This window comes from Pleuronectes platessa, chromosome 10 (assembly GCF_947347685.1).
Source record: "Pleuronectes platessa chromosome 10, fPlePla1.1, whole genome shotgun sequence".
In the NCBI taxonomy this organism is placed as follows: Eukaryota; Metazoa; Chordata; class Actinopteri; order Pleuronectiformes; family Pleuronectidae; genus Pleuronectes; species Pleuronectes platessa.
The window spans coordinates 5794349-5847129 of record NC_070635.1 but is presented as its reverse complement, the minus strand read 5'-3'; the positions used below and the strand labels follow the sequence as shown (position 1 = coordinate 5847129).

Here is a 52781-nt window from a genome sequence, read left to right as displayed (position 1 = left end):
GCTCTGATTGGACTGAAACTGCAGAGCTGTGTAATTAATTAGCATTTCCGACCAATCAGTATATTCAAAAGTTAGATTTGTTCACAATTACTTGTAGCCTACATAGTTGCACACACAAGAAACATGAGACTCGGGGTTGTGGTTAAACTTAAAGCAGAGTGAGCTAACACAAATCTCACATGCTAACATCTCTGGTTATATTAATAAAAGTGAGAACACACATGATCTTGTTATGGGAGTCGTTAAAATCAAGGTCGAGTGTTGTTGTTGTTGTTTTGAGACATGAATTATTCTAATGACTCAACAAAGCTTCACTCTGTTGAACTATCTGACGAGTTTCTCTTTTAACTTTCCTTCAGGTCGTGTCGGAGAGGATCTGTCACGTTCGTCTCAGATTCTTTCCCTCGCCGCGTTGCACAAATTTGCAAAGTCAACTGTAGCGACGGCAAATTCAAGCTTCCTAACGCTTCATCATAATTAGCCAAGCAGCTTCATAACCGGCTCTAATGAAAACAAACACCGACCGACGGTATGTGTCGGCTTTAATCCAGGTCTCAATCACCGGTTTAATAAATGAGTTTTACAAAGTAAGTGAACGCACAAACAGCACAACAGCTGCAGAGCGACACACACGTGGTTTTATTGGCGTTCCTTCGCTCGCTTGCGCTCTTTTTATTGTTTCTCCCCTTGTGCCTCTCGGCCTCGTCTCTGCAGGTTTCTCCTGTTAGCTGACGATGATGAGCTGCGTGTGAAACCCCCTGACCTGCTGCTGTAAGAGGAAGCATGCGGGGGGGGGGAACTCCAGAGTGTGTGTGTCTGTTTGTGTGTCTTGTTTCGTCATGTTGTCAGTTTAGTGTTGCAGGGTTCTGGATGCTTTTAAAGAAGAAGTAAACAACATCAAGTAGCTTACGTTGATACACTTGCTGTGGAAAGATTTAACGATAGAGGATCTATAGCTGTAAAAACTATAAATTCACACGCTCATAGATATGTTATGTTATGAGTTGTTCCCTGAGAAATAAGTGAAAATATCACCAGTCCCAACATATCTGGCAACGTTAAAGCTGCTGTTCGGACACATGTCTGGAGAAGTGTGTGAAGAACGCAGCAGGAGATGTGGAAATTTGTGTTTTCCTTTGTTTACAGTGGCCAGTCTCAAATTTCATGGCCTTACCAAGTTAACTTCTTCTTCTGCATCTTCTACGTATGTATGGCACCAGTTATTCATCCTGAGATATTTGTATTTTTCCAGTTTCTTGGTAAAATTAACATGTCCCCCTCACTTGCAAATTATACCATCTGTATCCCCACATGGACTCACTTGGACATTTCCCAGACATTTCCAGGAAAGGTTCCTGAAAAATGTCCACAGCATCTGACTGGGACATTTGTGCTGTCATCCTCCAGGAGATCTCAGTGCACGTCTGAAAGCAGCTTTCAACAAATGAGAGAAAATCCACTTGGTTCTTCCTTCGCCTACCCCCCCACCAAGTTTCATGAAAATCAGTGCAGTCGTTTTTTGTGTAATCCTGCCGACAGTCACAAACACACAAACAGCAACGAAACCCCCCCCGGAAGAGGAAACCGAGCATCACACACAAAATGTTATGTTTGTGTTTTGTGTGAAATGATAGTTGTGTTGAATAAGTGTTAAATGTCAGCGTGGACTCAATCGGCAGCAAACACGTCACCTGATTCCCAGGTTGAGGGGGAAAAAAACAAGCGACAGATTGTGGCTTCACAGACAAATCACATCTGAGAAACTGTTGGCACGAGGTATTTTTAGAACAAATCACAAGATCATAGAGAATACAAGTCTCTCTCTCTCTCTCTCTCTCACACACACACACACAGACGCTCGCTCTAATTAAAACAGCAGAACCTTGAAGTCCCTCAGAGAAACGAGTGTCTCTAACTTTAATTTGTTTCATCCCAGGAGATAAGTAAACACTCCCTCGTTCAGAGCCGGCATAAAAAAACAACACTTCAAAGCTCACCTAGCCTGTGATCCAGAGCCATAATGGTGCACAGTGAAATGAGGATTTTAAATTACACAATGTGTGGCTTGTCTTTGTCCTGTTTTAGTTTTTTCTCTTCTATACACTTCATTGCCCTGGATTTAACTTCCCCTGCAGTTCCCTCGATCAGCCAGGGGTGGGAGCAGTTCACTAAGAAGACAGGAGAGTTGGGTCTGGTGCAGAAAGGATGAGACGCTCTGTCAGGATCAGGATTCACACACAATAAGAACAGGGTTAAGTCCAATGTTTTTAGAGGAGAGGTCACAGAGGCATCTTCCTGACATCGAGACGAGGGCTGGGTCGAAAATAAACAAGTCTAATAAAGATTTAAAAAAGGACGTGTGGGTCATATCGATGGAGACTCCAAAACAAACGTTTTTGGTTCATCGCTGGACGTCTATATATCTTTTTTTATCTTTAAGTTTTCATTTCACTCGACCGCTGCTTCTGTCAGAGAGAGAGAGGATGACTCGACGCTATCTGCTCTGACAAATCACTTGGAAACACACAGAATCATCACAGACCTCAACCTGCAAGTTTATTTGAGTAATTACAATCCCTTATGAATTAGCTCGACATTTTGAGAATATCCAGTAAATCAATGGCTACAACAATGTTGCTTCTTCACCCATTTTTGCCACAATGTGTTGAAATGTGCAAGTGATACTTTGTTTGTGCTGCAACTTTTGAACATGTTTAGTTATATTTCAGTAACTGTTTAGTTTGATATTGACACGGTTCTATGGATTCAGTGTTGGCAACTTATCTGAACCATTAAATCCAAAGGTCAGTTCTGGACCTAAGATACAATTTCACATTTGTTCATACAAGTGATGACTTTCCATGTTTGTAATGTGAAAACCTGTAGAGAATATAAATAGCACTGCATTGAAACAACAGGAAAGAGCCTGACCCTGTCCAGAGGTACAGAATTCCCCAAATCCTGCTATTGACTCGCAGTTTGTGAATAATTGGGAAACTGAAAAGGTAAAAAGGACATAGAAATGTGTCTCCTGGCTCTAGATTCATATTTACCATCCATACAATAGAATGGTATATGACCTTTTCCAACTTTTTCCAAATTAAGTTCACAGAAAACTAGACGGGCACACGGCCAGGGCTATCGCTCTGTGGCGCTGGTATGGAAAGTGGAAAAAGACAAGTCCTGTATCTGCCTGTTTATCTCGACCCGCCCCAGATGTATATTGTGTTCTGATATATAACGAGGACCGAGTCTGAAGCCAAGTCACGTGCTTGGAAACCACGCTCATTATCTTTATCCAAACAGACCACGTCCTGGTGACCCCACCGCGGTTAATGACTGCCATGCTTCTTTCACTAAAACCAAAAAGTCCTCAGCGTTTACTCTCCGTTCTTACCCTCAAATGTCACGCAACTCCGTCTCTGACTATAAATATCTGGACGTGTTTTTTCCTCTAATCACCAGACCACCCTCTCTCCTCCTTTTGTTCGCCCCGCACTGCCCTCTCTCTCTATCTGTGATCATGAATACGTATAGTTCTGGTGAGGAAGCGGTGCCTTGATAAGAGCAACATGTCTGGAATGCACAGGGAGACGCTGAATAATCTGGGGTCAGCTGAGGGAAGACCGGCTGCTGGTGGTTCTCATGCACGAGCCACGGATCAGTGCACTGCTCTTTACTCCAGAGAGAGAGAGAGAGAGAGAGAGAGAGAGAGAGGGAGTACAATGCACAGCAAAAAACAAGAGTGTGTGTGTGTGTGTGTGTGTGTGTGTGAGTGTGTGAGTGCCCCTCACTGCAGGGATGGTGATAAGATAATATTGAGCTGTCAGGGATCAGCAGACAGTCTCCTCTGTTTATGGGCTGAGTGAATGATGATGGAGCATTTTAACAATTTGTCCTCCTCAGTCATTCTTCACCGACGTCAATGCAGCTGTAATCAATTTAATTATTTACGGATCATTTCGATGATTTAGCAAGAAAACATTAATAATCAAGGGTCCATGTCGCTTGTTTCTTTTATACTAATACTGATATCGAGTAATTATTTAGAGGAGATGTATGTTCTCTCACTTTTGTCTTTCCTCTAGTCTGTTTCATTGTTTGTGTATCTGTTGTTTTTTGTGTTCATAGAATTTCTGTAAAGTAAAAAAGTCAAAAGTCTTCATCGTTGTGACGTCATGATGCGAGAGCAGTGGCCCTTGATTTCTCACTCACGCCGGAAGCAGTTGACCAATCACAGGAGAGTGTTCCAGCTGACCAATCAAAGCAGACTGGGCCTTAAAGAGACAGGAGCTAAAACCAGAGGCTGAAGAGAGGAGCTGCAGCAATGGACGTTATGAGGAAGGGATCTAGTTTTTAAAATCAGAGCATGAAAACCATTTCAGTGTAAATAACAATTATGAACCTGAATATGAGCAGAATATTCTCCATTAAACCAATGATAGCAACATAGCAAATGGGCGTTCCCTGAAATGTGGAGCTTAAATTCGTCGTACCCTGTGGCGGTTAAATTAAAATACTAAATATATTGATCCCCTCCCTTATTAATGTAGCGCCACCATCAGGTCAAAACTTCAATTGGGCTCATACTTTGATTTGTGACTTGCGAGTTAGAGTCCGGCCACACTTCGGCTAATGTGACGCAAATATCACCGGCAAGCTCTGCAAAAGTTGAACTCACATGAAGCCACAGGAAGCAAATGTTTTTTCTGCCTCCTCGCTGTAATGTGAACCGCTCTGCGTATGTATGACCGGGCCTTTCTATTCACAGTGTGTACCCCACCTGTCGTCAAGTGTCAGCTGAGACTCCCCCCCCCCCCCCCCCCCAAATGACAAGCAGTACAGATAGTGGAAGTTTGTTTAGATCAGCCTCAGCTATACTTCCTAAAAGGTTAAACTACATGATGCTTTGGGTTAATAATCAGTGAATTAGCCGTTGTTTGTTATTTGTTTTGGTCTTTTTAATAGTTAAAAATGTACAAATGTCACTTGCTGTATATTTCTCAGGATAAATGTCCTCCGACCTCTTTAACAGGAGCTGCAGGACTAATTTATTATACAGGTCCAGCTTCAGAGGAGCAGGCTGAGCTCCACTTGATGGATTTGCCTCGGCTGCACCTCCATCTCCTCTGGCCTCTGACGGGAGGTGCATGAATGCCTGGGGAGCACCGGGTACACCAGCCACACACTGAGAGCTCTGGTAATGGCTCCGTGACACAAGGGGGATTTTTCTTGGGCAGAAATCTCGGGAAGAAAGCAGTTTGAGGAATGTCCTGCCCTCGCTTTACATTCCCACTGTCAAAAGTGCTCTCGAGAGGGATAATCGGAACCCAGTGACGCATGAGCTTTGTATACTTCCTGCGTTTTTGACATATTGGTTTCTTATAGGACGGGTGCATTTAGAGGGCAGGCACACGGCAACCCGCAGCATCAATGTGGCTTCAGAGAGTGATCAGTATTCCACTCTCACACCAGTTTTCATTCCATTTTCATAATATTTCATCATTGTCTTTTCCATCTCAGAGTACAGCCTCTGGGAGCTTTAAGCCGTACCTGCCATGCTTGTATCCGTATTAAGGGCTGGAAATATCCAGGACTCTTGCAGCTGTGAATAAAGCAACTTTTCTTTTAATACATTTCGACAAATATTGGCATAGAAAGCAAAAAGCAAAAAATGGATTCTTTGGTTAAACCTCCCAGAGGCACGCCCGAACTTTCACAGCAGATGTTCAATGTCTTTTCCTCCAGCACCTGATATGACTTGTCCTCCACTTGACCTCTGGTTCCGTTTCCTCCCACGTGATCCACCATGGCCCAGTGGAGCTCGGCCGTGTCAGTGCTGAGGGGTAACTGGGTTCATTTCTCACCGTGAACTTCACCAGAACATCTGGATGGAAACACAACACTTTAACGAAGAGGGAAAAAAAACATCTACGTTAAATTAAAAAAACCGGGAGATACATTAACCCTTAAAATAAAAGTTTAATGGAGAGATGATGGTTCCTGAAAAGTGAAGCCAAAGCTGATGATTTGCCCTCAGGTGGCTGGCTGGGGTGATAGACCAAGCCTCCTCCATGTTAGTTTATGGGCCAAACTAATCGGGCCAAGTACATGTCAAATACATTTTTACGCAAAAATGAACAGTTCCTATCAAACCAAGTGTTTATTTTGTTGATAAGTTTCTCAGTAAGATGCACGATTGGTCAAGTGTTCGATCGCCACTGCTCTGGATCCAAATCGGCAAAAGATGGCAACGTTCATATCTGGGATATTTTGGTTTCATTTCTGTTCATTTGGAGGAAGTGGAGATGGATCGCTCATCTTTATATACAGACTATGACAAAGCCAAATTCAAGCATCGACAAAATCAGTGACAGAAGGATTAGCAATAAAGAGATACAATAAATCAGAAATTCTACTGGAAGCTGCATTTTATTTGTATTAACTCATTATTTCTGGTGTTTTCTTGTGCAATGAAACATATTATATTTTGTTATGCTTTTTCATGCTCTGGCCGTCTTGTCTTTTTCTGACCTTGATCTATTCCAAATTTGATTCCAAAAAATAAACACTTCTTTACTCCAACCTTTTTTAATAACATATTTTTTCTGCAACAACTCTGAAGTCACATCTACACTAGAAAACATCGCTCTGTGGCAGAATGTGACTCAATAACCAATTTATTTTCTCCCTTCTGAAGAATTCGTTCACTGCACATCATCCTAATGGCTGGTCCAGTGTCAGAGATGGTGTCATGGTCCTCAGCTAGTTTCCTTCAGGCCACCTGAACTTCCCATGGCTGTTATTGAAATTCTGGAATTATGTTTTGGGCAATCGTGCAAACAAGTTTAATTATTTTCAGATATATTCCAGTGAATCATCGATTTAAGCTTCGCTCACATATTGAAAAGCGGTTTTATTATGAAGGCAAGTACATGTTAAATACAAAGGATAGACGATATACAAAAATTATCAGTGCTTTCACTATTCAAATACAGAGTCAGATACAGCCTAGCAGGAGGAAGTGTAGCGACGCTGCTGGCCCGTCGAGCTGAATGTCCAGTTTCAGATATTTATTTAGTGTCTTTATCTCCCAGCGAGCAGTTCACTCTTCACATTGTTCCACCGCAGTGTGAGGTCATACCGCTCCCAGGACAGGAAGTGAGGCTGTGGGTCTTTTTTCCTCTCAGATGGTTTCTTCCAAACGCTCGTGCAGGCCGTCTCCTCTGTTGTTGTGCCGGCGTCGCCTGAAAAAGAAGCCGCGTGAAATCTCAGATCACACAGCGGTGACAAACCTTTTTAGTGAGCATGCTCGTTGTGTTGTCGGCAGACGGATCACGTGGGAGGACTCTGGCTGTGCAGCATCTAGTTCTCATTATGCACACTGACTTGTTTTTTTTAAATGCAGCTTGCTACGAGACTCTTATTTCCCCTCAGTGTTTGGCTTTATGACCAGAGCCTGAAATGAGATTTGTGTCTGTGCCTGTCGCTGTGTGTGCGTTACCGTACCGCCACAGCAGAAGTGCCAGCGCTCCTCCGAGCAGCAGCAGGAGAACGAGGCACACGACAGCCGCCGTCATCCCTCTGCCTTCCGTCTCGCACGGTGCTGTCGAGTGGAAAGAAGATGATGAGGTGTATGCAAAAGGCCTGAGAGGTCCGCTGCAACAAGTCTGCCACCGAGCACACCGGAGCTAACAGGAGGCATCCTGAAACAGCCCGACTGTCTTTGGATCATCACGTCTCTTGGCAGATAGGAATTGCATTAGCCTCGCCTCTTTAGCGGCGGCGGCGGCGGCAGTGTGGCGGTCGTGATTTATTGATCGCACCGAGGAAAATCCTTTATCACTGAAAACCCCACCACTGATACAAGACCCAGAGCAGAACGCAATCAGGACACGGATCAGACACGGGGCAACATTATCATTCATTTGGAGTTGTGCGTCTGCCACCTGGTGAACGTGAGGACAATGTTCAGTCATCTCCTGAGGGACATGTCGGCCTCAGTGTGGCTGCAGAACTCTTCACTAATTCACCAGCTTGGCCTCGACTCTGCTGACTGGAGACAGGCAGACAGGTACAGTCGGTCATCAGAGCGTCTCCCTGACAAAAAAAATGTGTCTAGAAGTTGCATCGATGAGAGTGAACTGAAACAAGGAGCTGATGGATGCTAAAACACCCTCTGCCCAGACTGCACACGGATGTGGGCCACTTCTGGTTTTATTGTGGCCCTGACAAATTGGATGAGTGGCCAAGATATCCCAAAACATTTTTGGCAAACCTTTGGTTGACAGGTGGCCTACTTGTAGCCCAGATCTGGCAAACAGGAGCCATGGACCGGATGTGGGCCAAATCTGGGCCAAATCGGGTTATTAGCTATGACTATAGCTGACTTCTTTAAGTTTACAAGAATCTTTTTTTCTAATGTTTATATTACTTTTAATAGCTTTAGGCTTTTTATAGCTTTAGGCTCTGCAAACTGTACTTCATATATTTCTAAGAACAATATTTCTACTTCTATAAAGAGGGATGGACAAATGATATCATTCACGGTACGTAAAGATGGACGACACATCTCCACTTACTCCCACTATCCACAAATGAAGGCGAAATATCTCAGATACGAACATCGTCATCTTTGCAGCCACAGTCTGATCAGTGCTGATACACTCGCTTGACGATGGCACGTCATTCGTTAATTATGACGATTAATTTTGTTTTTATAGCCTCAAATTACTACTTTAACACGTGGACAGACATAAACATGATATCTTTTCGTACTTCGACTTTTTTGTTTGGACCGATACTGCAGTCAGCCACCAGGGGGCGATTGAGGCACTGGCTTCACTTTTTATGTAGTTTTATGAGTATTTCCATCAAGGTACCTGCAGTGTAGGTGGCTGAACTGTAGCCCATCTTGTTGCTAACCATACAGGTGAAGTGGCCACAAATGGGGCTCATGGTCACCGACAACATGGACCCGTCTCCGGAGACTTTTCCGACTGTCGTGCTGATGGCGACTCGCTCGTGGAGCCAGCTGAAGTGTGGGTCCGTGCCCCAGGCCTCGCCGCACACCAGCGAGGAGTGAGTCACGTTGACGCTGACGGAGACGTGGTGCACGGGCTCTGGAAAAGACGAGCAGATAAAGGGTAAGTAGGGAAACAGGTGAGAGGTATGGAGGTATGAATCTACGGTTGGGACAGAAGCAATGGAACGGGTGAGGTGTTTTGGCTCTGGGCACCAGCCGACACCAAAGAATCATGAGAGACGTTTAAAGCTGTCAGGAGAACCTGGCTCCGTTTCAGAGAGCGTAATGAGAGCGGAGAGTGAGGCAATAATGTCGGGGATGGGGATGATAGAAAACCCTGGAAGCTGAGAGAGCAGATGTGGAGAAGAGTGGAGCTGATGAATTTAAACCGTTTGTGCCGACGAGAGCGAGAGCAAAGACGCTTTGACGGGGAAAAGACCAGAAGGGGCGAAATAATCTGCAAGCACGGAGTCGGAGAGAGAAACCCACAAAGCAAGTCCTGAAGGCAAATTTAATTTCAAGTGTTTCATTATTGAAATGAGACATCTGCCAGCGGAGAGAAACGAGGCCGCTGGTGTGAAATTAAAGCACATTCATAATACCATTGATAATTGTTAATTTAACTCCAGGTCAGCTGATGAGTATTTGAAATATCTTTTCATATCATTACGCTGAGATGTAAAAAGTGTTTATAAGACTAAATATGTATTTACATTCATAAACCATTCTCTCATCCCCGGACCTCTAACCTTCAGGCGTCGTCTTTACCAGATCAGATCGTGGAGGAGAGAGAATTCTCTAACAGCCCTAAAAACTGATTATTTCTTATCTTGGCAATTAATCAAGTGTGTTTCATAGATTTAATGTCAGAAAATAAGAAACAACAACAACCCTGATTAGACGCTTCCCATGTTGCTGTTTTTCAAGTGCTTTATTTTGTCTGAGAAACAGCTCGAAAAATATAAAAACCCAAAGGGATTTGGAAGGATTTCCATTTGCAAGGTCAAAATGCCAGTTAAAACCTCGGCTGTGAAGTGAACACGAACAAAACAAAAGAGGTCCTTACAGAACTTGAAGAAAATGTAAATGTGAACATCTCCAATTCCATTACAACTGGGAAAAGTCCGAGGCTCCGAGAGAGAAATGCAGACGATTTCATTTCCCATTCCTCTGGGAAAGTTCAGTAGTTTCTGTGAAATCCCTGTGAAAACCCTTCGATTCAAAGCCTGCTGACTTTAGCATGAATCTGAATTTAAACCTGAACTGTTTGAAAGAGGGAAGAGAATCTCCCCTTTAAAACAGACGATGTCATAAAAGCTCCAAAGTATTAAATTAACCTTGAGGGAAGATTAGTTTGGTCCAAAGGAAATCATCAGAGAAAAGAAACTAATCCTCAACATGGAAAAAACAAATTCTTCAAATGAGCAGGGACAGGAAGTAAAAGTAAGTTCTGTTGTAATGAACGCTGCTTGTAGAAATTACTGTTGGCTTCATGTTATATCCAAAGGAGACATATTCAGGTTAACATTTTAATTTGGGTTATTACTTGAAAAAGTTTACAAGCTCTAATATTCAGAAAACTCATTTCTTTCCTCAATATGTCCTTTGCTGCAGCTCCTCTTTTCAGCCTCTGTCTGAAACGCTTGACTGAAGCCCAACCTGCTCTGATTGGCCAACTGAACCTGCTCTGTTGTGATTGGTCAACCGCTTCCAGTGTGTGTAGGGAGGGCCAGCCAGAGTTACAGCTTCAGGAGCATTATGAATTTGAGCTTTTTAACCCTGCAGACCTTTAGAGAACAGAGAAACACAAAAGAAACTAAAACAGCATTTTAAGCCTCTTATGAAAATCCCTCCCCATGCATCACACTGTACCGTATTCCCTGACGATGCAGTGAGCGGTGGTCTTGGCTCCCCTGTGATCCGTCACAGTCACCGCGTACACGCCGCTGTCCGCTCTGCTGTATCCATTAATCTGAAGAGTCGTCCCCTGCTGCTCCACGTCCACACGGACATTTGGCTTCGTATCAGAGCACTTGGAGCCAACGCCAGGGCAAGTGGCCAGCGTCTCTGTCGTGGGAGCAGCTCCGGTTTCGGCCTCCCGCTCCCAGGTTACCAACGAGACCTTTTCCAGGGGCCCCGGCTGGATGCTGGCTTTCAGAACCAGACCCGAGCCGGGGATGACGTGCAGCGGCTCCTCGTTGAGGATGTGCACCGACACACACCGGCACCCGCATGGCACTGAGGACAGAGAGTGGACGGTTTGTTATTTCATGCTCATCAGAGTCCAGTTCATGTTTTCTCTTCATGACCTTAAGTCTTTCATATTCATCAGCTCTGACCTTTGGGCTCCTGGAGGTTTTTGCATTATTATGGCAGAGCTGGAAGCTAATAAAACGAACAGCAGCATAATAACTCATCTCTGTCCTCGTGTGCTTTATGAATATGTAAGGCTGCTTTCTGTCAGAGAGTGTCAAGCCATGATTTATAGAGCACGACCGCCATGCCTAATGTGATATCCATCAAACCACGTCAATATCCTAAAATCCCAGTCAGAGCTGCAGTGAAGCCTGCGTTCATTCGCTCCAAGGAGGATTAATCAAGTGTCTTCACCTGATCGGCAAAGCATGAAGGAGACGTGAACAGTGTGGACATCAACCAAGACAAGTTTTGCAATCGCTCTTTTCGTGCTGCAACATTTTTGTGTTGTCAGTAAAGCATGAGCTCATATTTACATGCTGGTTTTGTTAGATGTGATCATCACTGCTGTTCATACACACTATTTTAAAAGATCCCTTACTGGCCAAGTGTCAACCCATTGTTGTCCGGCGCCATCTTTGATTTTTGAAACCAGAAGTTGCCATATTTGGAGAAGAAAGGGGGTGGAGCCTGACTGAAAGCTTGACATCCTACAACTGCAATCTCTGCATCCATTGGACGCTACTAGCTGTCAACCCCGCCCATATCCTATCTGACCTACTTTCTGCCGAAGCGAAACGATGACAAATAAACATAAATAAAAATGATATCCCAAAATATAAATCATTATATCATTACCAACAGTTAAATCTGAACAATTGATCATATCTATGCTCGTTTTGTTAGTGACTCGTTTGTTATAGCCACGATGATGAAGGTTGGGTTTGTCTGCCTCTGAGCTCCTATGGTTTTATTTTTCTGACCTTTTGGCAAAAACAAAGTTAAACAAATCGATCAGTATCTTCCAGAAGTTTCAGAATAAAAGCACCTGCAGTGTTTTGTCCAGGGGGGACAGTGTTTCCTTGTTGAGCTGCAGTGGAAGGACACTGACACAAAGAAGGACGTTTTCTACCAAAAGGCTGAAACTTAAGAAGACATCTCCCTCATTTGTCTAACAGACGGCTGCACCCCTCCATTATCCTGCAGCAAACTCAAGACTTCATGTACAAAAAGAGGACTGTGGGCTTTAGAGGAAAGATTACACACTTGCAAGTTTGTTTGGAGAGCGTTTTCATTTCTAATTTAATTATTAGGAAGGTGCCAAGGAACAAAAAGCCTTACTCAAGAGAAGCAGCAGGGCGGCTCTCCAGCACAGGACACTCTGCAGATCCATAGCACCTGCTGATGTAGAGACAGAACACAGGGTGGAATTTGTCCGTGACCTCAGCAGCAGCACAACACTTCCTTTTGTCCTCATGCAGCGGGGGTGCCACCGCTGCGAGGACGATAACCACCCCCTCCAAAGAAGACGTGAAATTTAAATGAAAAAACAAAAACACAAATCAAAGCTGCACGTCCTGTTATTAAAAACAGAAATGCAAATGGTTGGGCTGTCCCCCCCCCCTTAATTGTGAAGTAGCCAAAGATACCGGCATGGGAGGAAGAGAAGTTGGAACAAAATGAGGACGGTGTTGCTGCCAAAACAAATAAAAACAAACTGAAGCCCTTCAAGCAAAGTAAGAAAACACACAAGGAGAAGAGGAAACACTGATGAGCTGTGCAGACACACAACCTGCATGCATTCACTGCAACCTGGAGTTCACCTCGATGTTTACCTTGAAGTTATCCACACTGAAATCCCCTCGAGTGGGATTCACCTACCTTCTTTCCAAAAGGCGAGACAAACAATAACAGAGCTGCTCAGGTCTGTGTTCTCTCTCTCTCTCTCTCTCTGTCTCTCTCTCTCTCTCTCTCTGTCTCTCTGTCTCTCTGTCTCTCTCTGAGGTTAAGGTGCAGTAGATCTCTTTTATGGCCCCGAAATAAAACTATAGCTACACAGCGTTGGCCATTGCATTGGGAGGAGCGACCGAGGTACAGGCAGCAGCTCCAGATCTGTAAAGACAATCAACCGGGAGGGAAAAGGGCTAAAAGTGTTTTCTTCCTCCTCCACTTCACCTCCTCTGCCCTTCTTCTCCCCTCCTCCTGTGCTTGTCAGGTCTGCTCAGTGAGTCACGTAGGCGTCACCTTATTTTCAAGCAGTTTCCCCCCCCCCCCCCCCCGGCTCCCCCCTCTGCTTCCTGTACAGTATGACGTTCCTCTCTCTGGACTTTCCATTGTAAATATCAACCCCCTCCCTCCCTCCCTCTCTCCCTCCTTCCCTCCCTCCCTCCTCTCCGTGACCTGAGACCACCTAGCACATGCTCCCACATTCGAGGGGGGGGTGGGGGATTTTTTTTTTTTCACACCGCTTTTGTAAACAGAGATAACAAATGCAATGGTTTTCTTTTGAAGGGAAACCAGTGACAATGCTGGAACAGAGTTGTATGAAACCGGCTTTGTGCTGCAGGCATCTTATCCGGCACAAACACTATTTGCCCCCCAGACACAATACATTGTCTCTGGCTTCGGAATATAAAGAAGAGGCCGTACATGAATTACTCTATTCTTATGTTTTTCAATAATTCTCTCCTCTCATATGCAACTCAGGGAGACCCCCGCTCCCCTCCCCCCCTCCCCCCCCCGAGCATGTGAAGAGGAATGCCATTGATTGTTTTCTCATTCCCCCTGGGAGAGCTGGAGCGTGGACCCTCACAATCCTACGTCTGCTTCATTAACAGTGAACTGGATGCTGATGGATTGAAGTCCGACTGAAATGAAAGGTCACATTCATCCCAACCACATATATATTAGAGTTTAATCATCAGCTATTGGCAGAAACATGGAGGAAAAAAAACCCTCCCGTCAAACAATGTGCTGTAATCTGATCGAAAGCTCGGGAAAAGTGATTAAATAGACCTGGAGATCAAATTGTTTTGTCCGATACCGACTCTCTTACACCACCGGAGCAGAGAAACATAATGACATCACTTACGTTTGGGCTCAGCTCTACAGATCGTCACTTCAGGAAATGCATCCTGGGGCACAGATATAACAAGTGATTTAAAACTGATTATAAATCCATTTGTATTTGCAGTGGGGTTATGAATAACCATGGGGAATAACAGCTGTGGCTCCCACTGGGTTCTGTGTCCACACAGAAGTGCTGTTTACCGGAGTCTACCAGTGGGGGGCACTAATACATCAGCTGAAACAACTCTTCTCCCTCCTTTTCATTTTTTTCTCTCCCGATATCAACATATGCTTCTGGTTCCATATGCAGAATAATCAGTGTCTGGTTTTGCATCACATGAATCTATTTCACTGCAGTGAATAAATTAAGCAAACAATTGAATGCATTTAAATATGATTAAATCTATATAATTATTATATAATAATCGAATCATAGATTCCATGTAACAGCATGTGAGGAGTGCTAATAGATATGACCTTGAATCATGAAAGGGCGGCCATCACCAGTTTGAGAAAGTCGAATGATTCCTGTTCTCTGAAAAATGAAATGATGTCTGTCCAATATCAGTGTCTCATCAATATGGATTTCATTTTTTAGAGGCTTTATAGAAATACATTTTAAACCATTTACATGCATAATTCTTCATATATGGATTGTAAAAAAAAAATCTATTACTGTAATATTGTTTTACGTTTTTTTTAAATGCAGTAGTGGAAAGAAACGATTCACATGAATTCTGTACGTGCATTTTTGATCTTTGTTCCTTGAGGAAATAAAAACCCAATCTAAAGTAGTAGAATTACTTCCTGTATTATACAAGAATACAAACAGACCTTTATATGAAACTATATGTGTAGAGCACGAACCTCAACCAAGGCCCAACAGTCGCCTTAAACTCAATCAAGCTGCATCAAATATAACAGATGTCAGTCCCCTGAATAAAACAGATTTTATTGCCTCCACCAAGATCCATGAATTATTCCCAGAGAAATTGCTGAAAATGTGAAAACACAATGTTAAAGAAAGTGTTTTTTTGATGCCCTTTGTGCGGATCCACGGAAAAGATGTATTGAATTCTCTCTTGGCCCACGTCCCATCTGAGTTTCATGGAAATCTGTAAAGTAGTTTCTGCATAATCCTGCTGAGTGACAGATCAATCGATGGGAGCAAGAATACAACCCAGGAGGAGGAGGGGGGGATGATCACATTTGAGTAAGTCCAGTAAAATGTTCCCAGAGAGTGATAATATATATATATATATATATATATATATATTACTATATTGTATTTGTAGAGACTGCACCAATGCATAAGCAGCGGTTTCTGTGCCGTTAATTCTAAACACTTATGATATAGGGTTAGTTTATTAAATCCACATCCGTGCACTGTGTGTTTTTACTCTTATATCTAATGTGAAAGTGTTAAATGTGTCACTCTTTACAGTTGACGGAGGCTCCTCCCACTGCTGCTGAACAGAGAAATGGCTGCTGCCCCTTTAAGAGAACAGGTGTGTCCTTCACAGGTAAGAGTGAGGAAACAGGAAGTGGCCTCACTCGTCAGTAAACATGAAACTTAAAGCACAAACATGAACATGAGGGACGAGGGGAAATACTCAGGTGAGTTTTTTTAAACATTCAACCAATCACCGGGAGATTGTTTCTAGTCAGGTGTGAACTGGAGTGTGTTTGTGTGTGTGTGCGTGTAGGTGTAAGTGTGTGTGTGTGTGTGTAAGTGTAGGTGTGTGCGTGTGTGTGTGTGTGTGTGTGGCAGCAGCAGCACAGTCATTTGAAGTCTCCTGTGGACAGAGTCTGTTTAAAACCTCTGTTCAGATTTGTCAGTGTTCGGAGCCGAAGTCATTTTGTGTATTAAAGCGTTTTGATCTCTGTGCAGAGCGGCCTGACTGACGACATGAGACAACCTCTGCTCCTCATCACGCTGTCACTGGCAGGTAAAACAATTTGCTCTCACTATCTCCTCTTCATCCTCCTCCTCTTCCTCCTCCTCCTCCTCTTCTTCTTCACACAGTTCAAACAGCCCTCACTGTCTCACTGGAGTTTGCTCTGTGCAGGGAAAAGTAAACTGAGGCTGAGATATTCCAGCCACGTCTGTAAAACAATTGCATTTCAAGCACAGCGCTCGTCTTTAACGTGCTCTTAAACCTGAATGGCTGCATTCCCCTGGTCTGTCCCTCGGTCTCTCCCTCAGTCTGTCCCTCAGGCTGTCCCTGTTTCTTTCCCTCAGTCTCTCCCTCAGTCTGTCTCTGTGTCTTTCCCTGTGTCTTTCCCTCAGTCTCTCCCTCTGTCTTTCCCTGTGTCTGTCCCTCTCTCTTTCCCTATGTCTCTCCCTCAACCTGTCCCTCAGTCTGTCCCTCAGTCTTTCCCTCAGTCTGTCCCTCAGTCTGTCCCTCTGTCTCTCCCTCTGTCTTTCCCTGTGTCTGTCCCTCTCTCTTTCCCTATGTCTCTCCCTCAACCTGTCCCTCAGTCTGTCCCTCGGTCTCTCCCTCAGTCTTTCCCTCAGTCTGTCCCTCAGTCTGTCCCTCTGTCAATCCCTCGGTCTTTCCCTCGGTCTGTCCCTCAGTCTGTCCCTCAGTCTGTCCCTCTGTCAATCCCTCAGTCTGTCCCTCTGTCTATCCCTCAGTCAATCCCTCGGTCTATCCCTCAGTCTTTCCCACAGTCTGTCCCTCAGTCTGTCCCACAGTCTGTCCCTCAGTCTGTCCCACAGTCTGTCCCTCAGTCTGTCCCTCTGTCAATCCCTCAGGCTGTCCCTCAGTCTGTCCCACAGTCTGTCCCTCAGTCTGTCCCACAGTCTGTCCCTCAGTCTTTCCCTCAGTCTGTCCCACAGTCTGTCCCTCTGTCAATCCCTCGGTCTATCCCTCGGTCTATCCCTCAGTCTGTGCCTCAGTCTGTCCCTCAGTCTGTCCCTCAGTCTGTCCCTCAGTCTGTCCCTCAGTCTTTCCCTCAGTCTGTCCCTCAGTCTTTCCCTCAGGCTGTGCACCAGCTGCTGAGTGACGTGACGTCCTCCCGGCCTCCCACATCTGAACCCTCGGCCTGACTCACTGTGACTTGGTGCCGTTTGGTATTTTGTTGACAGGGAGCGGCGATGCGGCAGTTTTCAAATTCAAATGACAGGCTGCGTGGCTGTTGTTGTTTTACAGGCACGAGACCAAAGGTTGTCTGCACAAACCGAAACCTGCTCGTTGCTCATGGAAATATACCTTTACAATAGCTACTGATACAGGTGAACTGGCTTTTTCATGGTTGAACACGACCGATACAATTCAAACTCACTAAGGGACGAAAATAAACAAAGATTAATATGCGTCAGTACAGTTTAGATCAATACAATTAGATAAACACACACACACAGAAGAAAATAAATTAAAGTTTTAAACACAACACATTTTTTGCACACAGCTGCAAAAGTTAAAGCCCTTTTTCCTTGAAATAAAGCTTTGTAAAGATGAAGGAGAAATCCTGTGATACAGGTTTGTGTGTCTCCGCAGCACAACACAAACAGTTTAGAATAAAGCTGGTGAGAAAATACTGTGGCAGCGTCTTATTCTCACTAATCATGTTGCAATTGGAATACTGGTGTCTATGGAAACATGTCCAATGAACCTAGAGCTTTTCTTGCAATTCCTTGAAAGGATCAAGATCAAAACAATAACAATTTTTTACATCATATGCCTATAAAAGAAAACTACTGCAGTTATTATGTTAACATGAGTTGTTTATAAAATATGTTCCTGCCTGAATCTAAAAACTGCAACCTGAAGTAGTTCCATCCTGAATGCTGCAGTGTTCAAACCCTTTAATGTTTTCTTTCTAATTCTGCAAAAGATTAAAACTCCTCATTATTTTCACATTCTATTTACACTCAAACCCAGGGACATGCTTATTCATGAAGTTGGTAACTGATCAATGTGTAATGGTCCGAATACTCTTTACGTGGCAGTTTCTGATTCAGATTATCGGCTTATTAGGGCCCGAGCACTGACATGAAAGGTCAGGTGAGACCCTATTGAAATTGTAAGGATTATTCTGAGCGTTTTCAACGTGCTCAAAAAGTTTTAAAGTTTCCAGTAAATTAGAAAGTGGTGAAAATGTACGTATTCTGGAGTATTTGGAAAGGGGCGTGGCCAAATGGCTCAACAGCGCCACCTACTGAAAAGCACCTCATTTAGCATTCACTGATCCTCACGAAAATGAGGACAGTTGTGTATCATGACCAGATGCACAAAAAAGCCTCAAGGAGCATTATTAAAAAACACAACAGGAAGCACGCCATTTTAGATTTAGTGGCCATTTTGGCCATATTCCACTATAACCAGGAACAGAAGGATTTTCAACATGATTTTTAAAAACTAAGCCAATAACAGTATTGAAGTATAGAAAAACAATACCAGAGACATGAATATGGACATCGACAGCATTTTACCCATTGCGACGTCCTATTTCCAAGGCATAACATCCGAACAATGGAATCTTTCGAAAGCAGGCAAACCTGATGTGGCCACAAAAACCATACTGGGAGAAAAACTGCTGGCAATTGTCTTTTTAGTGACACAATCTAACCTAAAGGGTCATGTGAGCACCGCTGGGCCTGTGTCTCTGAATAGTGTGATATGCTCGTTGGGCAACACACTTCCTCAGATTTTTTCTCAGGCTCTTGACGTTCCAGATGAGATAAATCTGACCAGCTCAGAGAAGTTGTCACATTTGATTGCTAAAGAGATTGCAGAGTGTGTCAACTCTGTCCTTTCCATGAGCGTGGACAGTGTGAAGGAAACTATTCCTCGTGTCACACCTCCAAAAAGACTACAATGTCTGATTCAACAGGCCGGCAAAATGATCCAAGGCCTCATGAGGAATCTGAAAAACCAACAACTGGTCAATAAGGAAGACAGTCAGTCATCATCCTTATCCCGGAAGACAATCTCAGAAGATAGGGAAAGTCTTCTCTCGGCAACATCCAAAAGTGTCCAGGAGATCATTAAGGATGAGGTCTCTCAATTCACTGAATCTTCTTCTGAGGAAATTCCCGACTCTGATCATGAGCAGTTGGAATCTGGCTCCACTCTGGAGATGAAGAACGTTGCAGATGACGTTGCTGAGGTGATTGTGGATGAAATCACGTCGCAAAACCAAGTTGAGCTAGAAGCCGCCCAAAGCTCACCCTCTCTGAAGAAAGTGTGTGCTAGGATTAAGACATGCGCTGCAAAGCAGTTTGCCCAAGCGTCCATTTGTCACATTGTGGAGAGACTGAATAAGAAGTACTTTGACAGCCCTGACAACCGAGCCTTCGACAAGGTGTTAAGGATGCAGTCATTGCTGTCTGTCATGAGTGATATTGACGCTCTGCTTCCAACAGCAGTTGGTGAGGTGCAGCAGGGGCAGAATGTGTCTCAATGGATGGATGATATTTTCAGTCGTGATACCCTCGAGATAACCAATGAGCTGAAAAATATCCTCATCAATCACATTGATAGGATGAGACCTAAGATCCCCTCACAACCAAAAGCCTCACAACCACGGCGCACAAGCATAATGGTTTTACCCCCGCAAGCTATCATATCAGCTGACATCCTTGCCATTGTGTGGTGCGTCCAGGGTGATAACACAAACTTTAGAAAAAGCTGTGTCAGAGGGCCCGATCGGAGGGGCCAGTCCGCCTTCAGCAGCTCGTCAAGGGTCTGGCTCAGAAAGCGAGGTGACCACTCCTGAATTCAAGGAAGAATACAGCAAAGAGAAAGAGCCAACAGAGGACAGAAGAAAATTACGCCTCAGGATAATTGTTATGAAGCTGGTTACGAGGATCTTTGATAAAGCAGAGGTGTTGAACACTCTCAGGTCAGCAAACGCCATCATCAAGCGTCTGGTCGAGGAAATATGGTTCGCAATCAAGGATAAAAAAATTGAGATCACCATAAAAAATATGAAATGCCTTGACAAAGTCATTTTCAAAAAAATGTGCAAAAAGTGGAGCGGTGGTATAAGTGTGCTTCTGGGATTGGAAATGGAAGACCCAGCACTGGAAGAATATATTGTATCTTCCTTCAAAGATCAGCTTGTGCCGCCAAGTTCCCCCGGATTTTTCCCCTTTCTTTGCCACTGTGTTTTTGAAATGTCAATGAATGTGGCCCGCTTTGACTTTTTTTCTCCCTGGAGTCCCCAAAGTGCTCGGTAGTTGTGTGTTCATTTATGATTCTTTAGGTCTTGAACTTCTATGCAATGTGCCTTTTAAAAAATGTAATGTTCTCTGGTTTCGGGTTGATTGTCCAGCATTCGACAATATGATAATACAATAAACTTTTGCCTCAGATTGGCTGATCTCATAGTTTTGTGTGAAACCATTGCACTAAGATTGTTTAAGATTGGCTGAGGCTAAGTAAAATGAACCAGTAGGAGAAAGGTGGGAGTCACGTGAAAAGGGTTTGTTTCTGTTTTCAGTAGCTTGTGGATCAGGTAGCTCGAGTAAATCTGAGTGATATTGAACCAAAGCAGGGAAGGTGACGAAAGTAAAAAGCAAAACAATGAGCTGAAAGATGATAGATTTGTTTTTCGTAGAGACAACGAACAAAGTGATAATTCTCTCATATTACCCATTGTCAATCTATTGTCAATAACATGTTGATTGGTGCAGGTTAAAGTAAAATGTGAGGTACTTATTTGCATTTCCATTGATGCTACTACGTAATTAGCACTAAGCTTAGTACACTACGAATATTAACTCTTCATGTTAAATATTTGAAATGAAAGATATCATCAGTGTGATTCGTACAAACTGAATCCTAACAGCTCCTCCTTGACCAGTTCCAACTACTGATCAGTTTAGTACCTTAGAATAATGGGCCGTTCTATTTAATGTGCACTTGATGAATTTAATCGAAGCCACATTTTGTTGCTGGACTTCGTAGAGTAGCTGTTTCCTACATTAGGACATGACAGCAGTGTGAGAGGCGTCTCTGAACACACAGATCCCACCTGGATCCAAAGCTCCTCTTGGCTTCCCACAGCCTCGTAGCAGCTCGTTGTTTCGCCGTCCTGCCACGTTCACAGTGATGTGTTCTGGCCTCGGCAGGCGGCTGTTTTCAAACAGCTCTGAAATCCCACTGTACACTACCCGCAGAGCGCCGAACACAAGACAGACACCTTGAGACACTAACCGATGAACGTGGTGTAGCCATTATCGGCTACAGAGCCACGTTCCCCCCCTCAGGAGATGGAAGAGACCAAAAACAGAGATAAAGAGAATGAATATTGGACTTTCCGTGTTGGTGTACCGTTCTTGGAGGTTCTGCAATATGAGGTCGATGTGTGGAGTGGTCGGAGAAAAGCCCCTCTTCCATCTCCCTGGACCATAATGTTGCTTTTGTATCTTCTGGATGTGAAAGTGTTTTCTAACAATAACCTTTGCCGAGGCAGCTTTTGGCCTTTACGTTCAAAGCTGCTGGAACCGACTGAGAAACCTGAGATGTGACCGTATAACCCAACTATTTCGAATTGTTCTCTTGTTTTATCGCATCTATGTTGGGAATTTATTTTCTGTTATTAACCACAGACTATTAACTTCTCTTTTTTTGTTATTGCAGCTTTAAAAATCTGACGGTATTACATTGTCAGCATTTCTTTATTAGTTTTGTCTTATTTCCGGCTCATCAGTCAATTGTGGAGGACTCCTAACTGAGCTAACCTTCACAGCACGTGTTTGATTCATTGATCATCAAATGAATAAGTCACTTCATTAAAAGGTGATGATGTCACTGCTGTGTTGACAGATTGTTTCCCGTAATCTGCCCTTCGTATTATTCCTAAATTTACTAAAGTATTTGATTACTTCCATAAATTGCTCTTATTTCATTGACCAATTAGATGTTTAAGAAAGTGTGATGTCACGCCCACCTCATCACCGCCCACAAGGTGGAACCGAGAACAGAGAAACCCATTTAAGAGAAATCTCCTTCATGCAGTCCTAGTTCAAGTTGATGTTGGAATATTAGTGTCCATGAGAACGTGTTTAATGAATAGATTTTCTTCTAACAGTTTATTGTCAGTGTAACCAAAGCCTGATTTTTGCTTATTCTAAATAAAAGCACCAGTGAGCACCTTGTATTATTGTATTTGTAATCGCACCCCTCTCTGCCGCTGTATTACACCTAATGTGTATTAATGCACAGCTGAAAAGGACTTCCTGTTATATTTGCTTAACACTAAAGAGCCCAGCTGTTTTGGGACATTACATTAAATCACATTAAAAACAATGAAACTATACATTTATGAGCCGTCTTTACAGATTTATGACTTAAAATTGTCTTGGACTTGAGTGCCACCAACAGTGCTACCGTGTTGACAGAGTAATACTTTTCCATTTTTGGTCTTTCGGTGGCATATATGGAATTTGTAGACAATGACAATATTCTAGAATAATGCCGGCCTTACTCTCTCAGTGTGCTGGTTTTTATATTTGAAGATCCTGTATAATGGGAGCCAGCAGCCTCTCCAGCACCAGATGCATAAAAAACTGAAAAGGAGCAAAGATCTACTTTTGCTATTTGTGCTGCTGCAGCAAGACGAGCCAAGAAAATCAGTACCAGGAATGTAAATGACATTTTAATTTGTTCATTATCTAAGGGTTGTTGTTCATGCATGAAAGATAATAATTAAAGTAATAATCAGCAACATTTTCATACAATTTAATATAATTTGTTGTGCCTGTCTGCTGGCAATTGATATTACACAAAAGTGATTCCACCTACACTGTTTTTTTGTGGAAGCTGTTTTCCTGCTCTGAACGCCTGTGTGTGTTTGTTTTTTCCCTTTCGGTGGATGTGTCTCTGACAAAGAACCTTCGGTGAAGAGAAGTGATTTATTTTCCATTTCTGCAGAAACAGCTGTGAGCTTAGAAGAAATGGATTATTAGAATGAGCAGTTATACCCATTAGACCCACCCACACAAACCTGAAGTTCAACAAAGTTAAAAAAAAACTTTCCCCAGCTGCCAGTTAATCCACGGTTTAATGAACCAGCGTGTTGCCGTTGTTCAGGTTTATATTCATTACGTCGATGTGTGTAACTCATCAAGTTCCAGTTCTCAGTCACATGTTCATATTTGAGTTTCCATTGAAGCGGTGCTGCGTCACTCAAGGGTGTTGCTCACCTCTGACTCACGACTCTTTATCTTTGTGTCTCGGCCGAAAAAGAAACAAGGTCACTGATATTGTGAATCGAGTGCAGCAACATATTTCTTGTCTTGAACGGCCTCAGCGTGGGAACCTGAACACAATCCATATCTCTGTTGGCTCCCCTGAGAAAACCGTGTCCAGTCGGTCCAGCAAGACTGATCACGACCATATGGATTGATTTTATATGCCAGTAAGAGCCCGAACATTCAGCCTGGGTTTTCCTGCCTGAGACTTTAATACCAACACAAACAAGCGCGGGGACCAGCAGCCAAATATGGACAAACAGCATAATGCCAGCATGTGTTTAATCATTACGACTTTACAGCGTTTTTTAAATGTATTTTGAAATTACCCATGTGCCGCTGATTCTTGGGAACCGCAAATATGACTTTGACACGGCTTACGTTAAGTCAAGCTAATGAAAACAAAAGAGATGTTTAGCTTGGGATCACTAAGGGTTTACTAAGCAATGGGTGTGTGTCTTACTAATGGGTTTTTACCCCCCCCCCCCCCCCCCCCCCATAGCCTGGTTTGGTATTTGTTCTTTTTCTCTGCAGTGTTGAAAGCAGTTTTCAATTTGTGCAGTTGAAGTATTATCAGTAAAACTACAAACTCTGTGGAGAAGTTTAACTTTTAAATAATATTACAAATCTGAAAGATGACGATGGGTCCTGACCAATCACTGCTTCTATACACGTGGTCAAAAGACAAATGTCGGAGCCGCTGGTTTGAGTCATAAACTGTAAGAATGCTGAGTAGCAGCATTTTTATCTGGGAAATGTTGGCTTCACTTAAGCATAATGGGAGGAAGTGGTGATGTGTCGTGCATCTTTATGTACAGATTGGGGTTATAACAGTATATTATCTGGTTTATGTGTTAGAGTTTCCATCTGTATGCAAACACTCAACGTAAGCAATAATTAAGTTGTCTGCTCTCCTCAACTGCTTCTCCTCTTTTTGTTTGATTGTTCTAGTCCTCCTCTCTGCGGATGTGCTGGCTCAGGGCCTGGTGCAGATCCAGTTCCAGACGGACCCGGTGCTGGTTCAGACCGGCACTGAGATAGTGTTCACGGTGCTGACGGTGCCTCAGGTCCTGTCCATCACATGGGAGTACCAAGGAGGCCTGGCTCTGGGTCTGTGGACCGGATCTGCTCCTGTGCTCAACCCGGTGCCCCAGTTCCTGGGCAGGATCACCATCACTGCCACCCAGCTGAGGATCGGAGCTGCCGAGCTCCGAGATGCTGGGAACTACACGGTGCTCGTGATCCCCTCTGCCACCACAGGCCAGGCTCAAAACTCCAGATCCGTACAGCTGAGGGTGTTTGGTAAGGGATTAAAAACAGAAAGTGTGAGCTCTCCTAGGAAGGGAAAAGGAGGAGAGGGAGGTTTTGAGGGAAGCGGTAATGTGCAGGAGGAGCAGATGGGAGGAAAGAGAGGAAAGAAGAGAAAAGGAGGATTTGGGGAGTAAGAGAATTAGTCTGGGAGGTGTAATGAAACAAGTGACCCGTAGCACATCAGGTCATATTAATAAAAAAAAGAGGGAGGGGGATGGAGCTGGTGGATCAGAGCTTCATGCTACTCCCATCTCATTTGATATGCAGTGCTCATGCTCTTAGATGTCTGATATTGTAGCAGCATAAATCTAGCGTTACATTTACATACAGTACACAGGGTGTTTGCATTTGTTTGTATGCAGCGCTGTAATGGAGCCTGAGCAGCTGAGTGTCTTGTCTTTATTTCCAGTCATCCACCCACACTGGGAGGATGATGCGCGCTCCCCCCCCCCCCCGCAAAGCAGAGGCCCCACTCACAAACAGCTGGCTCATGCCATGGAACCGCCGAGTCCTCGAGCACAGCTCCCTGCCTCCTACTTACTCATCGCAACTTACGGCAGCTGAAAAACTCCTGAACTATAAATATAAAAAGACGCTCCTGCTGAGTCACAGCCGAGTTAGAGCTGTGCAGCAGTTTCTCGAGTGTGTTTGTTCGCCCCGGCTCTGCTCGTCACACGGCCTCCCTCCGTACGCCCCCTCCTCTCCTCTCCCTCTCCAATTATTTAGCTAGGGCCACCGAGAGGCTGCTCGTCTACCACTCACAACCGTCTGCCCCCTCACATTCACCATCTGCGCCTCTGCCTGGATCTGGTCCCCTCTCCGCTCTCGTTGGCTTTGATTACAACAAATTATCCTCAGAGGAAACATAACGCCCCCCCCCCCCCCCCCCCCCCCCCCTGTTGTCCTGTCACTCAAACTTTTGAAGTGTGCCCTCTCTTGCAGTAACGCCCTTTCTTTCTTAGTGATTCTCTGGTTTTGCAGCACCTTGGAGACATCTTGTTGATTTCTTTGCAGACCCTGTGGCCGGGGTGAGTCTGTCTGTTCCCTCAGTGGCGATCGAGGGGAAGAACGTGTCCCTGAGGTGCACGTGGGCCGCGGGCACTGAGGTCACCGTGCAGTGGGGCAAAGGAGGCGCAGCCATCCCTGCCGACTCCAGGATCACCATCTCCGCCGGCTCTCTGGACATCAGACCGGCCCGGCGGGGCGATGCCGGGGAGTACACGTGTACCGTCAGCAACCCTGTCAGCGCCCAAACCGCCACGCAGAGCCTCACTGTCTACTGTGAGTCTACGCTGATCAAGATAAATGGCAGCTAATCTGCTGGAGCCACTCACTTGCTTATCCACGCTGCAGTGCACAGACTGTGCTGCAGTGCACTCGGGATTTCTGCTTCAGCTCATTGTGCTGCCTCTGTCTTGATCACGTCATTAAGTCCTGCAGTAATATCCCATCCTACAAAGACTATACCCTTAATAGTCCTGTTCTCCATCCAGCCTCTCACACATCAGATCATGAAATCCACTGTGTTTTCATGTCAAAACATTTGCTCCTGAGCCGGCGTAAATTAAATCACTGCTACCTGTGGAATTTAATAATAGATCGAATCGGAGAAATCCCTTCACAGAGTTTCATTCTAGCTTTCTGTATAAAGTCATAAAACTTGAGGCGCAGCTAATGATTATTTTCATTATTGATTCATCTCTGGATACTTCGAGTCCATGAATTACCAGGGAGCTGTAAAAATGCCCCACAAACCTGCTCAGAAGCTAAATTGCATGTTTAGTCTGATCAATAGTTCCAACGCCCACGGACATTTAATTTGATTTGAAATGATATTTAACAGAAAAATACACTTTTCACTTGTGAGAAGCTGGAACAAGCAATTTGATCTATTGTTTCTGGTTGATAAATAAATTATTACCATTAATTAAATGGCAATAACTTATTATTAAATCACATTTTTTGTTGGCAGATGCAGCTTGACATTTTTACAGATAAACTTACTCGGTCTGGTGTCAGCTTCTAATTAGCTTATTTTTAAGGTTACCAGTGAAGACTCCACGTACTGTAGCCTGCGAATAAGCATTTATTCCAAATATTGAACGATTTGTTTACGTAAACAAGAATATTTTTTAAAGATAAGAGTTGAATTTAAAGCAACACTTTGCAACACTTACTGAGCAGCAGCGCCCTCTGCAGCCACACATGCTGATTCATTCTTTTGGGCTCCATGTCTGAGTCTCAATCTCTTGACCTGGGCGACCCACTCACTGAACTGAAACACAACTGGATAATAATTATGACCCATGATCCCCAAGAGCTGCGGCTTCAACAAATCCACCAAAGTGTGTTTAGAATTGTTCATATTTAAAAAGTTTCCTGCTGAATATTGGAGATAAACTCTGGTTTTTAATGACTTCTGGGTTCTTTTAAGTGATCTGCAGTTCAGCTTTACTCTTCAACTTGCTGGACATGACTCTGACCATTGAAGTATCAGCCAGTTCCACACTTCTCTCAGGAGGTCGTGCCCACTCACCAAGGTTACATAGAGCAAAGGGAGACGTTCAGGGTGGTGAGTGGGAATAAAAGAAGCAGCATTCTACATATTCTAAATCACTTGAACCATCAAACTCATTTTGAAGCTGCTATCGTTGCTTTAATTCTTCTCTAACACCAACTTGCTGCAGTTAGTTAAAGCGTAACTCTTCAGTTTTTTTTTTTATAATCACATTTTTCCTTGAGAACCACACCTTTCTGTTTCTGCTGCTAATGACGATTGTCCTCTCTGATCCTCACTTAACCAGATGGCCCCGACACCCCAGTAGTGACCAAGGACACCCCTAAGGACTGTGTGGGGGGAGGGGACGTGTTGGTGGGACAGACGGTGCGTCTCACCTGTACGTCTGACTCGCTGCCCCCTGCTGGGTTCTCGTGGCAGCGTGACGGACAGGGCGTCGCGTCGGGCCAACCGGACAGCGGGTTACTGAGCCTTCAGACTCTCTCAACCGATGAGAGCGGCCTCTACGTCTGCACGGCCAAAAACGCCATCACCGGCGGCTCCTCTGAGAAGGGGACAGACTTGGCCGTCGTAGGTGAGTTATGGTGGACGCTGACCTCTCTGTGACTGATAATGATGACGATTGGGTTTGGGCTGCGTCCCTGTATCTGTCCTCGCGACGGGAGAGGGACACGAAGTGTCCTGGGAGATTGAACTGCTGGGAATTTGGTCAAAGTCGTCCAGTGACTTTTACAAACACACGTTCTACTTTCTTTTTATTTTCATTTGTTTCTTCCACCGTCTCTCTGCTGTGCTTCATCAACCTTTCTTTTTCTGTTCCTGCTCTTGTCTCAGCTCCAGACTCATTATCTTTATTAATTGTCTCCCTTTGACACCATTCTTTCTATTTCAGAAACGTGTCTCGATGGAGGGGAAGTGGCGGGGATCGTGATTGGATGTTTTCTGCTGATCCTAATCATCGTGCTCCTCATCGTGCTCATTGTTTGTGTCAGACGGAAGAGGAGGGGTTAGTGTGTTTGTCCTCCATCTGTTGTTTGCCCATTTTTCATTTTGTTGTATATTACGTTGAGTGAAACACTTTGTAAAAGGCTCGTTTAAAGATTTTCTAGGTCCTATAATAGCTGTAATAGATCTCTGTAATGGCCCAAGTAGGTTATTTTCACACTGAAATGTTATTTTGCTGTTATTTCTGTATCTACAGATCAGTTGAGACAAAGGGATACAGTGTCCGTGCGGACCAACCCAAACCCCAGGCCTCTGGTAAGCCACTGTAAACGTTTACATCTGATTCATATATTGATTTTGTCTGAGGTGATGGTGCTGAATGTCTTTTCACAAATTAATTCCTTTATTCCATCTTTCTCTCACCGTCTCTTTCCACCCTCCCCTCATTTCTCATCGGCTCTCATTAAGCCTCCAGAACCACAACCTATCGGTGCAAGGGAACTGGGCCAAGACCCCCCCCTCCATTACGCCAACCCGCTCACACGCCAGCCCGGACGCTCGTACTCAGCCCTGCGGGAAACGCGTGGCAACCTGCAGACAGTGCCGCTGAACAGCCTGCGTAACTCCGACACACACCGACACAATGGTCATACCCACACAAATGGAGTGCAACACAATGCCATTCAGAACACCAATTCATACCCACACAATGGCATTGACAACCCAGCGTTCACGCACAGCGATGCTCAGAATGCAAACATGCTCCCCAACACACAGCAGCAGAACTCTAATATTCTCATCCAGGCGGGCCCTTCCCAGGGCGGCAACCAGCAGCCGGCGGTTCAGGTCAGCCTCAGCACGCTGCCACAGACGGCCCAACACAACGGCAACGCACAAATGCCCACGATTCACGTCAATCTAAACTCGTACCCCACCAACGGCCAACAGCCTCAGCAGGACGCGTCACTTCCCTTTCCCAACACAACTAATAATAACACTTCACAAACGCAGCAAAACCCGTCGCATGCGGGTCAATCAAATCCCAGAATGCAAAATGGGCAATCCTATCCCAGTGACCCCCGACTGAACGGGCACACAGAGGATTCAGGTCATCAAGCTCAGCGGGGACTCATACCGACTGGGTACACACATCTGAACAATAATAATATTTCCCGGCAAAATGCCGACACACAGACGTACGAGGCGGAGCCAGCGCGTCGTGGTCGATCTGATAGAAACCCAGGACGACACGATGCCACTCCCAGCTCCTCTCGTCACCAGATGCCATGGGATCGCGAGCGAGGGACACCTTCCTATCCCAGCAGCACGCTGCAAAGAAGACAGTTACCCACTGAGTACACCTCGGACAGCACAGACTCCACCACCCAGCCCTCCATACGAGAGGCGAGGACAGAAAACAGATCTCGGCCTCGACCTCAGAGCCACGGCACTTCGCGGAGCAGAGGTCCAACCAGTCAAGAGGCTCCATCAGAGGACAGACGGACGCGGGGCCGTTCAGCTGATCCTCAAAACGTTCACAGTGTAGCAGAGTTTGTAGCCTTACGCCTCCCACAGAGAAGCCCCCGCACTCAAAGGGAGAGGGATCCGCGAGATATCAGAGGCTCGCCCGCTAGCCAGATTGCCCCCAGGCAGGAAGCCACACACAGCAATAGCCCCCAGGCGCTGCCTCACACGAGCCAGCAGGCCTCTGTAGGACACTCTGCCATGTCACAGGGACCCACAGCACAGCGGGGACTGACTGCACCACAGAGTGCAGATACGAGAGCTTTGGCTGATCCTAATCACCTTCACCAGGCGCACATGTCCCAGCAGCAGAGAGCAGCGCCGATCCAAAGCTCACCACAAGGCCTGGGCATGCAGCCGGTCGCACACGGTGCCAACCAACCTCGCCAAGGAGGCACCGCTCCAGTCCCACACCCTACTGCCCAGCCTAATCCCACCAACCTAACCCAGGCTGCCCTCACAGCCCACACTGCGAGGGCTCAGACGTTTCAGAATCGTAAACAACAGACCATGGCCGCCCTGCTTCACCCGGGACCGCAGACACAAGCTCCTGCTGTTCAGGCTCATCATGCACCGATACCTCCTCCTGTGATGCCCCTCGCCCAGTTCCAGACACTCCCCAAAGAGCGGACTCAGCACAGATCCCCCGCCAGAGGTCCCCAGCCCCCCAGACCTCCTGTCAACATACCGGTGAGTCAACGGCACCTCGAAGAACAAAAGCGTCTGGATGTGCAGCGCCGCCCCGCCGCCCACCACCATCACCATCCAGGAAACGGCCACGTGCATGCGAGTGCAAACAGGAATGCCCATCCTCATGCCCATACCCGGGGCCGCGGGCACCCTGCCCACCCCACCAACCCACGACAGGTGAGTGCGAGTTTGACTCTGCAACCAACAGATGCCATATGTTTATCGATATCAGATTTCCAACATTTGGTCCCCTCTCAGATTCATGAGTCGCATCAGGCTGTTCCTCCTGTGTGTTAGCTCCTCTCTTACCTGCACCACCTCCTCAACAGTTTGTACTGTTCTCAGCTGTGTGCCTTGCTCGAAGGATGATTGGCAGCACCTCTAACTGGATGCTGCAGCTTTATGACTGACAGTCTTCTCTCTGCCACAGAAATGTCCTTTAGTCTGAGCGTTTGCGACACAGTGGCAGTTTTTAAAAGTAACATTGGGTGTCGGAGGTTTTGCTTCTTCTGCATGACATGTCGCCAGTGACGGGCTTGTTGTTGTGTTTTTCCAGCAACAGGCTCACGGAGGGAGACCCAGATGATGACAGATGTCGGCAGACTGCACTCTACGGCGCTTCTACAGTCAGTGACACAAACAAGCAGCTGACAGACATGATCCAGTGTACCAGCAAGCAACAGACACTCAACAGGAGCTGTCATGGTCTGGTGTCTCGGCGCTGGAGCCATTTTCTTTCTGAAAGAAATGAATCTGTCTCCGATGGGGATGATGAAATTTAACTTTTTTTTTTGTTTCTTAAAAAGAAATGACAAATATCGAGAGGCTTGATCTGCCCTTTTTATATTTTTTTTACTAAATTAAATACGTAAAATGAGTCTGAAGGATTTTTATTTAAATTGTTCCCCAATTAACAAGACCAGTTCCTGTGTATGTGGAAACTGGGGAGAGTGGTTGATCCACGTGTGTTGTACAGTGTTCACATCTGATGCACTGGTCAGGCATCACATTCGCTCGGAGAAGACAGGTCCAGTGATCCATCGCTCCTGACCGAGCTCACATCCACTCATCCATTCATCACCCAAACTAAACATCACCTCGACCAAATTCAATGGAAGTGCTGTTTCTATCGGACAGGGGGAATCGAACAGTGACAGTAAATGAGAAACGGGACTCCGCTCAACCCCTGGGAACATCAGAAAAAAGGAAATGAGCCAGAGGGGTCGTCCTCATCTACACGGAACTATTTATTCACGCGCCTTCTGTTTACAGATGCCTTGTACTTTACTTCTCAATTAAGAGGATTCGCCTCGGTGGCTCTCGGAAGTAAAGCTCAGCTGACTATGAAGGGGATCCCACGAATGGATGGAGCCTATTAATTAAATGCTTTTATGTGACTTAAATGACTTGGAAAAGAATCACCGCCAGTGCATGAATGAGGCGAACACAAAGACCTGGGCTGCCACGCTTTCTGCCGGAGAAGCCCGGTGCTGCAATCAAGTGTCTGCTCCGGGTCACAGGCAGCACACTAAACATGATGGGATGTCGTTATCACTTTTACAGAGTACGTACAGTATTTGCTGTATCACGTGTTATGTATTAAACTCAGGGGTGTACTTGTGGACATTGATTGTTTTGGATTATTTGCTTCTATGTGTCAGTAAGTGCCAGCGAATCACTTTCCAAGGATCAGGCTGATGATATTTAAGCTTTTTCTTATTGTCGACAAATCCCACAACAAAGGATCGTGTGTGTATATTTGTGTAATTTCAGTCCAAAAACGAATAAAGACACATTTATCAGTCTCACTGTTACACTGGGTGATCGTGTGCATCATCACGATGAACGTGGTTGGAGCTTATCACAAAAACATGATCATGCTGATTAAATTACAAATATTAAAGCCCGTTCTATACCTGCCTGTTTGTAACACGCTGTTCTCTTGTCCTGTGTTGATGCTGGAGAGCGACTCCAGATGGTTTGTGTGCTGGAACGTTGTGTGCACAGCTTTCTATCTATGGTGCAGCGTGAAGTTCGAAAACATTGTGTTCATCCTGCCTGGTTTATCTGCACAAGATTTGATAAATGTACCAAATATCAGGACTGCACTTTCTCAGTTAGTTTACAAAACACATTTAAAGTGTGAAGCCAATTAAATATGAGAATAACTACAAGTTGTGTTGGTTAAGTTATGTTTGTTTGTATGATGCACAGCTGTTCCAGGGAATCATTATTGAGCCTTTATTCGAAACACAACTGTGTGTTTTGTTGCATGGATCAAAGACTTCAGCAGAAACCAATACTCTTAGATCCTGCAGGTCGAATAAATTAAGAGACAATACATAGAAGAACACTTTTCATATCGCAGCTTTTACCTTTAATAACAAAATACAAACTGTGAACTCAACATAGAAGTTCTACACAACACATCTGGTGGTTCCAGGCAAACATCTGGAGCAGGGGATTTACTGCACTGCCTTGAAAAGTTTTATGATAATTATTGCTCGTGAATAATTCAGGTGGATGTTTAGTTCGAGCGTGAGACGCTACGAGGCCGATATTTATGTTTTCTTCTCAGGGAGGATATTTGTACGTTGTTTGTGCTTCGTGGAATCTTCCCTGATCTTATTTTATCAACATTAATAAAGAATTGCTGTTGAACAAAAACAACGACGCACCGGCTCGTTATTTCCACTTGTCTTGTTTACTCGCAGCAGAATGAACAATCAGGACTTTTTATTTTACCTCTACTTTCCAAATTGAACACATCCTATTCTAAAACTCTGGGGTTCTTTTGATTTCCGGCACAAAAACAATCCGCCTCACGCATGTTGACAGAAAGTCAGACCACAGAGGCATCTATTTATTCTGCCGCTCCCCCTGAATCACAATGCTGTTTGCCAGTCGACGCATATTCCTGCTCTCTGTGTCTATAGTGCTAATTACACACGGAGCCTGTGTACACCGAGCGCTGTTGTTGATTCTCCTCAGATAAATCTGTTCCTTGGGCTGGTTGTGGAGGTGCAGAGAGCCTGCGTTTGGATCACAGCTCCATCAGTCTCCCAATCCCCCGCTCCCGCTTCCACGTCACCTCTGATGAACAGTCCCGCTGCTCACTATTGGAGACACTTCACGGTAGTGTAGCACTGTAATGAGTGGAGATGGAGTGCGTTCGAGGACCTGCACTGGAGAAGGTTGCGCCGTGGCCTACCGGTTCCGGGTGAGAGCTGTGATTTATGAAAAGTTTGCAGCGTGCACTATACTTTGTCCTTTTCGTGGTGAAGTGGATTGTTTACCGGCTGCACGGCGGAAATTACCAGACTCTCTGCAGTCTTAGAGCAACACAACACAGTGAAGCCCCTAAACGCTGATGCAGCCACCTTCCCTCGGCCAATTTGCATGTAAATCTGCTGGTGTTGTTTTAGTATTCTGATTTATTGGGATTTACTCTGACTGCTGCGAGTAATTTTAATTGTTGACGCGTCCCTTTGGAGGCATAAATTAAAGGCAAACATAATACAAGTGCGGTGTGTGCAAATGGGGCATTTTTTTTTCTTGGTACTGATGAATGCTTGTTTTGTTGAGTGCTTCAACTGCAACAGTGAGCTGCATGGTTCAAGTGTGGAGGGAGCCAGAGTGGAGAGGGCTGCAGCAGGTTTGCACTGAAAAACTCCATTCCATAAAATGGCCAGTGTAATCCTAATACAATAGTAATGCTAATTACATTAAATGTCATTTAGCTGACGCTTTTGTCCAAAGCGACTTACATTTTTTTTTAGTAAACTCAACATTCATGAGGGGCCATTTAGGGGCTTCAGTATCTTGCCAAGAACACTTCGGCATGCAGATGGGGAAGAGTGGGGATTGAACCGGCAACTTTCATGTTGGAGAACGCCCACTCTACCCCCTAGGCCCCCGTCAGTCTAGTTCAGCAGGCGCACATGTTTATAGCTTTGAAGGCATTTTATAGTTTGAGATAACTTCTCATAAGTCCCAGACAGAATTTAATACAATCAACAACTGGAATAGTGCATAGTAGTGCATAGTAGTGCATTCCTCATCTTTTGAAACCACGTCTGAAATCAATAGTTTCAGATTTATATTTGGATCTGCACCAAATTGCACAAACTTATGAATATCAGTACCGGGGAATGATTGTCTGAGAAATCAACAAGAATCTGGATCCGCCCCCTGATCTGTATTAGCAAGACAATGTAACATGTTCTACCCTCGGTCATTTCCCACCTCTCCAAAAAAGATGATCTTCCTGTGGCCCAGACAAAATGCCAAAGTTTCTCACTTGCTAGTTATGGTCCAAATAGCACAAAGCTAAATCGGGCCCTTTCCTACCCTTCTGGTTGACGTGTGGTATTGCTGGCGAACAGGAGCCCTAGTGCCATCATTCCAAGTCGTACGTGTATGACAGTAACGTTTAAATTTGATCATGTGGGTCAGGTAGCTGCTTAAAAATAAATAAAACCTATGTAGAGTTACATATCTCTACAGTTTGATGTTGCTGCCTCTCTGGTCACATGTCCTCACTGCAGCGCTGCCACATCTCCTCCACCTCTGGGGAAAAGGAAGGGGTCAGACATGGACGTCCTCTTCAGGCCCCATCATCACTAAAAGTCCTCTGAGATCCACGCGTGCATCCCCCGTCAGAGTGTCCTTGAGCAACGCACACACGGAACCCCTGCCTCCCTGCACCGACCCCCTTCAGGGGAAATGGCACGTTGATATCGAGCCGCTCGGGGATATGAAATGAAACAAATTTATGATTACACTTTACCCACCAGGAAAAGAGACCGTTTGAGTGTGACGGCGTGACCCTGAATTTACGGCGTCAGTCTGCCAAAGACATCCATCCGGTCCAAAGTGTCCTTGAGCAGGACAGTGAATCCCCAACAGTTCACTCACTGTAAATCGCTGGAGATGGGAGCGTCCACAATGTAAATCATGAGGCTGGGAGCTGCACCGTGGCAGCCGGGGACTCCTGCTCGTCCCACTAGGGGGAGCCATGTGAGAGGAGGTTTGAGGTTATCTAGTGATCAGTTTCCAGCATTTGTCATCCGTGCATGGTGCATTAGGGATATCACAAGCCACAGGCAAAGTTTTCCTTGTCCGGCACTGAAAAGAGAACAAGACGCATGAACTGAAATCCTGTTTGCAACAACAAGGAAAGCCTCAGTTGTCACAGGCTTGTGTTGGGATGTGTAAAGGTGAACTGCTGCCTTCAGGGAAACATATCGAGCTCAATGACTTCAAAGAGCTTCTCGTGTTTTATCCTAATCTTTTTTGTTGATTCAATTGAGCGGAACATGTTGTGTGTCACCAAGCTTTAGTCAGACTCTCTCTGGCTGATGTTCCCTTGTACAAAAAGGAATCAGAGAATGTTCTGAAGAGTCCTTGTGGAAATCCAGTGTTTTAAAAGCCTTTCAGAATCATCTTTGATATCAGCTGCAGCATTAAAACACGACACAGGAGAATCTGTCACTGATAATGTGCTGTGCAGTCACGTATACAGATGTTTCCTCGTTTTGGAGAAGCAGAAGTTTGTTAGGTTTGCGGTAAATTTAAATTATATTCATAGCTGCCTGGTGTGACTGCATAGTGGACTAAATAAAACTCGACACCACACCAGCCTCAGTGGCATTAAACTTCACTTCACACTTCCTCTCCCGAGCGTTTCAGAGGGAAACAGAAGTTCACACCTTGAAGCCCGACGACACTACACAAACATTTTCTTTTTTAGATGATCAAAGAAAGAGCACATACTTGGAAATGCAGAGCAAATAGTTTCTTGTAATTACGCCGTGTGTGGCTGCAAAGATCTGCTGTCAGCAGAAAGGAAAAAATAAAACATTGTGCAGAACTGAGCAGATTCAGGGGTCAAAGGAAAAAAATACACCAGCGAGCTGCAAGAACAGGAAGGAAGAAGAAGGAGGAAGAAATGAAACCTTCCTCTCGCTGCAGTCGACTTTCTAGGTACTCTAGTTCTTTCCACTCAGAAGTCAGCTGCTTACGGCTGAAAATACTGCAGGAATATACATATTAATTGTAGTATTATGTAAACACAGTGATGATTTCTCAGAGGAAAAAACTAAAGCTCTATTAGACCTTCATTTAAGATAAGATAATACAACTTCTGTTGAATATTAGCCACAGGATGAATGCATGGATGACTTTATTCATCCCCAGGGGTAAATTAATTTGTCATAGAAACACTGATGCAAACTAGAGCGTTCAAAATACAGAAGTAAAATGCGACACATGTAGCAGCCCTGACACTATTGAACTCCCCTTAGTAGGTGTCACTATGTGCGTCTGTGCACGAGGCTTCAGCCACGTTTACTGGTTAAAGATGAGTGTGAAACTTTAGTGTAACAACAGCACAAGTAGACAATAGCATCAAAGTTAGTGCACGGATTCAGTAAAGATCGTTACACACTATTATCTATCCTGCCAGACCAAGAAAGGCCGAGTCAGCAACACGGCTGATTGTGTGGACTCGAACAAGAGGCGAGTTAAATCGCTGTCGGATTCAACTTTTCAGTTTGTGGAGGAGGAACCGGAACTTTCTTTGTTCATGTCCAGCTGCTGCACGTTATGTGTTTGGGCTCCGAGCACTGAAGAAAGAAAACACACACAGCAAATCACAAAACACATCCGGCCAATCAGGGATGGCCAACATTAACGATGGCGGGTACATACTTTTACCATTGGAAGTCGTGTTTTATGATTTGCACTTCAAGGCCACGGCAAAATGGCTGACATGACAGCTCTCCAAAAGTGAAGCCAAAGCATATCCATTGCCCCCTGGTGGCTCACTGCAGTATCGCTCAAAAGCCCTGCCTCCTCCATGTTAGTGGATGGGATATGTTTCAAACTAAACTACTATGTTCAATAGTTTTTTTATCACACTGTTGTTTGTTGATGAGTTATTTTGATGTTGGAGGTTTTAATACCAAAAAAAATCAAATGGCTGACACGTTATGATTGATGGCTAAGACTGACACTGGCTCCATATGTGCTAAATGGCAGCGTTCTTATTTTCAACATATATTTCTGGAAAGTGGAAGAAACAGACACGTTGTCATCCATCTTTATCAAAAAGTCTTTGGCAGAGACGTCCGTAGGATTTGCTCGTGAAAGATTGTATGACAAATACACAGAGTGTGTACTGAAGGAGGGAGTTGAACTGTTGAACTCTTGTGTAACTGCACAGCTGTGATCCTCCAGTTCACACGATGCAGACGCTATAAACCGGACCGCACACACTCAGTAATATTACCACTGTACATCCTCCTGACCTATATGTTCTCTGCATTTCCCACCATGCTGCTCGTACACATATCCTGTTCTCAGCTGCTCCGTGTCCTTGTTAAATACATGTGCAGCCCCAGTGTGTGTTAATTCAAATTAGACGACTTGCCCTACTTCTCCAGGCCGAGCGGCTCAGCCTGACGACTTTTAAATTCAAAATGTCTCTTCTGCACCCACCGGGGGGACTGGAGAATGGTTTTTGATTGACAGACCAGTCCACTGTAATAAATCTAAATACATTTGATCAGCTGAAGACACATTTCTTACTGCAGTTTTAGGTCAAGTCAGACTTTGGTCGACAAACTTACTTTTAAGATTTAAAACAAACTTAAGGAAAGCTAAGTGGTGAAACTAGGTTTTTAAGCATCTATAAGCCAAATCCCATTTAAACTGAGGTCGACTACTGTTATTTAATGTGTTAAATATATGTTTTAGTGACAATAACATCTCAAAGGAGCAAAGTCCACTTGGAGGGCTAGAGCCAATCACAGCTGAGGAGGAGGTGAGATGCAGTGTACACACCGAACAGGACGCCAGTTTATCACAGGCTATTATTGATACTGAGTTTATTAAGAAGTATCTCTGGACTCCATTATAGTCCGAATGATTTATCACTTGACCGATATGAGCCTTTCACAGACATATCGCTATCTGGCTTTATGTTTGTATCATATTCATATCTTTTAATTTACAGAACAAACACTGGTTTCATGTTTACGTTGTTCGTAAAATGTTCATGCTTGTTTTTTTTATTCAAGTTCTATATATTTGGATATTACAGTTTAAATGTGTTCTCTGTTGCCATGTAATGTGTTTAAAGTATTCTGATTCCAAAAGGCCGTTAAAATGCAAGTGATCTGCAGTGGGGCTGAAACATTTATTAATTGCTTCATGAATAGAGGAAAGAAAAAAAAAAAACTGCCAAGTCTTAGTTCGATTTCATTTTCAGTGGTAGAATTATTAATTAGTTTCTTTTCCCCGGACTCGGTCATTTGTAAACATCAATTTAGACTCCGCTGAGCTGTGTAGTGCTTTTGTTATTGTTGCCATTTAAAACTATTATTCAGACAAAGAACCTGATAATAGAAACAAACACTGGTCGCAGACCGGCGAGCACCAACTGGCTCCTGCTTTTATTTATGCTATTCATATATTAATTTATTTATGAATGATTTTTCTTGGACTTTAAAGCGTTTTTGGAATATCTCTGCTCTTCAAAATGTCACCACTGAGCCTCGTGAACCCGAGTTAAGCCTTTGGGGGAGTCGACGGTGACATTTACAATATTTTATTTCGGGGCAGGGTTTACTTATATACAAATTTTTCACCACCATATATGTTTGGGCACATTTTGATAAGGACGACATTTTCTAAGGGACGTTGAAAGTCTGGAGGAGTTGACATTTTTGCCGACTGAAAAAAAAGAAAAGCTGCTGTTTTTCCCACAAGCCTTTAATGTGTCTTCAAAGAAAAAGCTGAGTAAGCAAAAAGCGCTCCAGAGCTGGAATACACTGGGATATACATTATCTTTTATTCATCTTTATATTCTGCAGTGCCACGGTTTTAAATATGCACAATACACACAGAGCCCTGAAAGTATTAAGTTTTACTTTCTGCACAATATTGCTATAAGACATGGATTTGAATACATATATATTTAATGTTGTCTGCACAGGTTTTTCACGAGGATTCAGGAATCAGTGCATTTTCCGAGCTAATCTATATTTTTTATAATAAAAGCTCTGAAAGCCTTTGTTCTCTAGTGGCCTCTTACTTTACCAAAGGTTATTGTATATAATATTTCACATGAGAGATTTTTATATTTGTGCACTTATCGTATATTTGAATTATGATATTCATTCTCCACTCAGCTGTTTTTAGTGTTAGCGCATTATACCAACGATGGAATGAGATTCCCTTCGTGTGCACGAGAGATTCACAGGATTTGATTTATGAACGATATTCAGCATTTCTGTTCGTAATTTGTCAGCCTCGTTATTTTATTTATTATATTTTAGCCAATCTTGTCTGATCCTGGAAGATAAACCGGGTTGGACCTTGTTAGTTTTTGGCTTTGACACCACCGGAGAATATCTAGTGTTTTAAACGGGCCTGGCATGGTGGTAAAGTGGTTTGCACCTCACAGCAAGAAGGTTCTGGGTTCAAACCTGGGGCCTTTCTCTATGTAAGTTCTCCCTGTGTCTGTGTTGGTTTTCTCAGACTTCCTCTAACACTCCACAGACAAGACGGTTGTTTGTCTCCATGTGTCAGTGCTGCAGCACGCTGACAACCTGTCCAGGCTCCAGACAAAGTGATGAATGGACGGTGTCAAGAGCAAACTTCTACAAAAGTGAATATAAAAAGCATTTTGACTCAAACAACAAATGTGATCCTTCATAATAATCCTGCATAATAATCCTGCAGTCTAATCAACCATTCAGTTTAATCAGCATCCCGCTCCTTTGACCTTCACAATCTATTTTTGAAGTTGTTTATGGCAAAGAGCGCTGGAATAAACAAAAAGCCTAAAACTCATCTGAACCTTTTAATGAGGAGAAGGACTTCCTTGATTTTTAATCATATTTAAATATCATTTCTTGTTTTTTTAAAAAGGGAACTGTTGCAAAAGCATTCACTGTCCCTAAGAGCGACTTTATATTTAAAGAAGGGCGTTGATGTGAGTTCATCAGCTGCAGATGTCTCATCTAAATGTTCCTCAATGTGTGAAAAGGTTCCCCACGGAGATCATTAAAATTTAACTTCACCTGAACGTGGAGCTACAGTTGCTCTCGCTGCTTTTACCCTGCTCAGATATTAAAGGGTTGCGTTCTGTACGTCTATTGAGCAATTTCACCCTCTAATCAGAGCAGTAGTGACTTTCAAGTTTCATCGACCTCCAGGAACGAGTGCGATGCCTCCGTCTCGTGGCTCCGCTCCGGTCGGGGGGGGCTTTTATCTCGCCAAGCTCCCGCTGTTTGACAAAACCATTGATTCAACTCTCTTCTGCTCCCATAACGAGATGCATTTTAAGTGCTCGGCTTTTTGATCTTCCCGAGACGCTTTTTTTATCTCCGCGATCCGAGCTCCTGGTCCGAGGATCAGCAGCTTTTCTGACGCCACAACGCTCCATCAGCTCGGCTCAGTACATTTATCTCTGCTCTGAAAAGAAAATCGACTCTTTTTTATTTGAATGGCACTGCAGCCGAACCACGGCCACTTGGTATTCAGGGCCTCGGATCAGCCAGACTTTAAAAATACTGGTAATCAAGGATCTAATTGTTCTGTAAGTAAAAAGAAATAAACAATGGAGGCTGGTTTTCCAATGAAGGTGACATAACTGAGAGGTGAGCAGTTAAATCAAATGTTCTTTTCATGATGTGCATATTCATCCTCTTCAAGCTAATGATAAGCTGGTGACGTCAGGCCATTATTGCTTAGGAGCCTCAAACATTAACCCAGCGTGGCCCTGATCTCTGACCAAGAACCTTCTGTACAGGCATCCATATCAACTCGGGTTTTACAGCCACTTCGCGAGTTCCCCCCGGAAACAACTGATAATTCAATACACACCCCCCCCCCGGACGGATCCATTGTGCAGGTGTGTGACTTGGCCTCGTTCCCAGTAGTGGGAAAGTTTAATAAAAGCAAACACAGTGGACATTGATCATGAGCCTGAAAGTTGATACTGGGTTTCTCTGATTTACCGGATTTAGACAAAGCCGTGTTTCCCCAAATGTTGTTGTTTTTCTTTTGGCTGAAATATTAATTGCTGGCTTGTTGCTATAATCGGCAATTTGAAATGGGGCCGCGGTCCAATTTCCTTTTTGATGTTTATGTGTGAAAAGATCGTTCTGAAACTGATTAGCTGGTTTGGGTCGGAGAGCCGAGGGATGAAAACCTACTTCGCCCTCACGGCTTTTATCCTGAATCTCTCTTCCACATTTCCAACAGTTGTTCTTTGGAAACGTTCGAGATTATCTTTTCCACACGGCTCAGTTTATTTGAATGGACGTGTCACTGGGAATAAAACGAGTCCCGCTACGTTGGAAGCGAAGTCGCTCTCCAAATAGCAACGTGGTGTCTCAGCAGCCACTGAGCTCTTCTGACGGGATGGGAGAATTATGTTGTTATTTCCCCCCGTCACCCCCCCCCCCACCATCCCCTGCCACAAATATAAGGAAGCTTATAGGTTCATGCTCTGGGTATTAACACAGGGATTAGCGAGGGGGGGGGGGGGGGCTTCTGGGACGCTCATGAAGTCCATGAAGCACGGAGCTGCCAACTCGTCATTGTTGAGATATCTCTGTGTGCGTAACACAATTAAACGTTTATTTGAAAATACACTGAGCTCTTACAGAGACAAGATGGAGGCGGATTTCAGCAGCGGCCATTGTTAAAGTGTCGCGTGGAACGAGTTGAGGCCGGGGCGCACGTCACCTCTCGTCTGAAGAGGAGTCACTCAGGAAGCGGCTGAGTCTGTCGAGCAGGTTGTAAATAAAGATGGACGACATGACGGCTCCGCAAAAGTGAAGCCAAAGAATTTTGATCGCCCGCCCATAAATCCTGCCTCCTCCATGTTAATGGATGGGATATGGACAGAGCAGTAAGTCAAAGTATTGAACTATATAGACACAGGTCTGGATGACATTGCAAAAAAAATGTAATCACGATAATTATGTCAGTGGATATCGATATATATATCACGATAAAAATCAAATCACTATTTCTGTCTTCTGCTTCAGATGGTAAAACTGATTTCTGGTGTTATCTGACTTTGTGGTATCTTGTATCGACCAGGTCTTATATTCCTATCGAGGAAGGGTTATTATTCTGGCTTCATCTCTGTTGAGTGGGAGGAAGTGGAGACACATCATCTATCTTTAAATACAGTCTCTACTATACGTGCGATTATCACCAACAAGATATTTGAATTGCTTCAGATCAATTGATATATTTTAAGATACTTTTTCCAGAGGTTAAAGTTACTTCAGATGAATTGTAGCTGACTTTAGATCAACATATTGTTTGAAGACCATCTGTAGAACCTAATCAGAGACCAGCAGAGAACACGTTTCACCTCCAGCAGCAAACTGAGCAGCAACTGATGAAAGACACGACTGTGTCTGTTCTTACAAGTAAAAATAACTGACGCACACACAGTTCCATATTCTCGGTTCCTTCCTCTTTCTCCTAAAAGCTGAGAGTGTTTACAGTAAACCAGCCGAGGAGGTGACGCTCACAGTCACGTCCACTTTGGTTCCACTCGTTTTCAGCCTCGCTTCAAACGGCTGTGGGTAACACATACAGAGCAGCTGTTCCCTGAGCTGCTCTGCGTTTGAGCTCTTGAACAAAACACCAACACTTTGTTCACGACGGCCGCTGGCAACTGAACTCAAATCAGTCCCAAGTCCCTGAGCACACGGCAGGTCCGTTTGTTTCCTGGGGTGTTTCGAGGATTACAAGGATCAGGCAGCTTTCTGAAAGATGATATTAAAAGTACGGTTTGGTGATTTAGCTTTACACCATCAATGAATTAAGTAGACTGACAAAAATAATAAAGGCCGATGTCTGTAATAAACAAAAACAATCGTTTCATTCGGATGAAATGATCGGCTGGCGTTCCTGTCGAGGGCGGGGCTGGGATGTGAGGGTCGATGGGAGGGGCTGGGATGTCAGGGTCGATGGGAGGGGCTTGGATGTGAAAGTCGATGGGAGGGACTGGGATGTGAGGGTCGATGGGAGGGGCTGGGATGTCAGGGTCGATGGGAGGGGCTTGGATGTGAAAGTCGATGGGAGGGGCTGGGATGTGAGGGTCGATGGGAGGGGCTGGGATGTGAGGGTCGATGGGAGGGGCTAGGATGTGAAAGTCGATGGGAGGGGCTGGGATGTCAGGGTCGATGGGAGGGGCTTGGATGTGAGGGTCGATGGGAGGGGCTGGGATGTGAGGGTCGATGGGAGGGGCTTGGATGTGAAAGTCGATGGGAGGGACTGGGATGTGAGGGTCGATGGGAGGGGCTGGGATGTGAAAGTCGATGGGAGGGACTGGGATGTGAGGGTCGATGGGAGGGGCTGGGATGTGAAAGTCGATGGGAGAGGCTGGGATGTGTCAGTGGCATGTTTTCCATCCCTGCTCTTGCACCAACTTGTCCAACCCAACCTTAAATCCTATATTTTATATAAATAAGTACGATAAGTTTTTCCAAAAGTAATTTATTGTGTCCATAGTCTTTTGTGCTTGGTTTTCAAAGTCTTGGTTTAAAAGTCTATAATTGAGTTAGAATTAGCCGCCTGGTTAAGTATTACTCCTCACCCTCTGTACCTAACCTGTGGAAAACTTAAAACTCTCAGTGAGCATCATTAACTTTGAGAGATTTGTTCAAATAAAACGTTAATTCCATTGAAAACAGTCGTAAGAAGCTGATGTTTTTGTGTAGATATTTTTTTGCGGTGCAGGCAGAGCAGACTCCATCGCTCGGCTTCGGATTTTTTTCGCAGCCTGTTACTTTGGCACCCTAATAAATCTTTCCACTCCTGGTTTATATAATGTATGAATCCATCCCTGCTGCTTCAGTAACCACACAGACTGAGACTCTGCAGGCTTCTCTCCTCCCTCCTGCACATCGGAGCCGTGTCCTCGCTCTCCTTCTCTGTGCTCATGTCACAAATACCATCACGTGGCAGCAGCTTGGTCTGATTACATGCCACACGTCCCCGATGCTGGAAAACACCTCCGGGTTATGGGTCTGTTGCTGTTTCTTCACGACCTGTTTTTCACAAGCTGTCCGATGCTGTTGGGGAAATCCCCCATTTCCCATTTACACAGAGAGCCGCGGCGACAGCTTTGTTTGTCTTGTGCTCTCACACACACACCACACACACACCTGAAAGGATACGTCTGTTGTGTTTATTGCCACAAGCCTCAGTGCGCCCTGTAGTGCCAATCGACTACTGCTACGACTACTACACAGCAGTTTACAATATCACTGCTAAAAATACTTGCATCTCTATTCCCCCGACAAGTCCTTCAATGCAAAAAAGTGTTTCTTGATATCCTGTAGATCTAGATCATGCAAACCGCAACCGCGGCTGTGAGGCCGTATCTCACCATGTTAATCAGAACTTTGCACGTACACTTGAGTTAGTTTTACAGTTTTCTTTAGAAGGGAACAGAAAAAGGGAACAAATACGTGAGAAATGTTATAAAATACTTGTACACAAGACTGCTTCTATTAAAGAAAATAAAAAAACTACTAAAGTGCAGATCTTCCCCCAAACCCATTCAATTCGATGAAGCTGCATCACATTTCACACACTTCTACATATCGGTTCTCGGAGTATGCCGGATATTTTTTCTACGAAGTTCCATGAATTATTTCCTGGGAAATTTGGATGAAATGTTGAGAAATCTCAATGTTAAAAGAAAAAGACACGTGATGTGATTCTTTCCTGCTCCGAGAGTTGATGAAATAAGTTCAGTGGTTTTTTGTGTAATCCTGCTGATACACAACAACACAAACAAACCGAGGTAATTACTGTGGAAATGTGAAAAAATCTTCATGGTGTAAGAATGTGATGGTAAAGGTCCTTGTCTTCCACTTAACTGAGCTGGAATCACAGCCGACTCAGCACTTTTACAGATGAGGGAACATCTATTTTAATGATTACTACTTTAATACATATACACTCTATGTTCAGGAAAAAACACCCACCCCTACAATAGATCTGTATTAAGAACTGGATCACACCTCAGTTAAATATAGTCTGCTCTTCTGGTTCATGAGTCATTTTGGAGATTCCAGATCCTATTTTTGTGTGGAGAACTTCTTTAGTTCCACTTTCCTCTGGGGTTGTTTTTGGGGGGGAACTTCAGTGTTTCAAAAAATCCTGGTTACAGCCAATAATCCTCGAAGTTAAGAGCAGATAGAATAGATAAGGAAAAGACTAATGAGGAGAATAATACGTTTCTGTGTCTGAAATACGTTTAGAAGAAAAGTTAAAATATAATCTGTTTACATTTCTCTTGAGATTTCCAGCAACAAGAGCCGGTCGACTGTGGCTGATTGCTAAAGCGGGTTGTCCTGCAGTGATGAAACATCACAGAGTGTTGCGTCAAAGTTTGTGCTTGAAACCACGTCTCAGAATTTCCCTGATGTCTTACTGGAAAAAAAATACACAAAAAAAAAACCCACCAGCAAGCGCAGCGGAAAACTCAAACTTGCATAATAATACAAAGTGATTGTGAGACACTGATGTGTGGAATACTAACGTGATGGGAGGATGGCTCCTGGAACTCAAACGTTTTCCTTCAGGCGACGTGTCCGGGCTGCGGAGGCCCTGAAAGAAGATGGAGGGGCAAGAAGTGACAGAGGAACATCTAATAAAGAGTCGGGTCACACAGCGACAAAATACCCAGAACTCCCCCACGGGAGTCAAGTGTTTAAGGACGAAGCTCGAGTGAGAAAGTTCCTCGGCGTGATTTACATACATTAAGAAACATCAAACGGCCTCTTTGTACAGCTCCGAGTCATTATTACTTCAAAAGCTCCTTTTTTCTCCTGCTCGGCGAAATGAACCGTGACTACCTGCGCTTCCCGCTTTGCCTCCGCGACACAGACTCCACCCGCCGCTGGGATGTGAGCTGGTAAATACACAGAGCGGGCCCCTGACCTCTCACATCTCCGAGGGGAGGGGGGGGGGGGGGGGGGGTTCACGCTGCAGAAAAGCCGAGTTGACTCACAACTCATCAGTCTTCTCTGGAATAAACCACCAGTCAGGCATGTTTTGTTTCTTAATTTGTTTTATAACCCTGTGCTAACCAAACAACCAGCCTCTGTTTGGACAGTGCAGCCGTCACCGCGTGTCGTGAATGGCGGGTACACCCCCCCCCCCCCCCCCCCCCCGTCATAAAGAGGGTCCCTCGGAGAAGCGTGGAGCGTGGACGACTGAATGGGACTTAATAACCCACCAGCACACAGGCCCACTCAGACCAGTCTGGACCACTCCCACTGCATAAAACCAAAGGGCCCAGTTGTAACAACAGAAACCATGTTTACCGAGCGTGGGTGATAAATGTCAGCGATATATCTCCCGCCTAATAATTTCTATTATCTGCGCTGGATTGTTTAGATTGTCATGTAAGTAGGGGGATGTGCCAGGTGACAGCCGGCAGGGGAGGACGGGCTGCGAGGCAGAGGAGATCGAACACACGAGCAATCAGCACTGGTGGGTGTGCCAAGACACACACACACACACACACACACACACAGCAGAGGGACGGGGGGGAGGGGGGGGGGGGGAAACCTCGACTCGTTTAGTCAAAGGAGAGGGAGAGAACATTTGCAACCTGACAAACCGCCAGCAAGGAGGAAGTCAAGTTGCTTAAATTTGGTGGCAGTTCTCAGCTTTCATCAGTTTTTCTGTGGTAAAAATAAGTTCCCCCCCCCCCCCCCCCCGACCGCCTGCTCTGCCCTGGGACTATAAGAGCTGACCTTTGCTCACACGTGTTCACTGTTCAGTGATCTCTGCACAAGTGGGGTAAGAAACCAGCTTTTTTTTTTTTGCTCCTTGAGCTGAAATTCTCTATTTGTTTTGTATGAATTCTATTTTTCTTGAGCTTTGAATTTCCTTCAGTAGTTAAAGTCATTATGTTTATGAGGGTCATCATTTTCACAACATGTCCAGTGTTAGTGAGCAGTGATACAGTGGAGGCTGGGAGCTGGTGATAAAGAAGAAGCATCACTGTTGTGTATTTACAAGGCTAGAGGAAGCAATCAGACGGTTTATATACAAAAAAAAAAACATGTGCAGGAGCAAAACACCGGCTCCTCATGAAGAGATGATTCAGCTCCACTGTAAACTCTGAGGTAGGGACAGAAATCAAAGGGGGGGGGGGGGGGGGGGGTTGGGCATAAAAAAACAGAATAGAGTTTATCTCCAGCTCCTTCCTGTGCTTTTTTTAACGTGTAAAAATTATAGCCGTGCACTCTTAAGCCGAGTGTCAGATGGACAATGGGCCGAGGTGGTGAGCGGTGCTGTGTGGTAATCTCTTCTCCATTCTCTCTTATCAGCAGAGCTCCAAGCCCTCGAGGAAACGATGAGCGTTGGTCTATCGGCCGGGAGAAGAAGAGAGCCACGCTGTCTCCACGGGTTTGTTCCAGGCAGCTGACCCAACAAGACGCCTCCGTCCCCTGTGGTCCTGACCGCCCCCCCCCACCGTGCTGCCGTGTGTGATCAACCACCCCCACTCCACATCAGAGTCAAGGACATAGTGCGACACATCTTGATCCCTGGTTGACTGAGTGACAGATTGAGTGACCTACACCGGGCGCCACCATGCAGGAGTGCCACACCGGCCTGTGTCTGTCCGTCTACATCATCACCTTCGTGCTGGGCTTCCCCGCCAACATCCTGGCCTTCTACACCTTCTGCAAGAAGGTGAGGCAGAAGCCCACGCCGATCGACATCCTCCTCCTCAACCTGACCATCTCCGACCTCCTCTTCCTCCTCTTCCTGCCCTTTAAGATGCAGGAGGTCATGGACGACATGGTGTGGCACATGCCCTACGTCCTCTGCCCGCTGTCCGGCTTCGTCTTCTACATGACCATCTACAACAGCACCTCCTTCCTCACGGCGGTCAGCGTGGATCGCTACCTCGGCGTGGCGTTCCCCATCCACTACTCCGTGAAGCGGCGACCTATGTACGCCGTGATCGCCAGCATCTTCTTCTGGATTTTCTCCTTCCTCCACCTGAGCATTGTGTTCATCGTGCCCTTCATCGGCCGCGTGGAGTCTCCGAACAGCACCGTGGGCCATAATGCCTCGGGTGAGGTGTGTTATGAGAACTTCACCAAGGCTCAGCTGGATGTGCTCCTGCCCGTGCGTCTCGAGCTCTGTGTGGTGCTTTTCTGCATCCCTTTCCTGATTTGCAGTTTCTGCTACATCAACTTCATCAGGATTCTGTCCAAGCTGCAGCACATTGACCGGCGCCGGCGCCTCCGGGCCATCGGCATGGCGTTAGGAACCCTGCTGGTGTTCGCTTTGTGCTTTGGCCCTTACAACGTCTCTCACATCGTGGGTTACATAAAGTGGAAAAGTCCCGACTGGAGAGACAAGGCCCTGCTCTGCAGCACCTTCAACGCCTGTCTCGATCCTCTGATCTTCTACTTCTCCTCCTCTGCCGTGAGGGAAACTGTGAGCAGTGTGATACAAGGGGTTAAGAGTCGCCTCCCCGGGTGCACGTGCAGTCCCGTTCCCTGGGGCTCGTGGGGGCGAGACAAAAAGAACAAAAACCCCAACCCTGCGAGAGATAAGGAACACACACAAGAGGAGGCCAATGCTATCTGACTGAAATGCAGCTAAGGACAGCGGCTTTGACTAATTTGTTTTTACAACCCTGGAAGCAGGAAATTAATGTCGTGTTTATGTTTTTACATGTGAGAAGATTGCTCGTCGTGCAGGACACAGCGCGGCGCGGCGCTGTTTGACTCTGTGATCAACTTCCTGCTCAGGAACGAGACAGCAGAGGAACTCTTCTGTCTGCAGGAGCAAGAGGCGGCTGGTTTTTTTGTGCAGCTTAACATGCAAAAGATGCAGAGACGGGCGACTTGGAACTGTCACATTCAAATGAACAATATTTATTACACAACAGCAGGACTCTGCAAGATCTCCATTAATGCAGTCGGGCTCCGCGGTGGAGACGCCAACAAAAACAATGACTAAGCAACAGGACGTCGTCTCTAGGCAATGAGACACAAAGCTCACCGACAAACAGGAAGTGTCATATGTTTGTAAAAAGATGCTCATGAGGTGTTCTGTTTAAGAGAAATAGGGCTTATAGAGTAGTTGCAGCTGTTTGATAATATATTTGTGTATTTTGTTCTTTGTCTTATACAATTAAGGAAGTTCTTGTTTCCAGGAAGTGACATTTACATGTTTTGAATCATTTAAATGACAAACATGGTTGTATTTAAAACACATGCTGTACTTAGAAAGCATATGTGTATGAATATATGTATGTGGATGCATGTTATTTGTATGGAAGCTGTATGACAAGGGGTTGTAATTATATAAGACAGAATGTAAATACAATATTTTCATATGCAAACCATAAAAACACATATTTTACATAATTTATGACTCATTCTTGTCGGAAAATAACTGTTTGTGTTTGTTTGTGTGTGTGTGTGTGTGTGTTTCCATACATGCACGAGTGTACTTGAAGGAACAAGACAAACCACAAAAACAAATCCTGTCGTCCTATATTTGCGTCATTTATGACTAATATTTGTATGTGCACTCGAACATGAGGTGTTTTGTGTGTGCGTGCATGAGAGAGCAGAGCTAAGGACAAACCTGGTGTTGTCGGAGCGAGCGATGAATGTGTGCGTTGTATGTAAATCCTCTGCCATGTTGACGCCGATGTGCCATATACTGTCTGATGACATTTATAAGAGCAGGGTAGAATAAAAAAATAAGGATTTAAGTTAAAAGCAACAGCAGAATTATTGAACAGAATCTTTTTGGGGTCTTTTTTAACCTTCCTAATCCGGCCGAGCTGCAGAGGCACCCTCCTGCTCCGGTCATTATCACTTGCAGTGTTCGTGGCTCTCGGCGGTGCAGGCACGGCTAAATTTAACACCAACTTCCTCCCGACACGTGAATCAAGATCTCACACCACACACTGCAGACCCCCGAACAATGCTATCACGCAAGCAAAGCGCTGGCGTCGGCCGTAATCCTGTTTCTGGAGGATTACGGGCCCCGGGAGGAGGGTGAGCTGATCACTGTATCCGCCTGACAGGTGGATCATGCATGAAGTATTCATTTTGACACACAGACCCGGAGAGGCGCGGGGCGAGCAGCGGCTGACACAATGAGCAAATCCGAAAAAACACGCCAGTCAGCACGTCACGCTGGTAAAGGGTGACAGGGATAAATAGCTCCAACGGGGAAAGAAAGGAGTCGACGATGCATCGGGTGTTTAGAGGATCTGCTGCGTGGGGAAGCAAAACAGAAGACGCAGCATGGGACCCTGAAACCGGGGGGAGGACTTTATTAAACATCAAACACGAGGGCGACTCAGATTCATGCAGCCGAAGGAGCTGATGGTTCAGAATTAATTTCCCCCATGATGGTCGCTCTGGACTATAATTTGCTGTTTGTCAAAGGTTGGTCCCAGAACACCCGGCTCGTCTTTTATTTATTTATTTATTTATCGTCTCCTATTTCATTCGGTGGTTCCTGGAAGACAATAATTGGTTGTTGAGTCAGTGTTGACTCTTTCCTGACAATGTGTCATAGGTGGCCTGGATAAGGCTCAAGAACAAATGAGCCCCACGTGTACACATAAGAGCGCGTGTGTGTGTGTGTGTGTGTGTGTGTATGTGTGTGTTGTCCAGGACCTAGAGGTGTCTACAAAGCCACATTAATGAGACCTGTCATCCTTATGGGGATAAAAATCAAGCCCAAATAATGTAAATAATTGCGCTTTGATGTGAAAACCTAATTTTAGATTTGGGTTCAGGTTAAGATGATTGTTGTATATTTAAGTAATAACTGTGGTTTATTGTGATTAATCTCCAGGAAGTAAATCAATGAAATGTCCTTTGAGGTCATGGAGACTCGACTGTGCACGTGTGTGTGTTTGTGTGTGTTTGTGTGTGGAGGTGTGTGTGGAGGTGTGTGTGTTTGTGTGCCAAAGGTGGATTAGAATATTGTGCTCACATGACGTATATCATTTTCCTTTACACACGGAAACTTTTGACTGCTGCGAGGAGCGAGATCTCACTAATTAACAGTGAATTGATTTATTTTTGTCAAACTTCCCATCAGATTATTACTCACTCACCTTCCAGTAAAGACACAAACAGCCCGAGAGGTAACACACCTTAGGAATATTCCAATTTACCACCGGCTCATTTGAAGAGGTGCCTGGAAAGAAGAGGGAAGGAAAAGAGAGAATCACTGATTAGCTCGGACTTATCAGGTTATCGAGCAGGACGCGATGGGAATCAGGAAGGTTGAACTGGCTTCGCCTGATGGACGCGCGCCTCCTCACTGGGAGGAGTGGTGTTTAAACATTGATTGGAAGAAAATCATTAATCTGTTAGAGTATTGCCGGCACTGTGTTGCCTTGGCTGATCGATGTCTGAGCCACATTAACAGTCAAGCAGGGTGAACGTGGTATGTGAGGCCGAGTCGTGTCAGAGCAGGCGCTGTTATGTATTTACTATTTATTACAACGTTGGAAAATGTAGAGGGAGGTTGTTCGGGGGGGGGGGGATCCAGTTCTTTAATATTCATCACGTGAGGAGACTGAGAATTGGAGACTTGGACGGAGATGAAATTATCCTGGTTTAATTGTCAGAGCACGAGCTGAGCAACTGAAATAGATATGACCGGGTTTTTTTCCTGATTGGATTTCCAACAAGCAAGTCTGTAGATTTAATGCATAAGCTGCTCAATTAAAGCATCAATATATATTTTAGAGTCGCATTATTTAAACATGTAAACGTGTTAATCCCGGTATGTTATATTAAGGGTAGACAGTCGACAATTTCAGGTAGTGGACATGATGTTGCCGTGAGTCATAATCTGACTTTGCAGCATCATAATCTAATTTAATTCATTTTAATTTAGTCGCAGGCTGCTGCCACAACTCCAGACGAACTCAGCCAAAAAACAATTAGATCAACTTTTCAAGGTGGTTATAGAGTCGTTATTATATCTACAGCTCGTTGCTGCTGTTGCACGACGGAGAAAAACATATTATTATTGGGGAAAAAGTAAACTTCCAAGAAACATCCCATCCAGCTAACAGCAAACTGAGAGCACCAGGAATAAGATGACGAGCTCGACAGTTTAAATCAGTTTATTTTCAGATTCTGGGTCAATGTTCAATCAATTCAACAACTAAGAGCAGTGTTTCCTTTGCAATGACATGCTCTATATTTTGCTTCAGCAGTGACTCACACCTC

General features: G+C 44.8%; 3 protein-coding genes across 9 annotated transcripts; 2 read left to right on the top strand and 1 right to left on the bottom strand.

Annotated features, from left to right (window-relative positions):
* Positions 1-6898: 6898 nt before the first annotated feature.
* Positions 6899-13442, bottom strand: si:dkeyp-97a10.2 (uncharacterized). Of its 4 annotated transcripts, XM_053433694.1 has the most exons (6): positions 13103-13442; positions 12563-12622; positions 10898-11263; positions 8883-9122; positions 7510-7606; positions 6899-7247 (listed from the first exon to the last, which is right to left on the bottom strand). In XM_053433694.1, the coding sequence occupies exons 2-6, from the start codon at positions 12612-12614 to the stop codon at positions 7187-7189; spliced, it is 816 nt and encodes a 271-aa protein (XP_053289669.1). In that variant the 5' UTR covers positions 12615-12622; positions 13103-13442; the 3' UTR covers positions 6899-7186. The 4 variants fall into 4 exon arrangements, with proteins under 4 accessions (XP_053289669.1, XP_053289667.1, XP_053289666.1 ...); XM_053433692.1 differs by having other exon boundaries at positions 6899-7606; positions 13057-13442; XM_053433691.1 differs by having other exon boundaries at positions 6899-7606.
* A 2330-nt stretch (positions 13443-15772) lies between these two features.
* si:dkeyp-97a10.3 (proteoglycan 4) lies at positions 15773-32403 on the top strand. 2 transcript variants are annotated; one of them, XM_053433600.1, is made up of 9 exons: positions 15773-15907; positions 16182-16239; positions 24447-24797; positions 25821-26087; positions 27611-27898; positions 28217-28330; positions 28526-28584; positions 28738-30660; positions 31040-32403. In XM_053433600.1, the coding sequence occupies exons 2-9, from the start codon at positions 16200-16202 to the stop codon at positions 31067-31069; spliced, it is 3072 nt and encodes a 1023-aa protein (XP_053289575.1). In that variant the 5' UTR covers positions 15773-15907; positions 16182-16199; the 3' UTR covers positions 31070-32403. The 2 variants fall into 2 exon arrangements, with proteins under 2 accessions (XP_053289575.1, XP_053289574.1); XM_053433599.1 differs by lacking the exon at positions 31040-32403 and having other exon boundaries at positions 28738-31009.
* A 14889-nt stretch (positions 32404-47292) lies between these two features.
* LOC128450161 (free fatty acid receptor 2) lies at positions 47293-49934 on the top strand. Of its 3 annotated transcripts, none has more exons than XM_053433666.1 (2): positions 47293-47340; positions 47877-49934. In XM_053433666.1, exon 2 carries the CDS (start codon positions 48139-48141, stop codon positions 49147-49149), a length of 1011 nt encoding a protein of 336 aa, XP_053289641.1. In that variant the 5' UTR covers positions 47293-47340; positions 47877-48138; the 3' UTR covers positions 49150-49934. The 3 variants fall into 3 exon arrangements, with proteins under 3 accessions (XP_053289641.1, XP_053289640.1, XP_053289642.1); XM_053433665.1 differs by having other exon boundaries at positions 47297-47340; positions 47874-49934; XM_053433667.1 differs by lacking the exon at positions 47293-47340 and adding an exon at positions 47357-47669 and having other exon boundaries at positions 47874-49934.
* Positions 49935-52781: the final 2847 nt, after the last annotated feature.

What these genes read in the sequence shown, in the direction of transcription:
- si:dkeyp-97a10.2 (XM_053433692.1), bottom strand. Translation starts at nt 12,614, where the DNA reads ATGGATCTGCAGAGTGTCCTGTGCTGGAGAGCCGCCCTGCTGCTTCTC. An exon ending in CGCCCTGCTGCTTCTCTTGA is followed by an intron (nt 11,264 to 12,562) that starts GTAAGGCTTTTT and finishes CTCTGTCCTCAG; the next exon opens with TGCCATGCGGGTGCCGGTGT. An exon ending in CTGCATCGTCAGGGAATACG is followed by an intron (nt 9,123 to 10,897) that starts GTACAGTGTGAT and finishes CGTCTTTTCCAG; the next exon opens with AGCCCGTGCACCACGTCTCC.
- LOC128450161 (XM_053433666.1), top strand. Translation starts at nt 48,139, where the DNA reads ATGCAGGAGTGCCACACCGGCCTGTGTCTGTCCGTCTACATCATCACC.
- si:dkeyp-97a10.3 (XM_053433599.1), top strand. Translation starts at nt 16,200, where the DNA reads ATGAGACAACCTCTGCTCCTCATCACGCTGTCACTGGCAG. An exon ending in CGTACAGCTGAGGGTGTTTG is followed by an intron (nt 24,798 to 25,820) that starts GTAAGGGATTAA and finishes ATTTCTTTGCAG; the next exon opens with ACCCTGTGGCCGGGGTGAGT. An exon ending in TGTCAGACGGAAGAGGAGGG is followed by an intron (nt 28,331 to 28,525) that starts GTTAGTGTGTTT and finishes CTGTATCTACAG; the next exon opens with ATCAGTTGAGACAAAGGGAT.